The following is a 72,089-nucleotide window of genomic DNA, read 5'->3' as shown; positions in this document are numbered from 1 at the left end:
CTCCGCTGCTGCACACTCCGCCCTCGTCTCAAGTCGTGTCAAGTCGTTTTCTTATTCTTCCTGTTGCTCCCTTTTCAACCGTCCCGACCCCGCCTCCTTTGCTTCTCCGCCAACGACACATCTGCGATCCCCCGGATACTTCCGGGGCAATCCTGAATGGCGCCAAACGCCTGTGGAGACAAATTTAACAAACAGCGCCCCCCACTGGTCCCACACATGGGCATAGTCACCCTGTGACACTCCCCCCATCTTAAACAGTTCTAGTCCCCTAGAACGACTCAAGTTTGGTACCTTGCAGGCATACGTCTATGTTCCCTCTGAGATCTTCTTAATGTGGGTCCGTCTGTTTCTTGGGCAGCACCTTCAGGGTTTAAAGGGAGGGGAAGTACAAATCCCCAAAGGGGCCTGTCTTCATGGGACCCTTGGGTCCTGGGTTCTGCATTTTCCTCCGTTCTTGGAACTAATGCAGGGAGGCAGGGGCGTAGATTGTTCCGGTGGAGGACACGTTCAGGGCCAGCCTTGCCTTCAGGTCGTACTGTGTAGACTGGGCAGTCGGGGTAGGGTCGCGTTACGACTACATGGGGTTGGTTTTCCCACCTGTCACTCAATTTTCCTTTTCCTCGTCTCCTCTGGTCTAAGACCAAGACGCGCTCTCCTGGGAGCAATGGGGCATCTTGAGCAGTCCTATCATAAAGCCTCTTGTTCTTTGCAGCTGCGTTATGAAGGTGGATTGTGACCTTGTTGTAGGCATAATGAAGTTGTACGTGATGTCGCTCCACCCATTCCTCTGTGGTGACTATGTTAACTGGGCCCGATGTTCCTGTTATCATGTCTATTGGGGTTCTGAAGTGACGGCCAAACATGAGGAAAGAGGGGGCGTAGCTGGTGGAGCTATGGATGGTGTTGTTGTAGGATTGAATCAGACCCGGCAAATACCCCACCCAACTACTGTGTTGCTCTGCTTCTAGGGTTCCCAGTAGCGACAGGAGCGTTTGATTAAAACGCTCACAAGCCCCATTTCCCTGAGGATGGTAGGGAGTCGTGTGGGTTTTGTGACAACCATACATTTGACACAATTCTTTTATCAGTTTAGACTCAAAATTAGGGCCTTGGTCTGAATGGAAAGTCTCAGGGCAGCCAAAGGGCTGTATCACATGTGTCCACAAAGCACGGGCTGTAGTCAGTGCAGTCTGATCAGGGGTTGGAATTGCCCATGCGTACTTGGTGAAAAGATCAGTAATAACAAGGATGTTCTGTATCTATCTGTGGGGCGGCTGAGTGTAAGGAAGTCCATGGCAACAATATGCATGGGGGCTTTTGGGGTTAAAGGGACGAGGGGAGCTCTAACATTGGCTCTAGCTTTATGAAGAGTGCAGCGTGGACAGTTTTGTGTGTAATGTTGTACAACCTGTTCCATCCGGGGCCAATAGAAGTTCCTCCGCAGTAGTGATAGCATCCGTTCTGTTCCTGGATGTCCTGCTTGTTTGTGACATGCGTCTAGTAAGGCTTGGATTTCAGACTCCGGGACTAACACCTGTTTCAGAGTCTCGAGAGTTGATGGGTCATATATCTTCCTACACACAACTCCTTCAAACAGCGCCAAGCGCCTCCACTGGTTCAGTAGTTTCCTTACAGAGTGTGTGAGTAACAGTCTCTGTGCTGTGGCAGGTAACTCACCCTGTTTCAGATATTCACCAATCTGATGGAAGGCCAATCTGATGTGTCCATCTGATGGAGAGTGGGGTCATCTTTTTGTGCTGTCCTCCAGCGATCAGGATCCCATCCCCAGCTTGTAAAGCAGCCCTCCTTTCTGCTTGGGGCTTGTACAACTCTCACCTGCAGGTTCTCTTCACACCCAGTATGAGTTTCCGTTGGACCTGGCGGAGCAGTTGGAAGTCTAGACAAGGCATCAGCGTTAGTATGATCCCTCCCAGGACGATGTTTAATAGTGTAATCAAAATTGGCAAGCTGAGCGACCCACCTTTGTTCTACAGCCCCCAATTTTGCCGTCTGTAGATGCACCAGTGGATTATTATCTGTCACAACAGTCACTTTAGCACCCCACAAGTAATCTTTAAATTTTTCCCCCATTGCCCACTTCAGTGCCAACAACTCAAGTTTAAAAGAGCTATAGTTGGCGTCATTACGCTCCTGGAACTGGAACTTGGACTCCCCCAACCTGAAAGTCTGCAACAATGTAACCGGTGTAGGGAATGCTTAATCCGTTTGCTGCCCTGAGTTTGAGCCAGGACAGTGCACCTCTCTGTTCTTTACCTTTAAAGAGTGTATCACACAAGCTCTCACTGAAGAGAGTGACTTGGGACCCTGTATCAACTAAGCATTGTACATCTACATCATCTACTTTAACAGTCACTTGTGGGCAGATTCCCGAGATTTTAACATCGTGATTAGGAGGGTCAGTTTTGGGGGATCCGGATACCTGACCCACGGCAGCCGGACAAGCTAAAAACCCCGAGAAGTAGGTCTAGATGAACAATTACGGATGAAATGCCCCGGTTCATTGCAGTAGTTACAAATCGGACGCCCTTGGGAGTCCCATCTATATTTTGAAGGCCCAGCTACAGTTCTAGCATTGTACCCATTTCGGTTAGGTGCGTGTGTGTCAGCATGTGGAAGTGGTGATGTGTGTGTCCATCTGATGGAGAGTGGGGTCATCTTTTTGTGCTGTCCTCCAGCGATCAGGATCCCATCCCCAGCTTGTAAAGCAGCCCTCCTTTCTGCTTGGGGCTTGTACAACTCTCACCTGCAGGTTCTCTTCACACCCAGTATGAGTTTCCGTTGGACCTGGCGGAGCAGTTGGAAGTCTAGACAAGGCATCAGCGTTAGTATGATCCCTCCCAGGACGATGTTTAATAGTGTAATCAAAATTGGCAAGCTGAGCGACCCACCTTTGTTCTACAGCCCCCAATTTTGCCGTCTGTAGATGCACCAGTGGATTATTATCTGTCACAACAGTCACTTTAGCACCCCACAAGTAATCTTTAAATTTTTCCCCCATTGCCCACTTCAGTGCCAACAACTCAAGTTTAAAAGAGCTAGAGTTGGCGTCATTACGCTCCATTGGGTGGAGGCTTCGACTAGCATATGCAATGACTCTTTCCATCCCCTCTTGTTCTTGTGCCAAGACGGCTCGCAACCCAAGGTTGCTGGCATCTGTGTAGAGGATAAATGGCTGGGTGTAGTTTGCATAAGCTAAGATGGGGGCTTGTAAGAGTTCTTGTTTTAGCTGTTTGAAAGCTATTTCACAGTCCTCAGTCCAATGGATTGAATGGGATTGTCGCCTCCTGCCCCGACCTGTTCCCCTCAGCAGTTCGTTTAGTGGCTTGGCAGTCTTTGAGAAATCTTTAATAAAATGTCTATAATAGCCAACAAACCCCAAGAATGATCTCACCTGTTTGATGGTGGCAGGGGTAGCCCAGTTCTGGACTGCTGTGGTTTTCTCTGGGTCAGGTGCAACTCCCTGGCTGCCAACTTGGTGGCCTAGGAACTTGACTTCCTTTTGGAACAGTTGACACTTGCTGGGTCGGAGTTTGAGGCCATAGCGACTGAGGGCTCTGAAGACCTCTTCTAGATGTTTCAGATGGGCTGGAAAGTCTTTAGAGTACACAATTACATCGTCCAAATACACAAGGGCAGATTCAGTCAAGTGGTCACCTAGACATCGTTGCATGAGTCTCTGGAAAGTAGCGGGAGCATTGCAAAGGCCAAACGGCATCCTCTCGAACTCAAAAAGCCCAAAAGGGGTGGTGAATGCTGTTTTCTCTCTGTCACTATCTTCGACTTCGACTTGCCAATACCCACTGGCTAGGTCAAGAGTTGAGTACCATTCGGCTTGTGTGAGGCTGGTAAGAGAGTCTTCAATGCGGGGGAGGGGGAAGGCATCTTTGTGTGTTATGTTGTTGAGTTTGCGGTAGTCTACACAAAAGCGCCACGCCCCACACTTTTTCTGCACTAGCACTATTGGGGCAGCCCAAGGACTACTACTCTCTCGCACTACACCTGTTGTGAGCATGCTTTGTAGCAGCCCACGAATGTCTTTGTAGAGTGTAGGTGGTATAGGCCTATACCTCTCCTTAATAGGTTCTGCATTGCCTGTGGGGATCCTATGCTTCACTACATTAGTGCGACCATAGTCCTCCTCATGTTTAGAAAAGACATGGTCCCACTTTTGGATTAGCTGATCCAACTGTAGCTGTTGTTCCGCAGTCAAACAGTCACTTTTAAGAGATTGAAACTCAGTGTTTTCTCCTTTAGCTGGCGTGACCTCATCCTGAACATTTATCACATTAACTTCAAGAACTCCTGGACACACTTCAATAAGGGATACTTCTGTATCTGTTCTAACCTGTTCAGGATGTACAGAGCAGACGTTAGCCACTTTCTGAAATTTGTGTAGGACTGTGGGAAATGGGTTGATGTTTCTTACCCTAATAGGGAACCTACCCTTCTTTAGAGTAACTAAAGTCCTTGCTACCTCAATGCCCTCTGCTCCCTCTAAGGGTTCTACTAATGCACACTGTCGTCTGTAAGGGTGGGATGGCACTTTTGCCCACAACATCACTTCACTTTATGCAGGGATTGTTATGTGAGAGCGATAGGCCAATCGAGCTGTACTCTGCCAATTTTCTCTGATCGAGGCAGCTTGGACACGTTAACAATCAACAAAAACCTCATTCCAACTTTTCTCTAAAGAAGTGTAATTAGTTTGATGTGAGCTTGGGTGTTGTCTATTGAAAAGTTCTTCCCAACAGTCACTAATCACATTCATGCCCAAAATGGCCTTTTTGTCACCAATGAAGGCATCTTGAACTACGACTACGCCGCGGGCTGGAACTTGGACTCCCCCAACCTGAAAGTCTGCAACAATGTAACCGGTGTAGGGAATGCTTAATCCGTTTGCTGCCCTGAGTTTGAGCCAGGACAGTGCACCTCTCTGTTCTTTACCTTTAAAGAGTGTATCACACAAGCTCTCACTGAAGAGAGTGACTTGGGACCCTGTATCAACTAAGCATTGTACATCTACATCATCTACTTTAACAGTCACTTGTGGGCAGATTCCCGAGATTTTAACATCGTGATTAGGAGGGTCAGTTTTGGGGGATCCGGATACCTGACCCACGGCAGCCGGACAAGCTAAAAACCCCGAGAAGTAGGTCTAGATGAACAATTACGGATGAAATGCCCCGGTTCATTGCAGTAGTTACAAATCGGACGCCCTTGGGAGTCCCATCTATATTTTGAAGGCCCAGCTACAGTTCTAGCATTGTACCCATTTCGGTTAGGTGCGTGTGTGTCAGCATGTGGAAGTGGTGATGTGTGTGTGGTCGGTTTAACATTGTCTTTGAGTTCAGCCAAAAGTGTCTTTGTCATCTCTGACATGTGCTCTTTTACCTCTTGGAGGATCTCGTTCCGCAGCACTTGCTTCCAGTCCATTGTAGGGGATGAAGCGTGGGGTACCTGTTTATGTACTGCTAAGCAGGTGGCCGGCAACCATTGTTCGTCCCGTTCTTCCTCCAGTGCCATCGCCTCCACTTTCACTTCATCAAAGGAGAGTCTCGGCTTCTTCCTCACTTGACGGCGTAGCTCTTGTCGAATGGGGCCTTCTCTCAACCCCATAATAAACTGATCCCTCAACAGCACATCTCCTTCACCAAGGCCGACATCCTCCCTCTGTCTCAGTCTGGAGAAGAGTTCTCTCAAACGTAGGGAGAATGATCTCAGGGTCTGTTGAGGTTCTTGTCTACAGTTAAAAAACTGTGTGCGGAGGGTGGAGACATGAGTGTTATCGCCATACAACACAGTCAATACATCAAATATTTTCTTTGGTGTGTCTCTACATGCTCTCTCCAGAGTCAGAATTTCTCTTTTTGCTTCTCCATCTAACAAGCCCAGCACAAAATCTGCTTTCTGTGAGTCACTGATGGGCTGCAAATTTAGTATAGTATCTACTTGTTGTCTCCATCCTCCTAATTTAACTTCAGAGCCTTCACCATTAAACTTTTGTATCCAAGGGCCCCCCATAAAAAATGGCATCATCATATGAGGCCCTGTGGCCTGTGCTTCACCCTGCATGCTGAATGGGCCAGCTACTCAACCCAGAAGAGATCCTGCTGACAACGCCAATTGTAACGGGTCCGTGTATTGATAAAATGAATATAAAAATGAGGTCTCTTCTGGGGAGCCACTGGCCACAAACACGCATAAACAGGTGATTACAACAGATGGTATTTATTATGGCACAGCTATGCTTAAAAACAGACTGAGACTAAGTTAAAAACATAATAAGAAGAGTCCATAGAGCAATGATGACGGGAGGGAGCAGGTGGTAACAGAGCGCAGTCTAGTTACAGTTCTCGTGTCCTCTCTCTCTTTACCGGTGCGTGGGTCCAGTCCTGGTGCCAACTCCTTCTCTACCCCTCCACGTTTCCCGCGATGCGTCTCCCCTATATCCTGTCGCTGACCAGCGCCGTCTGTGGCACGCTCCGCCGCTGCACGCTCCGCCGCTGCACGCTCCGCCGCTGCACGCTCTCTCCCTCTCGTCCGGCCGTAGGCTGGATCCCGCTTCCTCTTTCCGTCGTCCTGCTCCGCGAGTCGCACCGCCGCTCTTTGTCCGCTCTTTGTCTTGTCTGCTCCGCTCCGCTGCTGCACACTCCGCCCTCGTCTCAAGTCGTGTCAAGTCGTTTTCTTATTCTTCCTGTTGCTCCCTTTTCAACCGTCCCGACCCCGCCTCCTTTGCTTCTCCGCCAACCACACATCTGCGATCCCCCGGATACTTCCGGGGCAATCCTGAATGGCGCCAAACGCCTGTGGAGACAAATTTAACAAACAGCGCCCCCCACTGGTCCCACACATGGGCATAGTCACCCTGTGACATGAGCTTCCCAGTCGCAACTATTGTGCACGAAAAGCACTGCTGCAAATGTGACGTCAGACAGTCTTGCAAACCGGCTCGCTAACGTCACCCATTTAGCGTCGACCAGCGATATGTGGTCAAGCAGCACATGTGACAGCACTACTGTTTATCAAAGTAAAATAAAAGAGGGGGAAATGTTTATTGAGTTGCTGCTCTGTTTCTTGTGCAACTGGTTGAGACTGTACAGATAAATTAACAAAAACGAAAAGGTAATCTCAAGCTGATGTTTAAAATGTTTTTCTTAAAATGAGCACTTTATTTTGTTGTCTCTATATATAAATGCTGCCCTTACTAGGGTTTGTCATATTTTGTTCTTTTAAGAGAATAAAATCTGTAATTTGATTTTCAAAAGCCATATATAGTTGTCAAACTAAAACATTTTGATATTGTACTTTTTTCTCATATACACATATTTATTTCAGAAAAAGATTGGCCTATTTTATATGATATTTTTATTTAAGATATTTTTTTTATTTAAATGTGTACCTTGTGGAGCTTTGATTTTATAAAAGGCACTCCTGTTGCACAGTGTTTATGTTTTCATTTTATTATTATTTATTATTATTATCATATTTGGCTTTGACTTTGACTGAACATTTCATTTCACAGCTCTCACTTTGCGGAAAAAATATCGAGATATATATCGTATATCGTTATTCAACCAAAATATATCGAGATATGACTTTTGGTCCATATCGCCCAGCCCTATGCCATACCCAATGTATGTCTAACATACCTGAACAGGTGCACTCGTAAGTGTGTGTGTGTGTGTGTCTTGTTACGAGTCCTGTCTGTCTACAAGCCCACCTCCTGTTAAGACAGACAGAAGGTGGAATTGCAGACAGACAGGATGGACAGACCTTGTAGAAAGAAGGTGAGGTGGGGTTGAACAATGGGCTATGTGAGATACTAAACAGATAATCATGAAAATGAATATAAACAATGTGACACATTGACACATCTTGTTACATTCATGTTCATAACATGTCTTAGCATCAAAACAGGCCTCATTGATGTTGACAACTGAGAGTGCTGGGAAAAGAGGGACAGATGGGCAGGTGTCATAAGAGGCAAAAAGTGATAACCGGTTCATATCTTCCTATGAACAAAAACAATTTTGTACATTATAAATACTTAAATTATTTACTCATCCTCACTTACATTTGTGTTAATTGAACACAATTTTAAACCTGAACGAGAGCATAAGTACGGTGAAGTTGTACAGAGGAAAAATGTGGTATACGCAGAGCTTTATAAAACATCAACATCCACGTCTAAAAGATGTTTTAACCACAATTGGAAACAAGTTTGTTTTCATTATATATACACCTCAGAATTTTTTTTTTGCACACTTAAACTAGTTTAGATTTTTCAACTTCATCCATCTGTCACTTGCTTTGCCCATACCTGACTTGTGCTGAACAAACTAGACTGATAAAACCTGTATAATGGTAGTGTAAAGAACAAGGCAAGCTTCCCAAATAGCTGCTGCCTCCTAGTAGTCGCTTGACAAGTGCATTCCTTTGTTTACATGCGATATCTAAGCAGTTTATTTGGATTCTGGAGTCCATGGATTCTGGCTGAACATTGGTCCGGTTTGATGTTCATGACTACCCTCTGAAGGAACTCAAAAGAGTACCTCATATTACGTGGGTACTCAAGGTTAAGGCAGTAGATTGCACCCAGTAACATGGCAAAGCCCGTATTTGAAATGAAATAATGATTATAGACTATGCATCATACAGCTATATGCACATGGACAGAAACTTCGGGACACACATCTTAACTAGCATGTAACACAAGGTCAATAATAATAATAAAAAGAAATCTAGGCTGTAGCCTACTACTTTACTGATATGCTGATATACTATACTATACTACTAAGCTATTTTAAAAAGTGGCCTAATGTGATAAGTTAGCATTACATTATTAAAATATATATATATATATATGTATATATATATACATATATATATATAAATAAAAGTCTGGATATTTTATTACATATTGGTTAAGTTATTGCATTTTACGTTTCATTACATTTTCAATTTAAATTAAGGGCACATTTCATTAATTTTTCAGACATCTATACATTTCACTACATTTACTTGCCATAGGGAAAAAAATCTAATAATTTCAGGGAAACCCTGTCAATGTTGGGTGTGTGGTGTTTGTGATTTTTACAATTGTGATAATAACAGCAACTGAAGAAGATGAAGATTTATTACATTTACTATTTCATTTGTAAAAAACATATCCCTTACCACTTATGAAAATCAAAAATGTTAAAACAAAACAATGTAATATAAAATGTGTAAATAGTTTTTTACATCACACATCCTGGTTATGTCAGAGGAATCTTCTGCAAGGTAGCATGGAAGACCAAGTAGGACAGCTGATCTCTTGTTTTGGTTTGTGTCCTACAAGAACAGACAAGAGTTGGTGAATAAGATATCCAAGCTGGATTACTCCTTTTTAACAAGAAATTATTTCTATGCAGTACATGCCTCCTTTTGAAGACAACTGAGAACACTGCTCAGACGCAACCTCCTGCCTGATGCAGCAGCTTTTTCGTACATCTGTAGAACACCTGGCACCAAGTCCATCCAGGAATGACTCCAGCAGGTCTTTGGTGACGATTCTACTGAACTCAGCACTGAGCTGAAACCAATAATAAAACAGGAGAGAAAAGGGCAAAGAGTGAGGGAAAAATAAGAGCAGCATAGAGCTCTAAGGGGTTAGCACACAAAAAAACACAAATATGATTGCAACATATAGTGGATAGTTTGACTACCTTAAACAACAAAATACAGGATTTCTATGCTGTAGTCAGTAGGTAAAGGATTACCTGTCTCTCACTGAACAATGCAGGCCATCTGTCCATGACTGCAGAAATTAGTGGCTCGTCCCCAATGATCTCTTGTCTTCGCTGGGAGAATGTCGCAGTCATCAATTCATCGAGGAGGTGCAAATCTGGCTCTCTCTTCTGCACTTCCAAAAGCATGGTCTCACGATTCTTTTCTGATTTAAAAGTAGTTTGTCCATCAGGTGGCTCTGGTAAGTAGTGGATCTCTCCCTTTTTTGCCTTCTTGATTGGCTTGGTGTTTTCCCTTCTTTTTCTTTTATTTACAACAACTTCAGGGCATCCAGCTGCCATCATCCTCTGACGGTAATTGCCCATCTTGAATATCAAGCTGAATCTCCAGCAGTACCATCCTTTACCTGAACCTGGCTCCCCGAGACAAGGGTGCTTTGCAACAAGAGCTTTGGCTACGCTTTCTAAATTGTCTTTACTTGGATAGCAAGTGATTTTGGTTATGCTATCAGCCAGTCTGTCCAGTATTTCACTCTTCACACTCTTTGATATGACCATCACAGCTCCATCCTTGGCATAGGCATCATTTGCTACCCTTAGCTGAAACTGAACATCATGCACACAGAAAAATGATGGGTTAAAAATAACCCAACTTGGGTTGTTAAGCAACCCAGTGCTGGGTCACTATTGCACCGGCCCAACAGTAGTTGATTTGACCCAGCAAGACGGGTTGGTCCATTTTAACCCAACACATGAGTTAAATATTTTACCCACATGCTGGGTCAAATTAACTACAATAATGGGTTGTTTCAACTACATATATTTGTTATATACTCTGCCTAAATGCTGGGTCAAATTAACTACAATAATGGGTTGTTTCAACTACATATATTTGTTATATACTCTGCCCAAATGCTGGGTCAAATTAACTACAATAATGGGTTGTTTCAACTACATATATGTGTCCACCCATGGCAAAAGCGTTCACAAGTCTACTTTGGGACATTTGGAGTTATTTACTTATTTATTCTGAAAGTGTGATTTCTAAGCTTTCCAACAATGTCAAACACATGTCCATCTGATAATTTTTGAAGAAGATGTGGCCATTTGAATGTAGGCACTCCTCAAACTGCTTTAGGGAGAAATTCAGCCTGAAAGATTTCGACCTTCTTGAGGAGCCAGGCCAATAGCTGCTCATTTGCATCACATTAACATGGTCACAACCCCCCACCCAGTCTAGCTGTCAGTGACATCTGATATCTGTTAGCCCACAGGACAGAAACAGTGTAGCAGTTTGAAAACAAAGGAATGAATGTAGTTCATGTCAATGTAGTGTTATTTGCTGTAAGTACTTCAGTGGACTGATAAGAATCAGAATTTACTTTATTGATCCCCAGAGGGAAATTCTTCTGTTACAAAAAGCACTTGAATAAAAATGAGAAACAAGAAAGGTGAAAGATAGATACATACTTCAAATATCAAATAAAATATATCTAAGTGTGTGAAGGAGAGTTTAATATTTTCCAGACCATGGACTATATTATCATCTTCAATACCAGTTCCTCCCCCACAATGTGGCTGTACCCACTCTGTCCATCACAGTTGATATGCGGACTAAATGATGACATCACAAACGCACCCTCTTCTGCTTACTCTTCTGTGCTGTAACCTTTGGTGCTGGGCATGTGAAGTATTTTGCCTCATCAGAACAGAAAGGCCTGATTTTTTTCAAAAAGATACGTCTGCCTGTCCATGGTCAGTCCAGTTGGGGCCAGGACGGAAGACTGTCAACAGGGGGCAGAACTCCTGGGTTGCGCAGTAGCTGAAACTCGATAGGCTCTGCATCACTGTGAGTTTGAGCAAGCACCACACCTGGTCTGTTGGCATCAAAGCTGTGACAGAATAGAAGCACACAACAGGATATTTAAAACATGGCTCACTGTTCACATGGAACACTATCATGTCCATTCGTGATTTTTTTATTCATAAAATGCAGAATTTTGAATATAAATACCTAAAGTTCTGATAACTCTTGATCTGTGGGAGCTTTCGAAAGTAGGGACTCAGATGTGTCTGCCAGTCGATGGTCTTTACTATCACTCTGCCATCTGCCGTTCCAACAAGCTGCGGAATATTGAGGCGACTTTCAGGAGAGCTGTGTTCCACTACCTGTTGACGGCAAGAACCACAATGAAAATAATTATTTTACTTTTCCCCCAAAAAAATACATTTTACAGATTACATATAGCAGTCTATATAAGCATTTGGCTATTGTATAGAAATCAATTTATACACAAACCAAGAGCCTTAGCCTTAGCTGTGTATTGACGCCACACTGAGGCCTTGGATACATGGGTTGGCAGCAACTTCACATGCCAATCCTTATGCCCAGGATTCTGAAAAAAAAATACAATTTATATCACCATGCCAAAAGCAATGCATTCAAGCAGCAGAATGTAATAGATAGATAGATAGATAGATAGATAGATAGATAGATAGATAGATAGATAGATACAGCCTGCCCAACGCTGCGCTTCTCAATACAGTACAGTTTGGTTGTAATATTTATTTTTTTATTTTATATCCTGAAAAATCTGTCATCAATGCCTAAACCCACGACCCTACATCCCCGAAATCTCATCCGAACTCACTTCAAAACTCGAGAGCCCTGTGTGTGTATGTTCGCGAGCGCGCGTATGTGTGTGTGTGTGCGCGAGCGCGCGTATGTGTGTGTGCGCGAGCGCGTGTATGTGTGTGTTCGCGAGCGCGCGTATGTGTGTGTGCGCGAGCGCGTGTATGTGTGTTCGCGAGCGCGCGTATGTGTGTGTGCGCGAGCGCGCGTATGTGTGTGTGTGTGCGCGAGTATGTGTATTTTTGTGAGTGATAAACTTTACATGACTTAGGGATAGACGTTCCGATACCATTTTTTGCCTCCATCCTTGTGTGCTTTCATGATAGCGGCTAAATGGCTAGCTACGTTGTTATCTAAATCAACTAGCCTCGACAACATAACGATAGTGTCTTTGTATTGCTTACATATAATTGTCTTTATATTTCCTTAATATGAAACGCAACACAGAGTGTGAATTAGATATGTAGTGTGTACAAACCTTTTGTTCCCGTTTTCGTTCCTCGTCAGGTTCTCCCGCCGGTGGTGATTCGAGGTTTTCAGAGGTAGGTGTGTGCGTCACAGCGTTGATGGATTTTGACCCAGCGCATGAGTTAAAATAACCCATAATGGGTAAAACATTTCATAACCCAGCGGTTGGGTTGATGAAATAACCCAGCAGTTTTTAGCGAGTGGGAGAAATCTGGAATAACAAAGGGATCAGGCTATTCTGAAGAATCACCACTAGGGGGATCAGGGCTTGCACTATTCTGGGAACTAAGGCTTGCAGTATCTAATGTCGAGTCAGAAACTGGTTCAGAAAACGTGAACAGAACTTTCAGTGTGGCTCGTTCAGTTGGTAAGTCCTTGATGTCTGTCAAATTGCAGAGCTCATTCCCAAAGTCTTGATCTTCAAACTGTAAAAGGAACTTCCCACGGAGGCCCAGAGTGTTGCGCAGTACTACACATAACTCATCAACTGATGGGGGAACATTCTGTAGGGTGACACATCTTATTTCCTGAGGTGAGACGATGACTCTGAGAAGCATCATTAATTAGATTCCAAGAACTGAAACACAGTGAATAAACAAGAAAACACTTCATTAAACAGTAAAAAATATGAATCTAAAAGAAGCTGTAAATGGAGGTAAAACAGCAGTGATTACAACAAATAGGGAGAGTGAATTCAGAGATCAGGTAGCCATTTCTACACTAAATCTTTATATAGCAAATAGTTGTGGGTTGATACATTGTGGGGCTGAGTGCCATAACCTTCAAAGTGCAGTTTATATCACGTTATATCCAAAACTTTGCTGTAACCATATTGTTTTATATGTACAGTTTTGCACAATGCCGGTGGATAAATTGATGATAATGTTGATCTTAGTCTTACGGGTAAGTTAGCTATCACCCAATATATACCACACAACTTATGTTTCTTTTTTGAAGTTCCCAATGGATTACAGATTTCAAAATCATCAATGTATAAGCCAAGAGCTATGCCAAATTCTTCAGCAAAAAGTTTGTTTTCTTTGAAGTATTCACCATCTTGAAACCATCTCTGTAATGTCTGGAGAATCTCACTTCTTTCCAACAACTTACTTAACTAATCTAAAATAGGAACATAAACAAATGAGTGATTTTTTTCTTGTGGATTTAGCACATATTCAACCGGTTCAATCACAATCTTTCTGTAAAATGACTGCCTTTTACGCTCTGTGCCCAAAGGCCCTGCTCTTGAAAGAAATTTGAGTGGGTTCAAAGATTGTATTTCATCAGACAATGATGTTACAACAGAGGCATCAACTGCACAGTTATTTTCCTCCAAAACACGAAGAGCACGAAGTGACGCAGCCCTAACAGTAAGTTTTACTTTTTAAAACTCACGCACATGAGTTCGAAATCCAAAACTTGTCAGAGCTCTTTGTGTTAAAGAAAGGAAGTAAGTGGGCTTAACTAAATGGGGCTGTCCTGTTTTACAGTGATATACATTAAATGAATATATTTATATATATATATATATATATACATACATGTTTATACATATATACATACATATATATATTTATATATATACATATACATACATATATATTTATATACACATACACACACATATCAGGATGTATTATTTATACATATCATGACAATTATGAGCCATGCTTTCCCAGTCCTGCCTGGTCAGTCTAACCCTGGATTTCCACTGGACGCGTTACAGCCGTGGCACGTCAGCGGTGCGGTCGCCGTTGCAAATCGCTTCCATTCTAATCAATGAGAGCATTTCCACCTGACGCGCTGCGGAACGTCTCAAAACAATACGCAGGTCATACAGCCTATCTCAACATTACGTCGTAATTGATTGTTGAAGTGGAGAATATGGAAGTAAGTCTGTGCCATCAGAGTTTGAATTTGAATTTCTAACACTGAATTTTTTTGCATCAAAATTAGACTTTGAATTTTAAAAAAACATAACATTTTAAGCACTGTTATTTTTTTGCCATTAATTTTTTTTCAACATTTAAATAAATTCAGTGTAAAAAAAATTGATGTCTCAAAAAATTCAGTTGCAAATAATTTGATATCTCAAAAAATACACTTGCAAATATTCAGTCTCAAAAAATTCACTTGCAAAAATTCAGTCAATCCCTTTCTCAATTCATCCAATACCAAGCCAATCAACTTACGCTCCATTGGTCATGTGACAGCAACACGGGAACGCAGTCGGTCAGCGATGTCGACTAACAGGAGTGATGAGTTTCGGTGAGTGGATTTACTCTTTATTTTGCCATTTGTGGTCGTTACATTAAGTAATAGATATTAACCGACCCGTGCAACGGGTCGGCTAATATCTAGATTAGATGTCTGGTTAGATGTTTTGTCACTGTGGCAGAGGACCATTGAAATATCCCTCATGTCCACCTCTCAGTCTTAGCCCAGTCCTTCATTGACAATGGTTACTGTACTATTTTTTTGTACAGCTAATAGAATACAACTGTGTAGAATACAGATTTTTTTTTAGGATTTTATGGTAAGTGTACCATCCAAGGTTTGACATCACACATGGCACTCATACTGCCGAGGAAATTGTAACCATTTTTATTCACAGATATAAACTAACTTCAATACATCAGCGTAAAAATATATATAGTATATACACAATATATACAATATACTGTCATATAAACACATAAACAAAATAAAGCTGGAGATTCAAAACAAACATTTCTTGAGGACATTTCTGTCCTCACCCTCGACCTCCTAACCATCCACACACTGCTGTCTGTCTGGCCACAGATTCTCGTTCACATCACAGTGTATATTCTCCCTTGTGATGCAGTGAGGAAAGAAACAACGTGCATGTCACAACCATCGCCTGCACTGATCTCCTGTAATATCAACACATGGAGCAGGGAACTCTGATTTTCACTGATCATATACTTTCTCCCGGCAAGCAGAGAGAAACTCCTCAATAAGATTGACGAAAGGAGAGTAAGGTGGTAGGAACACCATGACCATCCTTGGATGAGTAGTGAACCAGGATCTGATGATCAGGCCATAGAGGAAATTCACATTGTCCCACACAAGTGCATACTTTGGTAGGTGAGGCCCAGACCTCTCATTTTCAGGGATATTTTTTTTTCAAATGTTTCAAGAGATTCAACTATGGTATTCATGGTATTATATTCTTGACTAATTTTGACAATTGAACAGACTATTGTGCAAGTGATGACTTACACAATGAAATGTTGCTGACATGTTTTGCAGAGATCAACCATTAGACTGAGACTTCAACAGTCAGTTTAGATCAACAAGATCTATTCACTTGGAAACTGTGCTAAATGAAGGCTAACTGTGCTAACTGTGTGCTACAAGTACTTAATCATTTGCAAAGATGTCTAAGACAATTGCAATTTGATAAATGAATGAGAAATGCAATTCTGTTGTGGACAATTGCAAAGTGGTTTGGAGATTTGTCCATGTAGTTTTGAGAATGTAATTTCTGTTTCAAGAGCCAAACCAATGGAGGAAAAACTGTAACTGACATTTTTGCAAGTGAATTTTTTGAGACTGAATTTTTGCAAGTGAATTTTTTGAGACTGAATTTTTTGAGATATCAAATTTTTTGTAACTGAATTTTCTGAATCTGGGCAGAGGTCGAAGCAGAACTGCGCCGCTGACATTCCACGGTTGTAACGCATTCCAGTGGAAATCCGGGGTAAGAGGCTGGCCATCCAACCAGCTTGCCGGTAGGCTCCAGCCTACCAGCCGGGTTTTGCTGGTCAGGCAGGTTGACACCAGCTTAGCCTGACTGGGTGACCAGCCATACCAGCTGGCCAGTGACTGACACCCCAGCCTGGCCAGCTTGGTAAACCAACTAAACCAGCCTAAGACCAGCTAAAACCAGTTAAAACCATCAACCATCCTAAGCTGGTCTAAGCTGTTTTTTTTCAGCAGGGAGTAACTTTTACTTAAAGTACATTTCAAATGAACTACTTTTTACTTCTACTTGAGTACATTTTCATATGACTACTTTTACTTCTACTTGAGTAATATTTCATCAAAGTATTGGTACTTTTACTTAAGTACAATATTTTAATACTTTTTCCACTTCTGGGCATTTATATCAAATACAAACAGCGTCAGTGTAAGTAGGGCAGGTAGTGGTAACGAAGGCTAGGTCACTGTGCACTGAATAAGTCACTTAAATTGGTAGGGAAGCATCAGCCAGGACTTTGTGAAAGGTGTCAGGAAGAGGAGGAATCTGTGGAACATGTACTTTTGAGGTGTAGGGCATGTAGATGATGAAAAATAATCTAGGGAAATTAGGAGATCAATCATTTAATTTAAAGGGGGTAATGGAAATGAGGGAGCAAGCACAAGTCAGAATAGTAGTTAAGTTATTAAGGGATATAAGGGAGGATATAATTGGGGAAAATATATGTTGTGATGGTGGCCTATTTTCTGGTTCACATTCCAGAGCAAAAGGGGGCAGTAATGCACCTATAGATGGATGCTAACCGCCGTAAAACGAAAGACGAAGAAGAGTGGAAACGGACATCTAGCCGTTAGCATTCCACTAAAGCTTGTTAGCCTCAACTGATATGTGTGGCTACTGCTAGCGTCACTGCTGGTGTCGTCGAAAAATCATATGCTGCGAATGATAGGGGGAGACATTAAAAGGCACACACAAACCGAGCCTGCTTTCCACAACATGGAGAAACAGTTGCATTTGAATCTGTTAGCTTCCAGACCTCCTATAGCTGGTGGTTTTCAGTCCAGCTCAAAAATGAAAATGGGGTGAGTTGGCGTCTTAATTACACGCTGTTATTCGTCTCGTCTTTTCTATCACGACATTATTCACAAGCACGCCAGTTTATCCTCGTTTCATAAAACAACAGGCTGGATTCGTGTTCTCACACGTAGTTTAAATAACAGTGAAACTGGCTGCGTTAGCTAAGTTAACTTGTTTTGAAAGCTACTGGATATCAAAACGCGTAATCAATATTGTTTTAGCTGACCAGATATTAGCTTATGATACAGCAATGTTAGAGCGGTTATCTGTGATAATTGATTGTATTGTGGTCACAGTAATCCCTATATGATTAGCTTTAGGTCTTCTGCAGGAATTGGGTGTATAGCATCCATTAATGTAACAAACAATAGTGGTAACAACTTCCTACAGTTAGATGCATGTAGGGTCTTCTGCTGATATCTATCACAAGTGGTTTGGCTGTTATACCGATATATATATTTTTCTCCCAGCATCTTTCTTCAGAAGATACATAGTCTTTTCTCTAGTGAAATTAACATAATATTGTTCATACTATTGTCACAATAGATTCACATGCAAAATAAATTAACATACACAAAAGTAGTTGAATAGGACACCAGCACAGAAGTCAAGGAGGTAGCAGGCTTCTGTTTTAGTCATTCGTGACATCAGGGGATTCTGGAGGTTTTGCCAAGCCAACATTGTTCTCATTATAGCCAATATAAGGTAACAACAATCAATCTACTGTAAAATAGAAATAGTGTAATAAACTTTTGTCCATAAGCTTAAACAGTCATATAATTATTGGATGAATAAAAAAAATCACTGACGATGTAAAAACAATCATGATAGTTGATGGTAGCGTTATCTGCTGTTCTGCTCCAATGACGAGTTGAGCATTATTATTTGCAGGGATGAGCTTATATGAATCTCAGTATCGGTATTGTTCTAATACTGGTCAAAATTACTGGAATGTATATCGGACAGATATAAGTGTAAAATCTATTTACAGACAGTATAAATGTAAACAAAAATCAGCAACAGCAGTTGCATAACCGAGTCATGTTGTGGGCTTGTATTGCTTCTTTGTGGGAGAAGAATATTTATGTATTTATATATTATTTTAAATGCCAAGCCGTTTTATTAACATCATCTTATTTTTGTATCTGGTAGATTTTGAGTTAGTGATATCGGTATCAGACGCGAAAAAATTGCATCATGCCATCATGGCATGAGTCAAGCCCAATTTATACTCCTGCGTAAAGTGCTCTGCGTAGGTTACGCAGAGACTCTGCGTCGACGTAGAGCCTGTCGTAGAGCCTCTGCGTCGTCTCCGACTGCACAAAATATTTTTTAAGTGTCCGTCACTCCGTCAAGGGACAACAGAGACTGCAAGGGCTGCGATTGGTCCTCAGGACAGGCCGAGATAACGCTGCTCTGTGCCGGCTCATAGTGCGCACCGAGCATCCACAGAGGCGGAGCTGACCCCCGCTGAGAACGTCGCTGCCAAACTATAAATAAGTCATATCTTAATACACACACCACATGTTTAGACTCTAAATGGCCAATTTCTCGCCTCAAATTATCTTAAAACTGCGTTCCGGGACACAGAAAAGTGAGAAACGGCCACTGTTTCAACAACAGTCTTTCTCTCTTCTTTCTTTCTCGGACGCCATTGCTCACTGTAGCCTGAAGCACAACAACATTGCGCAGTGACCCCTACTGATCGGGGGGGAAATTGCAGCGCGTATCCGTCACCACGACGCAGAAGTATGAAGGCTCGAGTGGTCTCCGTGGTGACGCAGTCGGATAACGCATTCGCAGTCGGAGAAGTATAATGTGGCCTTAACTCGATCGAGTAACTGCATCATGGCACGAGTAACTTGATCTGTCACGAGGGGTGAGTGTAGCATTCCAAAACGTAAAACTCAATTTGGTAGCTCTTTCTTTTCATGTGTGGCCATGAGTCAGTGGAATGCCCTTCCCACATAATTTATCCGATGTACAAATCCCCACACATTCTCATGCTTATCAAAGCGCTGGTTATTGAGTAAGCAAGCTTGCACACATTTCTTAGTTATGAGATTATGTATGTGTATGGGTATTAATACAAGTGTGAGTGTGGTTATTAGAGATGGGTGCATATGGGGATAGTTGGACTGTTATAGTAAAATAAGAGAGAGTGTGCTGTTGGGCTAAGCTCTGTAGTGCATTTTCATGACCTGAGGCCCGTTCCACAAAAGTAGGATTCAGATATCCAGGATGAATGATTGAGCCTGGTTCATCGAATCCAAAACAAGCGTGTCCAGGCTCAGTTGGTTCCACAAAGACCGAGCCAGGATGATCGGACACGGATTCATCAAGCCAGGTGAAACCTATCCTGGATCAGTGCGTACATACACAGCTTCCTTAAATAGACCTCGCTGTCGATCACAGATTCTCAGATTCACCATGACAACTGCGGCGTTCTTTTCGTCCTAAGAGGCTGAAATCCTCATGGAGGAAGTGAAAGACCAAATCAAAAAAGAAATGAAACACGATAATAAACCAACGAGAAAAAGCAATCGCCTGAATGCGTATGTAGTGCGGAAATACACGACAATTCCTCCGTCGAAACCGTCACATTTACGATCCAAAAAGTTATTTAACATCTCCGATAACGTAGTTGTACTTTGATAATGAGTTAAAATTGTGAGTGAAATGTGTAAATGTCACTTCCTTTAGATTGTAAAATACACTTTGTGAGTGTGACCGCGTGTGTATGCGAGCGTGTCTGTGTGCGCGCATGCGTATGAGAGTGTGTGCGTGCGTGCGTGTGTGTGCGTATATTATATACAGACCTTCTAATGTGCATTCATTCTTATGTTCTATAATATTCTTATGTTCTATAATGTTCTATAATTTACTTATGTTCTATAATATTCTTTGAATTGGTGCTTTATGTCTTTGCAGAGACAGAGTTCAGTTTTGAAAGGAGCTGATTTACTTGCTTTGATTTATCCTTATTCAATAAAGCATCGTGTTACTCTTTGATGTGTTTTTAAATTTCTATCGTGTGTAAAAATATAAAATTATTATTGATTATTTTTGAATTATTGTAATCAATGATTACAAATGTTTAGATAATGACCGTGGGTATAGTTGAATGTGAAAACATAGTGTAGTGGACAGTGGAATAACTATTAGTTTCCTTTTGTGGTGACTGCTGGCTGTGATGAGGGATGAGATTTAATAAATCCTGGAACTTGGCCTGCTCCAGACCAGGCTAAGGCCACAGGATAAATCTCCATGGTAACTTATGTCATAACATATCCTGCTTTCCCCTATCCTGCTTTTGAGGAACCAGATCAAGGATAAGTTAAGCCAGGATAAGCAACATAGCCCGGCTTAATCCCTTATCCTACTTTTGTGGAACGGGCCTCTAAACATTTGTAATCATTGATTACAATAATTCAAAAATAATTAATAATAATTTTATATTTATACACACGATAGAAATTTAAAAACACATCAAAGAGTAACACGATGCTTTATTGAATAAGGATAAATCAAAGCAAGCAAATCAGCTCCTTTCAAAACTGAACTCTGTCTCTGCAAAGACATAAAGCACCAATTCAAAGCATATTATAGAACATAAGAATATTATAGAACATAAGAATATTATAGAAAATATGAATGAATGCACATTAAAAGGTCTGTATATAATACACGCACACCGCACACGCACACACACACACACACACTCGCATACGCACGCGCGCACACACACTACACAAGCTTGCTCGCACACGCACGCTCGCACACGCACGCTCGCACACAGACACACACTCGCTCGCACACACGCACGCTCGCACACAGACACGCTCGCATATGCACGCGCTCACACACATAAAGTGTATTTTACAATCTAAAGCAGGTGAGATTTACACATTTTCACTCACAATTTCAACTCATTATCAAAGTACAACTACGTTATCGGAGATGTTAAATAACCTTTTGGATCGTAAATGTGACGGTTTCGGCGGAGGAATTGACGTGTATTTCCGCACTTATGCATTCAGGCATTCGCTTTTTCTCGTTGGTTTATTATCGTGTTTCATTTCTTTTTGATTTGGTCTTTCACTTCCTCCATGAGGATTTCAGCCTCCGAGGACGAAAAGAACGCCGCAGTTGTCATGGTGAATCTGAGAATCTGTGATCGACAGCGAGGTCTATTTAAGGAAGCTGTGTACACGCACTGATCCAGGATAGGTTTCACCTGGCTTGATGAATCCGTGTCCGATCATCCTGGCTCGGTCTTTGTGGAACCAACTGAGCCTGGACACGCTTGTTTTGGATTCGTTGAACCAGGCTCAATCATTCATCCTGGATATCTGAATCCTACTTTTGTGGAACGGGCCCCTGGTGCTCTCGTTCCCTTTTTCTGTTCTGTTTGTTTTGTCTACTTTTAGAACACTATGGCCAGCACATCATTTTTTATACTGTCATATCTCAACGATTTTAATATTGTGGTTCTTTCATCTGTCCTTAACTGCCCAGGGACTACAGGCGGAAACTAGCAAAATTCCTATAACCTGGCTCAATACATTTCTTTTTCTTGTTTTACGAGATTAATGTTTTTTGTGCATTGTCCCCGTTTTAAATAAATAAACTCCTATCCTAATTATTTGCTAATATATACAGTAAATCTTAAAAAAAAGAAAACCTCATCGTTTTCTGTTTTCCAATCAGTCTGTCAGAGTTACCAAGTTGATATGACAAACCATCCTATTGGCAACAAATCTAGCCTATAAAACATTCCTGCCATTACTCGAACATCACTTTCATTGCCAAATAAAGGCTACACAAATAACATACATGTTAACTGTGCCAGCATTGAAAAAGAAGATAATTCTTAACGGTTATTTAGTCAATGTCCTTAAAAGTATTTTTTTATTTTATAATTATACAGAGTGTGTTATCATAAATTAAAAAGATAATGTTAAATTGATACATGTAGTTAAATTACAGCATTTTTCTTGTCTCTGTGCGTTTTTCAATACAGACCTGGACGAAAGAGAGATTTCAACCCCCTGCCCTGGAGTCAGTACTTTGAAACCATTGAAGACGTCGAGGTGGAAAATGAGAATAGCAAAGATATATCCTTGTTCATAAATTCTGCATGATTTATTGATATAATTGATCACACACATTATTCAAATCAGTCATATTCAACCCTTTCCTTACTTACTGTGTCATCATCAAACTTGCCACACAACAACAATGCACAACAAAATTTAAAGAAGTAGAGGCCATTCCGATGTATTTTAACAGGCTGTTGGACACATATTTTACCTACAGAAGTAAGCAAATACATTTAATTCAATAACTTCAATATATTCTCCTCAATCAGCGGTGCGGTTTTGCGCCATCCTCTGCCCAGCGTCAATCCCCACCGGGTGCGTTACTGCAGGGCAGTGGTGCCTTGGGAGCCAGCGGTATTCATGGAAGATCACGCGGTAATCCTGAACGGACGCGAGTTCGCGAGATCACGCGATAGACTGTGATTATAAAGGAAACAGCAACACAGTTTCTTTGTTCTCCGTCATGGAAGAACTGTTGATCTGGTGTCATAAGTGATTTTATGTTTCTCCACTTCAACAATCAGACTCTCGTCGTAAATTATGACTCTCTGAGACACTCTGATCAATTGACTGTTGACCTGGTAGCACCGGTTACGATGTAATGTTGATGTGAAGTTGATAGATAGGCCATATGACCTGCGTATTGTGTGTTATTTTGAAAGGGGGTGGAAGTGTTTTACTTTGATTTGTCTGGTTCAATCTGCTCTGTTGAGCTTGACGCGACTCAACAACGGTAAAAATAGAACTGCTACCTATCGATAGCGATACGATGTGGCGAGCCACTTCTGGGATGCTGCTGAGACGTGCCACAGCGCGTCGGGTGGAAATGCTCACATTGATTAGAATGGAAGTGTTCAGCCACGGTGACCGTGCCACTGATGTCCCACTGCTGTAATGCGCCCAGTGGAAATCCAGGGTACAACAGGAAGCAACCATTTGCACAGATTTTTTTCTCCTCTGCTAATTTTGCAGTGTAGGTGAATTTCAATCAAAACAACACACCACCTAATTTCCAGTTTAACAATAGAACTACCATTTTGACCATTTTTTATGTGAGACCATGAGACACTAACATTTCCTAAATCCAACAACCACTTTCACTTCAAGATGGAAATTGTGGCACTGAGGCCATCTCACCAAGATGAAAGTCTCTGTGAGTAGTGAAAGAGCATTTACATTTTTTTAACATGGTTTTACTCTTTTCCATGTAGGCTACTGCACTTTATTTTAATTTTTGAAATGATACAATGCAGTCGCTTCATGGTAGGTGCACTGTATATTTTCCTTTTTTTTGTCCTTTGCCAATCACACCCCTGGTTATAAATAATGTAACATGTCTATTTTTTTGCCCCTTGAAGACATCACCGCGACTGCTGCTAGTTGTTTCATTTATGCATTTTTAATGTCTATATGAATCAACCAAAAACTACATTAATTAGCGGCGCCTTACTCAGGAAAGGGCTGTTTAATCAATGCCCCACTACTGTACAAAACGTGTTGATGACACGGTGAAACTTCATCATGCGCCTCGCAACTGAACTGCATTCTTACCACACGAGTGCAAAAGCCTGACTCGTCATGCTGCATGAGCCCTGACAGGAGTGGCAAGGGATGGGGAAGAGAAAGCAGTGAAATGCTTTGATATACATTATGTTAATGATTTAATGAAATTAACAGTTTTAAGGTTAAAGGGACAATGTGTAGTATTTATGGGTTTATATAACCCAAAATCCACTTTTTTATACATATTATGTGCTCCTGCATTGTCTAGTCGCTGTATAATAGTTTTTGTTTCATTTTCGTAGTGTTTCAAAAAGTCATGTAAAATAACATGGTCGCGGGCCGCGGTTGCATAGCCACTGTTAGCAGCGAGACACCATGTTTCTACTGGAGCCTGTAAGGACAAACGCGAGAGAACAAATCAAGCGTCTCTTTACTTGTAGCGGAAGTCCCGCCTCCACTCTCTCCGCTTCGTCTGCTACGGCCGCGGTAGCTCGCCCTCTCCCTCGCCTCACGAACCTCATCAATTTGACCACATTTTTCACTGTGTGAACAATTTCTACAATATTATTTTAAGAGGTTTTAGAGGATGCTGAATTCAATTCTGGGACTATCAGACATCAAAATGGTAATTGTATAACACATTTGGATAAGTTTAGAGACATTTTTTTATTTTTCGGATGAAATTAAAGGTTATTTTCATGGTGAACACAATAAACTCACATTTCAGAATCACAACAGCTCCTACTCTTAGATGTGAATGTTGATAGCCTAAATTTGTTACATTTCTTGTGTTACGGTCATGTTTTTATGCAAATAAGCTGTTGCAGCTAGCTGTTGTAACAAGCATGTTGTAAAGCAAGGGAGAATAGTCTAGTTTTTAGGGGTGCAACGGATCAAAAAACTCACGGATCGGATCATTTTTCGGATCAGCAAAAAAAAAAAATAGACAAACACTTTTGAATTATTCAGTTAAAATATATAAAATCAACTTAAAGTGCACAAGGCATAATATATTCTTTTTCAACACAATTAATGAAAAACAACTTAAAGTTGCAACATCAAAAGTAGTGGACCTCTTTATCTTCCATTCCAGACGGGTTGTTGTAAAGGCCACATTATACTTCTCCGACTGCGTTATCCGTCTGTGTCACCACGGCGACGCCTCGAGCCTATATACTTCTGCGTCGTGGTGACGGACATGCGCTGCAATTTCCCGCCCGATCAGTAGGGGTCGCTGCGCAAGATTGTTCTGCTTCAGGCTACAGTGAGCAATGGCGTCCGAGAAAGAAAGAGAGAGAAAGACTGTTGTTGTTGAAACAGTAGCCGTTTCTCACTTTTCTGTGTGACGGAACACAGTTTTAAGATAATTTGAGGCGAGAAATTGGCCATTTAGAGTCTAAACATGTGCTGTGTGTGTTAAGATATGACATATTTATAGTTTGGCAGCGGCGTTACTGCGGGGATCAGCTCCGCGTCTGTAGACGCTCGGTGCAACTGTGAGTCGGCACAGAGCAGCTTCACTCGGCCTGTCCTGAGGACCAATCGCAGCTCTTGCCGTCTCCGTTGTCCCTTGACGGAGTGACGGACACTTAAAAAATATTTTGTGCAGTCGGAGACGACGTAGAGGCTCTTCGACAGGCTCTGCGTCGGCGCAGAGTCTCTGCGTAACCTACGCAGAGCACTTTACGCAGAAGTATAAATTGGGCTTAACATGGATCAAGCACTTTCAGCATGTGTTTAAAGCCCTCGTTTTGCACAACTGAATATGGCCTCATGTCTGCACCTATAAACACACTGATAGTGTTTGTGATAGCTTTAGCCCGGTCGGATTGTGCAGCAAGGGGCTGCTTAAATGCTGCGGTGATAAGTGGTGTTTGAGCAGCTTTCGTTTTCACTCATGTCAGTGTGTCGCTTCAAATTTCTTTCTTGTGCCACAGTGCCTACACACCGTCACGGTTTTCCCCCAAAGCAGGGGATTTAAATGACGCGGGGCATTCAAGCTCCTCCGCCCGCCATGACCACGCTGTGTGTGGACTGAACATGCGCACAAGTTTTTTTTTTTCATAAATCAATCCGCGGATCATGCGTGTGCCGAACCGAAAATAATTGATCCGAACGGATCACGGACCAATGATGATCCGTTGCACCACTACTAGTTTTAAAGGACTTGAAACATTTAAAAATGTATAAATAACAAAGGCAGTAGTTTCACAAACAAGCATGTCTCCCTTAAAGCAGGAAGCTGCCGTTATTGAACTCGTAGCCCTAGCGAAGAAGCTAATCACAAAACACCAAAATGTTAAGGAACGAGAATTGTTGGTACAACATAACTGACCCTAACCCTAGCTCTCATTGACTGCACCTCTACCTAGTTGAAACAAAGTTTTGAAAAACAAGCACAACAAGTGAAGGCTGAGCCAACTCCTGTGTACGTTCAATGTAGGAGGTAAGATCCTGATGGTCAGTAAAGCTGACCGCATTGACACTCATGATGAGGCTGATATATCGGTTACATCTTACATGTTGGATGCTGTAAGTCATGGGGCTTCAACTGTTTGCATTCTTTATGATGGCACAGATGGAAAAATGGAGTGGCTCTGTTCTCAACATGAATGCAACTGCAAAGAACCTGGGTTACCAATGTTGTTCCTTTCTGGCCATGCATGGTCTTTCAGGATGTGATACCACCTCATATCCTGTTGGGAAGGGGAAGGTATCGGCTCAAGGCTATGAGAGTTGTACCTGGCAAGCTTCTCCACTATATTGGAGAGGCAGAAGCCACAGATTTACAGATCACCAAAGCAACAAGGACTTTCTTTCTGGCTCTGTACATTCAGAGGAACCCTCTGACCTTGGATGCAGCTCGGTATGACATTTACCGAATGAACACAAGGCCCCTGCTCTGAAGACACTACCCCCTACAGAGCATAATATGCAGCTTCATGGAAGTCGTGCACACCTACAGATGCTCTTATGGAAAGCAGCAGACCAGGCTGATCCATTGGCTGTGGATACCACTTTGTTTGGATGGGACAAGAAGATGGGCCTAAAGGAAGGACAGTAACTGATTATGCCCACCCAAGATTCAAGTCCAGTTGCTCCTCCGGCTTTGTTAGATATCGTTAGCTGTGGTTACAAAGTCGGGTTGAAATCCTGCACATCAACAAAGTGTAGCTGTGTAGCTGCAGGTCTGGCCTGTACCAGTTATTGTTCTTGCAAAGGCAATGATGGAATATGCTGCAACATCCTCACTCAACAGGAAGAACACAAAGAGAGGGATTAAGGATCTGGAGAAGATGATGATGAGGACGAGGATAGTGAAGATTAGGAGGCTGGTAACCGGTGTGTGCTTTTTGTGGTGCAGAGGTGAGGCCTTGTTGGTTAGCCTTGCTTCTGGCGGGCTAACCCTGGTTTCCCAGACTCAATTTTAACTTTTGTGTCTCACAGTGTTTTAACTGGGTCCTCGTTGGATCTGGAGACTTGCGGACCAAACTGGGCAGCCTTTCTGCCTTTCGAGCATGGCCCTAGCTACTTGCGGGGCCTGTCTTGTATGGCATGTGTATAGTTGTGTATATGTGACCCGCCACAGACAAACGGGGCGCAAGTCGGCCCATCGCAAAACGAGTAAAACATGAAAAAAGTTTTTTTTTTTTTTTAAGAATTTTAAGATAGCGATCTTTTAAGCTAACATGTTAGCAGATTTCATCGTCACAAAAACAACAGATGATTATTCAGTGGCAGAAAGAGAGCAGGACAGACACAGTAGTTGTCTGAGATGATGATGTGACACCAGCACCTCTCTCCTTATGGTGAGTTTTCATCTACGTAACGTGTGCCACTAATGTTGAGGTCACATACAGAGACGTTTGTTCTTGTTATTGTTATTCACTAGCTTCAGCACAAATGTGCTGATGTGCTTGAAGCTTTGTGTATGAAGTATTGACTGTGATGCTAATGATTTAGCAACAAGTTGAGAGTTAGGACATCATCAGCTCATTCAGGAATAGACTGATCCATCCACACTACACCACAGAGCCACTTCAATGTGTTTCATTAGTGTCTGCGGCGGCAAGGCAGTTTGATTTGATATTAGAAATATGTGTCTATCTTTGATCCTTCTCTCTTAAGTATATATATTTTGTTTTCATGAAACAACAAAAACAGATGATGGAAATACAGTGGTGTGCAAAAGTTTCGGCACCCCTGTAAATTTTCATGATTTTCCTTTATAAATCATTGGTTGTTTGGATAAGACATTTCAGTTAAATATATCATATAGAAGACAAACACAGTGATATTTGAGAAGTGAAATAAAGTGTATATGATTTACAGAAAGTCTGCAATATCAGCAGATTCTGGAGAACAATGTCTAGGAATCAGTGACAAAGTTGTGTCGGGGCAAACCATCAAACTGAACTGGAGATGTTTTGTAAAGAAGAATGGTCCAAAATACCAGAATCCAGACTCTAATTAGAAGCTATAGGAAGCGCTTAGAAGCTGTTATTTCTGCAAAAGGAGGATGCACAAATGTTTTCTTTTGTGGTGCCTAAACTTATGCACATGCCTAATTTTGTTTAAATAATTATTGCGCACTTTCTGTAAATCATATAAACTTTATTTCACGTCTCAAATATATATGTCTCCTATATGATATATTTAACTGAACTTTCTTTTTCAAATAACCAATGATTTATAAAGGAAAATCATGAAAGTATACAGGGGTGCCCAAACTTTTTCATACCACTGTATGACACATGAGTGTAAGGACAAGAAATGATAACAGAATAAACCAACCCCCCCCCCTCTTCCTTTATTTTTTTTTTTTAGGTTATTATATCCGCGAGAAACGCGCGCGGATATTATGGAATCAGTCTCGCGCGTCCGCAGATTTTAGCCGTTAACGTGATAACTGGAAAGGCGTTTGACATTAAATTTTCTTATTTTTTTAATGGGTCACATACCCCCTGTAGATGATCCCTATTGATTTTGAGCTGTCTACCATTATTATTAATTAATTAATTAGTTAATTAATTAATTAATTAATTAATTAATTATATAAAAACCATATTTTCGCCTGTATCTTAGTATTAGTATTAGGTATTGCAGGTATTGGCTTCAAATTTTGCATGGGCATCACATACCACCTGAGAATTATCCCTATCTTTGTAGCTTTATTATTAATTAGCAAATTAATTAATTTATTATGCTAAAAACACATTTTCGGCTTTATCTTCCAGACTGATCTCTCAGACTGAGATATTGCATTCAAATGTTGTACAATGATTCATGTAACAACTATCTACAAGTACAATCATTATTACTTTGGCTATGATTGGTAATAGTTACATAATAAGTTAACTGTTTAACTTATTAGTGAACACAGACAAAAATAGTTAAGAGTCATTGCACGAGAAAACCAGGCAAAACCAGGCAGAGGTGGGAAGATGGGGGTCAGCTAAATCGGCCCATACTTTGTATGTGAGATAGGTATGTGGAACTATGAACAGCCATATAATTAAAACCCTCCAGCTATTTTTCGTTATGGAGATCTGGGACCCCCCTCCGAGACCCTCCAAAATCAGGTTATTTACGGCTGAAAAATACTGAAGTTTTGATGGCTACCGTTAGAATTCTGATAAAGATATGGATATAAGTTTTATATTTCCACATAGCATAGGTTTCATTGATTTACAGACCAAAAGTTGAAGAGGAAGTGTTGAAGTTAAGAGGGTGTGCTAGGGCGTTACCGGAACCAATGAAAGCAGAATTTTCATACCTATGAATTTTAGTCATTTTCAAGGCGCATTATCTGCCCTGGGCAGTGGCTTTGTAGAATGGTTTTACTGTTGCTGGAGAGAGGAACATCTACTGATTCAAAAACAAGTGTCGTAAATTTGGGCCACACATAACGCGGGCCGTGACTGGGGGGTCTTTATGGGGATTTTGGGGGGTTTGGACTATAGTAAATCTAGTAATGACGTCTCGCTACAGGGTAAGTTAGGCCGTTTTTTTGTGACAATGTGTGAAAATCATTAAACAATTGTTTTAAAAAGTCCAATTAATTAGTAGTATTGATTTGGGCTCTACATGTGGGATATAACGATACTTTAAATGAATTAATTGGTTAAAATGTAATTAATTTGTGTCAGACATTGCAGGCCTTGGGAGTTTGGAGCTTGTAGCTTGTAGCCAGTCTTATTTATTGCAAAATGCACTACCGTTCAAAAGTTTGGGGTCGCCTATACAATTTTTTCCATTAAAGGTGCATTATGTAATAAATCTAAAGCAACTGTCCATAAAATCCTCCTAATATGTCACAGAGACTCAGGAATAATGTTCATATAACAAACTGAACTCACCAACAACAACAGTACAGACAAAATATTTGCATAAAAAAAAATATTTTGCAAACTGCAAATCATGTTTTGGCATGCGGCGCCACCTACCGCCGTACCAATCATTACAGTCAGTAGAGTCTAAGGTGCCGAGCAACCACGGGTTGCCAGTTACGTCAGAAAACGAAACCTAAAAGACCTCGGTGTTTTGAATTTGAGTCTAGTTTCCCAACATTTTTGTGGTTTCTAGCTACACGCTGAGAAACTAAGACAACGAATCGAGCTCCAGTCACTGGTGATTCAAAGTATGGTGATAAATGAACACCATCTGTATACTATAGTAAATGCCTATAACTAGTATATCTGTACTGCTCTTAATTGATCAAGAAAAGTACAAGTACCCGTATTTCGAACATGATTGCCTATTGTTCTTTACCATTTGTTACCTTGTTTACGAGTGAAATGTCATTATGTACAAATTACCTCTGCTTCCATGTGGCATGTGTATTAAACGGAAGCTCCGAGTCCTGGTAACCCCCATGCAGAGCCTTTTTATCATCTACCTCAAAGTAAATGTACACAATAATTTAGCTGTCTGCAGCTAAGAGAACATCAATAAAATGTGTAAAATTAGCCTAAATCATTTACAGGTATCCCCCATGTAGAGCCCAAATCAACATTCCTAATTCAATAAAGCTTCTTCGTCAATTGTTTAGTAATTTTCACACATCAACACAAAAAACTGGGCCTAACTTACCCTGTAGCGAGACGTCATTACTAGATTTACTATAGTCCAAACCCCCCATATCCCCATAAAGACCCCCATAAAGGGTTACCAGGACTCGGAGCTTCCGTTTAACACACATGCCACATGGAAGCAGAGGTAATTTGTACATAATGGCATTTCACTTGGAACCATACTTTGAATCACCAGTGACTGGAGCTCGATTTGTTGTCTTAGTTTCTCAGCGTGTAGCTAGAAACCACAAAAAACTAGACTCAAATTCAAAACACCGAGGTCTTTTAGGTTTCGTTTTCTGACGTAACTGGCAACCCGTGGTTGCTCGGCACCTTAGACTCTACTGACTGTAATGATTGGTACGGCGGTAGGTGGCGCCGCATGCCAAAACATGATTTGCAGTTTGCAAAATATTTTTTTTTATGCAAATATTTTGTCTGTACTGTTGTTGTGAGTTCAGTTTGTTATATGAACATTATTCCTGAGTCTCTGTGACATATTAGGAGGATTTTATGGACAGTTGCTTTAGATTTATTACATAATGCACCTTTAATGGAAAAAATTGTATAGGCGACCCCAAACTTTTGAACGGTAGTGCATTTTGCAATAAATAAGACTGGCTACAAGCTACAAGCTCCAAACTCCCAAGGCCTGCAATGTCTGACACAAATTAATTACATTTTAACCAATTAATTCATTTAAAGTATCGTTATATCCCACATGTAGAGCCCAAATCAATACTACTAATTAATTAGACTTTTTAAAACAATTGTTTAATGATTTTCACACATTGTCACAAAAAAACTGGGCCTAACTTACCCTGTAGCGAGACGTCATTACTAGATTTACTATAGTCCAAACCCCCCAAAATCCCCATAAAGACCCCCCAGTCACGGCCCACGTTATGTGTGGCCCAAATTTACGACGCTTGTTTTTGAATCAGTAGATGTTCCTCTCTCCAGCAACAGTAAAACCATTCTCCAAAGCCACTGCCCAGGGCAGATAATGCGCCTTGAAAATGACTAAAATTCATAGGTATGAAAATTCTGCTTTCATTGGTTCTGGTAACGCCCTAGCACACCCTCTTAACTTCAACGCTTCCTCTTCAACTTTTGGTCTGTAAAACAATGAAACCTATGCTATGTGGAAATATAAAACTTATATCCGTATCTTTATCAGAATTCTAACGGTAGCCATCAAAACTTCAGTATTTTTCAGCCGTAAATAACCTGATTTTGGAGGGTCTCGGAGGGGGGTCCCAGATCTCCATAACGAAAAATAGCTGGAGGGTTTTAATTATATGGCTGTTCATAGTTCCACATACCTATCTCACATACAAAGTATGGGCCGATTTGGCTGACCCCCATCTTCCCACCTCTGCCTGGTTTTCTCGTGCAATGACTCTTAAGGCATTTTTTCTTTATTATTGAGCTCATTTGGACACATTTAGGATATCATGGGTTTATTTAGCACTTATTCATAATATTTATTACATTATAATATAAATGTATTATCATATAAAAAATAGTTAAGCCTCCATTTCTTTATTAATGCATTGAATGGAAAGTTTGAACATATTGTATGCTTTTTCATGAAATTCAATAAACATAGTGTATGCTTTTTCATGACATTTGGACACTTTGAAGATATGGCAGGTGTGGTTAGCATTTTAATATTCATAATATTTAACAAGGTATAATAGGTTAACTAGTTTTATTAAAAACTAGAGAGAAATTTATTTCAGGTATTCTGTGTTCAATATCGAGTTTGTAACATGTATAAAGTCACCATTATATCATAATATTTAACAGTTATTTTGTTGAATTTATTAATAATTAATTAAAACAGTTAGTGGCAGGTGCGAGTGCGTATACTTTGGGTATATTGGAAAGTTGAGGATTGGACAAGTTCGCAGATATACCCCTTGCTGTCGGCCCCCGACAGTGTAGGCTAGTTTCATTTCAAATCTTAAGAGGATATTATGTCCAGTTTTAATGTATTGTATATGTATTGTTCTGTGTAGCAGTGTAGCTCACAACAATAGTGTTTGTGCTCATACAGAGGCGTGGTTTTACTGACAGCTTAGACCAGGAGGGGGTTGTGCAATGTAAATGTGATGATTCTGTCTCTTGGCTCCCAGAAGGTATAAATCTTCAACAATTCTCCCTCAAGCAGTTTGAGGAGTGCCTACATTCAAATGGCCACATCTTCTTCAAATATTATCATGATTTGCATGTGTTGAACATTGTTGGAAAGCTTAGAAATCACACTTTCAGAATATGTAAATATATACTCAAAATGTCCCTCGGTAGACTTGTGACCAGTTTTGCCATGGCTGGACACATATTTGTACATTGTTCGTTGATCACACATGGGGGACATTCAACAGTGTTACATACCGGTTCGTCATGTGGTTGGTGGTCATGATGCACACCGGTGCCCAACAGCTTTTGAGGTAGTTTACTCTCGTTTTGGCCTTCTCAGCTTCACCGCTCACATGAGGCAACAGGGTGTTGAACCCCACATGCAATCGCATTGCTTTTTCCTCCAGAAATGCACATTTGAATCAGGAGTCAAGTATCAGGAGGGGATTCAGCTTCACTACATCCTGAAAAAAATGCTTTACCATTCACAAGAGCACTCATGATTCAGAAATGTACGAGCATTGTGTTTACCATGAAAATAACTGAAGCTTTCGTCCAAAATTAATTAAAAAAAATGTGTCTAAATGTATTCAAATTTGTTAGACAATTACATTTGGAAGTATGAAAGTTCCAGAATTGGATTCAGGATCCTCTAAAACCTCTTAAAAGACTCCAATATTGTAGGAATTGGCCATACAGTGCAAAATATGTGGTCAAATTGGAAGATTAAGCTAATAATGCTAATAATGCAAATAGCATCCAGAAGTTTCTGTATACTGGGGACCCATACTTTACATTTCTGCAAAAAAACTTTGGGGTACTCCACATTTCTGGGTTCACCTAGTTTACAAATAAATGAGGCTTCATAAAATTCTTGTTTGAACCCAATGGTCTTTTCATCTGCTGAATTTTACAAATTAAGCACGCTCACTGTTGCAAATACTGAAGTAAACTTAAATACTAAAATATTTTTTACAAAAATCCCAAGAAACCTTTTTTTGTGTGGTTATTTTATTCTTGCTGATAATAATAAAAAAAGACTGGTCTATCCACCCAGGGGGAAATGTGGGTGGGTTAATGGCTGCAATGCCTATGTTTTGAACTGATCAGGGTGACAACTCTCTTATGCTTTTCCTTGACGACGCTGAACATTTTCAGACTGTACTGTAGTGGCTCTCGTGGTCCGGTGCTGCTCCTGCTCCATGGAGGAGGTCACTCTGCACTCTCCTGGGCAGTGTTCACTGTGAGCATATTCACTGTTACCTGTCCCTGTCTTTAATTTGATTACTCAGTATATTTATGAAGCTGCATTTCTTTCTGTCAAATTAACTTTGTCATATTTTGATGATGTGGGTTTTCATGTGTGTCTTTGTAGGCTGTCATATGCAGCCGCATCAACTGTAGAGTGGTGGCTATGGACCTTCGAGCTCATGGTAAATATCTCATAGTTGATTCCCAATTAAGGGAGATAGATCTCAAGGGAGATTTGTTAGTTTAGTCATTTGATTTCTACTCACAAGTGGGTTCCAGAGGTTGGGAAACACTTTTTAAAAATGGGAAACTATTTTGGCACAAATCACAACATAAATTTTAACGAAAGCAAATTTTTCCATAATGCAGTGACTAATGTACAGCCATATCTGTCATGCCCAGTGTCACTTTGCACATTTGTTTGATAGAATGTTAAAGTAAAATTTGCATTTTAATAAAATGCATCATTTAATGCATTTTATTTAAAATGTATACAAATAAATCTGAGCTAAAAGTTTTGAAAAATTCTGTGAATTTCTTGGTGTAGTGGTTAGCACGCTTGCCTTTGCAGCAAGAACATTCAAACTCCACACTGAAAGTTCAAACTTCATATTGGTGACCCTCTTGCTCTGAATATTTCATTGTGTTAATGAGCATGGGTCGGGTCCATAAATATTGGGACATCAAGACAATTATCTTCTTTTTGGCTCTATACACAGCTGCAATGGATTTGAAATTAAACAAACAAGATGTGCTTTATCTGCACACTTTCAGCTTTAATGTGAGAGTATTCACATCCAAATCAGGTGAACGGTGTAGGAATTACAATACTTGTAGTACCTGTCCCACAATATGAATTTTGTAATTTGAAATTATGACTTTTTCAAACTGAATGGTTTTTCTAAAAACATTATTTACTATAGGGTTTCCGGTACATGAATTGAAAGTAAAATATGAAACCAGGATCTTGCAGTATCACTAGACCAAAACAACAAAAATTAAAGGTATAAGTTAAATAACTAAACTAGTCTATACTGAATACAGCCAAATAAACATCTTTAAATAAACGATTACCTGGGCATTACCTAAGCTAATGTTATGTCGTGCTGTTCAAAATGTGTATCTGAAACGTAGCGGGTTTCCTCTATCAATAGAAAATTAAAGCGGACCTAGAGTGGTCCTGTTGCACATATATGTTAGTTATGGAGGTCTACTTACATACATTTATTTGTTTTTATGGTCGAAAAACCTCCTAGTTGCTGTAATGAGCCAAAATAAATCCTCTTTTCTGACGCTGTTCCTGAGCCGTGATGTTTCAGACTCCCAGAAGACAGAGTCTTGTGATTGGCCAATACTATTCAGCACATCCGCTCTCAGAAGCGTAGCTCCCCCCTTTGGAATGGTGGATGCACTGCTACTCATTATCAAAACATTGTTTTAACAGTGTTTAAAAATAGCTTCGTCACGACTCCCCGCCGCAGTCCCTTTTATGACTTTGACTCGGAGTCAGACCCAGAGTCAGAAGACACTGACGCTTGTGAAACACCTCCACAACGGACGTTATTCTTCTTCTGCGGTTCAATGTACGCAACCAGATGTGATGCGAGTACGAGCGAGTGAGATCTGCGGTCTTGGCCATCAGTTTGATTTACTTTAATTTCCATATTTTTGTCTAGGTCAGTATTTTTCAACCAGTGTGCCGTGAGAGATCGTCAGGTGTGCCGTGGGAAATTATTCAATTTCACCTAATTGGTCTAAAAACATTTTTTGAAAACAAATAATTAATTATCTGCAAATAATATGGATATAAATATTCAAGAAACTTTGATAAGAATGACTATATTGTTAATATAGGCTACAGAGTATCACTTTTTAAATATTTTTGTTTGGTGTGCCTCGTGATTTTTTCAATGAAAAAAATGTACCTTTGCTGAAAAAAGGTTGAAAAACACTGGTCTAGGTAATATATTGTGAACAAAACTGTATCAACTATAACCTTGCTTAGGTACGTATCTTTCACCCTTCACCCTGGTGTTGGTTTTTCAAAATAAGATTTGCAGCTTAGCGTCACATTTCATGAAAAACACCATGTTTTGTGCCAAAATCACATTTCATACAATAATTTACATTAATATAAACATAAAACATGACAACAAAGGTGGTATGTTTTGGATCATAAGCAGTTCCTTTCATTCTCCACACTCTTCTCTTCCCATCACTGTGGTACAAGTTGAACTTGGTCTCATCTGTCCAGAGGATGTTCTTCCAGAATTATAACGGCTTTTTTAGGTGTTGTTTGGCAAACTCTAATCTTGTCTTCCTGTTTTTGAGGTTCACCAATGGTTTACATCTTGTGGTGAACCCTCCGTATTCACTCTGGTGAAGTCTTCTTTTGATTGTTGACTTTGAAACACAAACACCTACCTCCGTGAAGGGCTTTTTCTTCACCTGGGAAATAATTATTCTGTCTTCCACCATATTGGTTTTCCGTGGTCTTCCAGGTCTTTTGGTGTTGCTAAGCTCACTGGTGCATTCTTTCTTTTTAAGACTGTTCCAAACAGTTGATTTGGCCACACCTAATGTTTTTGCTATTTCTCTGATGGGTTTGTTTTGATTTTTCAGCCTAATGATGGCTTGCTTCCCTGACAGTGACAGTGGATATTGGGAGTTAACAGCAACAGATTCCAAATGGAAATGTCACCCCTGGAATCAACTCCAGAACTTTTACCTGCTTAATTGAAGATGATATAATAAAGGGAATAGCCCACACCTGTCCGTCAAATAGCTTTTCAGTCAATTGTCCCATTACCTTTATTCCCCTAAAAAATGCGTTTGTCTGTTTCATTTCAAATCCATTGTAGTGGTGTACAGAGCCAAAAAAGAAGAGAATTGTATTAATGTCCCAATATTTATGGACCTGACTGTATAGACATCCTTTTGATAACTGTGAAATATGTTGGCACTGCTTCCCAGTACATCTGGCTTTTTATTGACTTAATGTGAAATATTCTTAACACCCACTCTGTTGCTGTTAAAGCAGCCACCTTTAAGTTTCCCCTCTAGAAGTATTTTCCAAAACTACATATTATTTTCAAAATATATTCATTTTTAAATTCATGGTATCTTGAAAAATACATTTTGTTTCATTAAAAATATGATCTTAAATATGGAGTTAGGTTTGTGTCTTTATTATTCAATCAAAAAAAGTTTGCTTCAATCAAAAAAAATGTTTTCAATCAAAAAAACCTTCACTACAATCAAAAAAAACCTTTTTAATCAAAGAAAAAAATTGTTTGAATGCAAAAATATATTTGAACACTGTTTTTCTTTGATTGAAAATGTTTTCTTTGATCAAAGTGAAGGTTTTTTTGGTTTGAAGCAAGTTTTTGATTGAAGTAATGCTGTTTTGCGTTTGGGCCATATTATGGGTAGGACAGTTGTGTCTTAATTATTCAATCGCAAAAAAAGTTGCTTCAATCAAAAAAAACATTTTCAATCAAAGAAAAAAACCAAGTGTGGTTGTTTTTTATTGAAAATGTTTTTTTTCGATTTGAAGTGAAAAAAGTTTTGAAGTCGTTTTTTTTTTTTTGATTGTATCATTTTGACACAAACGTTCCACAGTGGGCAGGTGCTTCCCCATTGGTCAGACATGTTTGAGTGACAAGTGTCTACACCAATGATGTCTTTCTGACAAGCAAGTCATGGTCACCAGCAAGTCAGGTCGCAGTGCAGTGGCAAAACAGTATTAAAATGATTTGTGTCATGTTATTATCCCACTCTGTTTGATATTTCGATTAAACATAAAGCTTGGTGTTAGATATCTCACGCCGTCATAGTGCACGAAAGGCTAGCTGATAAAGTTAGCCCATGGCTCGGCACACTGAATGAATTGTTAATTTTACTTAAGTACAGAGGCTTGGTATGTGCTAGTGCTATGTTATGTTATAATAAGTAACGTCATTAGTGGTCAAACAACAGTCCACAGGCCACTGTTGCCTGCAGCCCTGCCTGTTTAACAGCAACAGGTAATGCAGAGCCTCTGTTCTCACACAGCCCACAGTACAGCTGTTTGACTATCTCGCTCTCTCTCGCGCACGTTCACGGGTAGGGGTCTCCCCACCATCAAACGCTCACAGACATAGAGGCAGATGCTTTTATTTTGAGAGCGGGACATACTTATGCCACTCTGTACGGGAACGACGAACCTCCCCCGGTGAGGAGGAGGAGGCGGCCAGCGGGGGCGAGAGAAGGCGCATCGAGTACACATGTCCGCGGCCCCGGGAACCGGCGAGGTCCGGGCGGGGGGCGTTGGAAAGCAGACGGCCGTAGCCGCCTGCCACCTTCGCCCTGAGCCTTTCCAAGCTGACCTAGAGCCGGTCGCGGCGCACCACCGGCGGAGGAAATGCGCCCCGGCGGGGGGCCAGCCGACAGCCTGGGGCGAAGAAGACCCCGCGAGGGAGCCCTCTCCGCACACTGGACCCTACCTTACAGGCAGGGCTGTGGGCAACAGTTGGCCTGTGGACAGCGTTGGTGTAGACACTTGTCACTCAAACATGTCTGACCAATGGGGAAGCACCCGCCCACTGTGGAACGTTTGTGTCAAAATGATTCAATCAAAAAAAAAAAAAGGTCTTCAAAACTTTTTTCACTTCAATCAAAAAAACATTTTCAATCAAAGAAAAAAAGTGTTCAAATGAAATTTTTTGAGTCTCAAATATTTTTTGCAATTAAACACTTTTTTTCTTTGATTGAAAAGGATTCTTTTTGATTGAAGTGATTTTTTTTTTTAATTGAAAATATTTTTTTTTTGTTTGAAGCAACTTCTTCTTTGATTGAGTTATAAAGACACAAATGTCCTACCCATAATATGGCCCAACCGCATTACTTCAATCAAAAACTTGCTTCAAACCAAAAAAACCTTCACTTCAATCAAAGAAAACATTTTCAATCAATAAAAAATTCAAATGTTCAAATGCATTTTTTTGAGTCTGAAATATATTTTTGCTTTCAAACAGTTTTTTTCTTTGATTGAAAAGGTTGTTTTTGATTGAAGTGAAGGTTTTTTTGATTGAAAATATTTTTTTGATTGAAGCAAACTTTTTTTTGATTGAATAATAAAGACACAAATCTAACTCCATACTTAAATGTCTTGTTTTTAACAGTTTATTCAGTTTTAATTGTTTCTTTGTCATATAGAGTATAAAAAAAAAACCATACCAACCAGTTATCAAGATAATTATCTTTCTTTTCACCTGCAGGTGACACCAAGGTGAAAAACCCTGAAGATCTCTCTGCAGACACAATGGCCAAGTAAGTTGCTCAGTGTGCAGAACTGAGCAAGAACAACTCACCCACTTTCATCAATTTAGCTGGCTTAACCCATTTAGGCCAGGAAAGCATTTCTACCATTAAAGCTGTTGCGTAATTCTACCATTGACGCCGGGAAAACAGATATGTCGATGTTCGTTTTGTTTTGAAATTTCTTCAAGCAAACATGGAGAACTTTGACAGATAAGAGATTTCTGATGGCAGTGATTTTGAAGAGTTTCTCAGCTTCGATTACATTATTGCAGATGTATTTGATGGCTTTCAATACGCTGAACCAATCGATCGGGATTTATGGTTAAAGGTCACATAGAGTGGTCCTGTTGCACATATATGTTAGTTATGGAGGTCTACTTACATATATTAACTTGTTTTTATGGTCAAAAAACCAGAGTTGCTGGAAACGAGCTGATAGAAATCTGTCCTTTTTGAAGCACTTGTCAGCCGCGCTATTTCAGATATAAATCTCGCCTGAGAAGACATACTGTGTTGTGATTGGCCAGTACCCCAGAAGTGACATTTAGCACACCCGCTCTCAGAAGCGCAGCTCCCCCTTCTGGAACGGTGGATCCACTGCTACTCATTATCAAAACATTGTTTTAACAGTGTTTAAAAATAGCTTCGTCTCAACTCTCAGCCGCAGTCTCTTTTATAACTTTGACCCGGAGTCAGACCCAGAGTCAGAAGACACTGTCGCTCGTAAAACACCTCCACAACAGACGTTATTATTCTTCTGCGGTTCAATGTACGCAACCAGATGTGCCCGGACTACTGCCCGGAGCAGGACGTTCGGCTGTTCAGGAGAACCGATGTTTACGTAACTATAACGGGATTTTCAGAGATCTCGCTGAGCCAGAGATTACAATAAAACACAGCGTACTCAGCAATGGCTGAACTGTTTGTTTCGAAACTTCAGGCTTCATAAACAAGGTAATGACGCAGATACACGCTAAAAAACAGCGTTAATTGGAACTTCCGGTCGAGTTCCACTTTAAGACATAATGTTTGAATATGACGAGGTTGACGATAACGATGAGTTTGAAGGTTTTCAAAGTGACTGGAAGATTGAAAATTACCCCTGTAAACGACGGAGTGTTACCTGCAGATTCCACACCTTGTGAAGCAGATATTACTTTACTTTCTTACTGTTTTTAAATTGAAAATAGTGCTGTTCACTATACTTTTTATTTTTTTGTGAAGGTGTATCTATATAAACTAAATTTCCCAGGAAAGGCACAGGTGTAAGCTCTCAAATACTTTTTTGAATTGTTTTCCTATCTGCTACAGAGATCATCAATCATTCTGTAGACATTGACACAATTGCTGAATTTGAACCTCAGGTTTTAGAGGTCCTTTCTGAAAACACCCATAGGTTTTACAGGCATTTCTTCCAGGCATTTCAGGCCTAAATGGGTTAAACATAGAAAACCTGTAGACTCATGATCAATTTGTTAGCAAAAATAACATAAGTATAAGTAGTTTTATAAGAAGATACTTTCACTCAACATTTTATCTTCAAGTCTAATTCATATTTCATTTATCATAAATATATGATAATGATAAACTTCAGCATGACTGTCTCCTCCTCCATTGAACCGCCACAGGGATCATCTGCTTTCATCTTGACCATCAACTGTCCTCATGTCCTCCTTCACAACATCCATGAACCTTATATGTGGTCTCCCTCTTTTGCACCTGCCCGGCAGCGACATCTTTGTCTGACTCTGGGTCAATGAGGGACTACGGCAGGGAGTCATGGCAAAGCCATTTAACAATGTTTTGATAATTAGTAGTGGTGCAGCCATCGCTCCAGAGGGAGAGCTGCGCTTCTGATAGCTGGCGTGCTAATTACGTCAATTCCAGGTACCTGGCCAATCGCAAGACGGTGGGAAAGCTCTCGTTGGTTGGCCAATCACAACACACTCTATTATCTGGGAGTGAGATTTCAGTCTAAAACATTGCGGCTGACAAGAGCTTCAGTGAGGGGAGATTTCGATCGGGTCATTTGCAGCAACTAGGTGGTTATGAACCATAAAAACAAGTTAATGTATGTAAGTAGACCACCATAACATCGCATATATGTGCGATAGGACCACTCCATGGGAGCTTTAAGCTACAAGATCCATGAATATGTTTATAGTCTTCAAGTTTGTGGTTTCATGTTCAGAATAGCTGACACCAGATTTTTAATTTTACAATGTTAACAGATTACTCTTGTTTCAGGGACATTGGTAAAGTGATGGAGGTGCTCTATGGAGACAACCCTCCTCCCATCATGATCATCGGACACAGCATGGGAGGAGCCATTGCAGTTCACACAGCTGCTGCCAATCACATAGCATCTCTGCTGGGCCTTTGTGTGATTGATGTTGTAGAAGGTAAGAGCTGGACATTTCATCAACCTCAATGAGCTCTATTTTTAATTTATTAGGTGATTAATTGGAAAAAGTTCACTGAACTATTGACTTATTGTTTATATTAATTACAAATGCATTTGTTATTTGCGTTCAGGGACAGCAATGGATGCTTTGAACAGTATGCAGAATTTCCTCAGAAGTCGGCCAAAGTCCTTTAAATCGTTGGAGAACGCAATTGAGTGGAGGTAAACACATTTTCAATTAAATTAAAAAAAAAATAACTTTTCAGTTATTTCATATATATTCGCTTTACTAAAACCAGTATTATTAAAATAATTATTTACTGTATTCTCTTTGTTTTTACTTAAACTGCATCCATCTCACAAATTGTCAAGTTTAACTTGATTCATTCTGTTTTTTTTTTTTTGCTCAAACATTTCCTTTTGCTGTTAGTGTGAAGAGTGGCCAGATCCGAAACATTGAGTCAGCACGAGTGTCAATGGGAGGCCAAGTCAAGAAGTATGTCTACTCTTATGTCTGCGCATGAAAGGAATATGTCAGTTTTTTTTCTCCTAATTTCTTGTCCACACATAGCTGGGTATCACTTAAAACAGAGCTTTTTTATGCGTTTTCTTCTTCTGTCCACATGTAAACATGTTTTCTGTCACTCACTGCTTTTACATGCACATCTTAATTGAGCTCTGGCTGTACCTGGACTGAGTCAGGCAATCTGAAAACTTGCAGTGTTCAAGTATACATGCGGAGGAGAAATTTGATTCATTGGCTGTGTACTTCTAACTCCGCCTCCATAGGTGGCACTGTATCACTCTATAAGCTAGTGCTATTGAATCAGTCTCCATTTGGCCTTTTATGTCACTGACAAACAAACAGCGAAAGGTTAACATGACGGTGAGATGGATTGTGTTGTGGTTATGTATGTTAATCGTGAGTGGGTCTTCACTACAGCTTTTGCTCTCGCCGATGCCATGGTGTTTGTTCGTCTCCTTCTACCTTCGGGTCAAAGACAGTTGAGGAAATGTTGGTGCATGCGCAGAACGCCAAGTGCGACTCCAGTTCATTTAAGCGTGCAGAAGTATCAGACTTTGAATCGAATAATCTAGGTATGTTAGTCCAACTAATAAGTTTGATTTTACTCTGACCAACATGTTTGCATGACACTCAGAAAACTGAACTATTGTTTTAGTCTGACTATAATCTAACTTTTAACATTCATGTCAACATACTGACTGGAACAGACTTTTGGACTACGTGTGAATGCGGAAAAATGAGTGCAGCCAGCGGTGTACCGATTAGCAGTAAGTAGGGCGGTCAAGGCTAACCGCTAACACTGAGTAGTAACAGCACCGGTGTCGGGAGCGGGAGCGCACACACTGTCTTCACCAACACAGGAAAAAACAAAGCGAAAAGCGGTACATGCTGTACAGTTGCTTACAGATAATGGCAGTACACAACTGAAGGCGGGTACAACTGGCAGTGTACCAATTACGCAGATGCTAGGTCGAGCAAGCAGTCCTAACCACTAGCGCCTGTAATGAAGCACAAATGTCGGGAGAGCGAGCGCGCGCATTTTCTTCACCGACACAGGAAAAGTAAACGAGAAAAGTGGTACGCGTACGATTACTCACAAATATGGCAGAAGTACGGATGTCGAGAGAGGGAGCGAGTACACTGGCTTCACCGACATATAAAACTACAACGAAAGGCCAGTATAACCAGCTGTGTAACAAATTGTAGACCCGAGGTTGAACAAGCAATGCTAACCTCTAGTGCCCGTAATTAAGCACAAATGTCGGGAGAGAGTGCACACACTGTCTTCCCACCAGGCTTATAATGCACTGGGGGAAATCCTGTAATAATAATAATAGCTGTTGTAGAACTTTCCAGCAGGTGAAATTGTATGTGTCAGATGTTGACTAAGTCCATTGAGCAGTTTGTAATCAATGCACAGTTGTCAGCTGGATCATTTTTAATACTTGCCCTGTGTCATGCTAATTTTGATAGTGATATTCATGCAAAAATTATTTAAAGTGTGTAATATCTTTCCATTCAAAACTAATAAACATTCTAGAAGTGTCATGGATAACCTTAGAGCCTTGAATAGCATTATATAGTGACATTCCTTGCAGTTGTGCCACCTGATTAACAGTTGTGCCACCTGACAATTGCAACTAAACTCAAATTAAACAGCTTCTGTTGGGATGCAAGCATTATTTTCTACCCTTGTCATGAAGGTCACACAGAACACTTTTTAACAAAATAAAGAGTTTTATGATAAAATATTTTTTTTCTTGTTTTACATTGGTTTACATTAGTTTTCTACCTGACATGGAAAGTGTACCAACCTACATATAGTTGAAAGTAGTTATTTTATCAGTATTTGACAGAGATGCTGATGCAACATTTAGTTTACAGCTATTGTCTCTTGACTTCAAAATAAAGTCCAATGTTTATGGTTGCACCACCCTGATATTTAGGAAATGTAAATTGCTGGACAAAAGTTTTGCAGTTATTTTAGCAGCTTTAAAACTATTGATATTAGGGAAAAAACATTATTCAAAAGACTTCAAACATAAAATTATGCCCGAGTATTTCATTTTGAGTTTATCATTATTAAAATGACATTTTGAATAGTGTTCTTAGTCTGCTCACTTGCTCAGACAGCTGCATCACCTGATATCTTAGGGGTTTGAGAAGCTCAAACATGAATTTAATTTACTGAAAAATGTATGAAAATTCAAAGATTTTATAGAATAAAGTGATAGATGTCATGAAAAGATTAAATTATGTTTTTTTTATATAATGGACTTGGACACAAAAATATGCATGTCATGTCATTGACCCATCAGCAGCTGCTCTGGTCTGCAGCCTTTTTTCTATCCCTCTTGCGCCGCTATTCGTTATCGCCACTTCAGGCCACACTTACATTAAATTAAATTAAATACATTGATATCAAGTGGGGGGCCTGCGGGCCACATGTCTGAGACTACTGGTCTAATGGTAAGATAAGGTAAGGTAGGTAAATGCCACATATGCACATTCTTAAAATGTTGTAGACTTATGAGTTTGTTGTGTCCCTGCTGGCATCTCTGTTATCAATGAGAGTGAGCCCCCATGTCACACACTGTACTGGATGGCTTTACAAACTTCATTCACCACTTTTTTGACATCCACAGATGTGAGCCGTCCAATAGCAGTCCAGGAGTCTCTAATAGCATCGGTGATGATATTATAGAAGAGGAGGATGAAGAAGTGGAAGAAGAATCCAACAAGAAAAGAATGAAGGAAGATGATAAAGAGGTTCTGTTCCTATTTTTCATGTAACATAAGCTGCATGTATTTGTGTCTATGAAAAGTAGCTAAAATATTTTTTTTGTTCCAGGTGAAAAAGGAAATCATGTTTACCTGGCGAGTGGAGCTGTCAAAGACAGAAAAGTACTGGGAAGGCTGGTTCAGTGGCTTGTCTGCACTCTTCCTCACTTGCCCCATGCCCAAATTGCTGCTGCTCGCAGGTTCACTCTCCCTTCTTATCATATCATACGGCATACGTCTGGTTTCTAAGCTCCAGTTTTATCACTGATGTGTTTCATTGTACAGGAGTGGACAGGCTTGACAAAGACCTAACTATTGGACAGATGCAAGGTAAAGAGGACACATAGGCATGTTCTGACTTTTGTTCCTGTAGAACACAAACTTTGTCCCACCGTTTGTGTCCACAGGAAAGTTTCAGATGCAGGTCCTCCCTCAGTGTGGTCATGCTGTCCATGAAGATGCACCTGAAAAAGTAATCTCTTTTACTTTATCTATTTTGCATTTATGGTTTGGTCGAAATCATTGTTTATTGTGTGTTACTATTCTCTGTATCTTATGGTGATTCACTTTGTATTCAACTCTGCCCTCTGTTAGGTAGCAGATGCGATAGCAACATTTATGGTCCGGCACAAATTCACTGAGTTTAAAGAAGGATATTTGTGGTAAGTGAACACCACACACAAGACCTCTAATATTTGTATTTCTTTTATTTGCTATACACCTTTGAATAATAATTTCACATATTATACACATATATATATTATCACATATTTTTTTTTTTATATATATTAACCCTTAAGCACTAGAGTAATTTGTGACACTACAGCAGGGTTGCCCAACCTTTTTTAAAAAAAAATCAAGATCTACTTCAAAAGTTTCAAAAAGTCTGTCAAGATCAGACTGGTTCAGTAGTCATCACTTGCCGACAGCCTTTCAATTACCTATTTATAACGTACACAAGAAGCTGACACATCCAAATATAATAGAGTATAATAGTATTTTATGAGTTGCTGAAACTTTGCAATGTATGCATTTTTTTATGTAAGTTGGCCGTTATAACCAATAGTGTAGGTTTGAGCATGGTCGGTGTCCCTACCAATATTTGGAGAAAGCCAGAGACAAGAGCAAGGGCGAGCGAGCCATTGTACAAGCATCAGTGAATTCATCACAACTGAGCAGTAAAGTCACTGCTCTGCTGTCACAGAGGAGTCGGGAGAGCGCAGGTGTTGTGGTTTTCTGACTTTTTATGGCTGTCTGTCATGACCTTAAGCACACAGACGTGGTTTGGGCAACGTAGGAAGTTGAATAGCCCTGCAGTATACTATGATCTACAGAAACTTTTGAAAAGGGTCGATATTTATATAGTTTATGATATTAAGCATTATAATTAGATTAACTGATCTGACACAGTTACTATGATGATGATGATATACTGCATAACAGTTTACAAAGTAATGACAGAATATTTAATAAAAGATCAAAACCAAGAGCAAAAAGATTAAACTGGATTAAATTAAAAAAAAAACTCAAATATAAGCAATACAGTTGTTTATTAAGTTTTTAATTATGAAAAGTTTTAAGAGCAGTTTTAAAAGCAGTGCAGCTGTATGTGAATTGAGCCACAGTCGATACACAATAAAGGTCCCATGGCATGAAAATGTCACGTTCATAGGTTTTTTTAACATTTAGATGAGTTCCCCTAGTCTGCCTATGATCCCCCAGTGGCTAGACATGGTGATATGTGTAAAGTAGGGATGCACCGATTGCCATTTTTTTTTTTCAATTTTTAAACCACTTTACAGCATACATAAAGATATATAAATTTGCACATTTTCTTTAATAGAACATTTTAACATAGAAATACAATCAGTTCACATCCAATATCCAACTAAAAATACAAAAACGAATCACTACCTGTATGTGTAGTTTATTTAAGTTTAAACATATTTCACAACATAGTACCTACACACAAGTAAGTAAATGAACTAATGACCAAGAGCGCAGAGCTCACTCTCTCTCGCACTCGCTCTCTCTCTCTCTCTCGCGCACTTGCTCACTCTCTCTCTCTCTCTCGCTCGCTCGCTCGCTCGCTCTCTCTCTCTCCCGCCCTGTGCCAACAATGCCTCGTGCTCTCTGCGCTCACAGGTTTAAATGACAAACAAATGCTGACTGCGGCCAATCACGTGAAAATTGTCCGGTTCCGGTCACTGGCTGATTAATCGGTGCATCCCTAGTGTAAAGCAAGCACTGGGTATCATTCTCCACCTTTGAGAAAAATGAAAGCTCAGATGGGCCAATCTGGAATCTTCCCTTTATGTTGTCATACGGGGAAAGGTGGCAGCAGCGAGTTCGTTTTGAAATGTGAGTATGACAAATCAAACAAAACAAATTAAACGTTTCTTCTGTTTTAAAAGTCGTACAGCTATTTATGTCATTAATAAGCAGAAATCACACGGCTGACCGACGCATTTGCTGTGCAGTCTGCTTTCAAACTTTTGTTTTAAGTTAACCTTGACTTAACAAAGATTTGACGGTATTAAATAATGCTTATTCCACCACATACACTAATTGTAGTTGGTGGCATGAAAGAAACATATGGTAATCATTTTATTTTCTAATAAAATGATGCTCGATTTATTTGACTCGGAGGTCAGCACACCTCTTCACTCTGGCAAAGACATAAATATTGCATTTGTCATTCTTAAAAGATAAGTCTAATGTTATGCCTTTATGATACCCAGACAGCAAAAGACAAGTGTGGCAGATATTTGATAACATTTGGTGCAGAGCTGCTAAACCGGTCTGCACCAGGGTCTCTTATTTAAAAAACTGCCATGTCTTATGGTGAAAAGGAGAAGGAATGCATGGATCAACTCATCTCAACTTAAGGAAGACTACAAATAGCCAGATTTAGTAAAATGCTAGTGTTCCTTTAAAGGTCCCATATACCCTATTTCTCCAAGTTAAACTAGTTCCCTGGTGTCCTAATGAACATGTCTGTGACATGCTTTGGTCAAAATACCTTAAGGATGAAACACTACAGCTGTTCAATCACCCTGCCAAAACAGCCCTGTTCAGAATGCTCTGTTTAGTAGTATCTCCTTTTTTTTTTTTTAAAAAGATAAAAGTAAAACGAAACTTAAGAGGCAGGAAATGACATCACCTTCAGAGGCTACTGGGAGCTAACAGCAGTTAGCATTTGGAAAAGTGATCATTTGCAGAATCTAGCAGGCACATTGCCGTCATATATAACATGTATCCACTGGACAGATAAATCCTCTGAGGCTGGAAACTTGTGTAGGACTCTGTGCTGTGCTCTGGAGCCAAGAATAGAACTTTTTGAGGACTTCCGGTTTTTGGATACCGTTGCCTTCACCAGCACTCTCGCCTTTTTTAGGGACAAAGCGGAGCTCCACGAGACAACAATTCCAGGAATTTAGCGCATTGTGACGTCCCAGTGAGCGCGAAAGTCAACATTGCGTGTTTTATCTCCTGTACTTAGACTGAGGAGGACCACAAAAACTTCTGGTTGAGTGAACGCTGGCACGTTTAGCTGCCGCTGCTCTCCCACTCCCTTTTGTGATTTTAATTGTTATTTGGACTCTGTTCGTCCTGACTCAGACAAAATGTTGGTTAAATAGTCTACATTGGTTCTACTGCAAATGATCTGGCTTAAGTTAGTACCATGTGTGTTTTTTATTGTTTTTATTGTTGTTATGGACTTTTTCTACCTGACCGCGGTGCTCCCACTCCTCCCGAATGCTGTCTCCCAGTGCCTCTTACTCACTCATCATGGGGATTTACCTGACTGTGAGGTTTGTTCTTCTCTGGGCTATCATGTCCATCATATTAAATCCATCGTCAGCCTTACTCCAATACACCGATGCTGAGCTCCTCCAGCTTCAGTTCTATTCACTTGATCCCCCACCGATTCTGCACGATGGTCCAACTCCAACTGCTTTTAGTCACTGTCTATCGTCCACCTAAGCCAAATAAGGATTTCATTAATGACTTTTCTGCTCTTTTCACCCATCTCACCTCACTCTCCTCCAATATAGTTCTGCTTGGTGATTTTAACATCCATATGGACAATCTCAATCAAACCCTTCCCAAGGATTTTACATCCTGTATATATAGTTTTGATTTTAAACAGTATGTTAATTTACCTGCCCACTCTAAGGGTCATATCTTAGATTAGACTCCTTTTAACTGTTCTGTTGATGACCTTCCCATTTCTGATCACATGTTAATATCTTTCAACGCTACCTTAACACTATCAAGAGTTAAGCAGTCATGGCTCATTTCTTTTCGAAACATAACAAATATTAATTTAGCAGATCTCACCACAGGCATTAACAGCCTCACTCTTGATCAACTGGTTACCCATTACAATCATGGCCTCCATTCCCTGCTGAATTCACTTGCTCCTGTTAAAACTCGGACTGTGTCATTCACCAACTCTGCTCCCTGGTTCACACCCCATCTACTCAAAGTTAAGGGACGTCAACTAGAGCGGCTCTTCAAAAAAAACGGACTCTCTGTTCACAAACAAATGTATCATACCCACATCCTTCTCTATAAAGACACCCTCACTTGAGCCCTGTTTACAGTCCTCAACAACACACTACGCTCTCCGACCTCACTTCCTCCACAGTTTTACTCCTCAGATCACTGCAACTCCCTAATGTTATTCTTCAATGAATAAATACACAGAATCCACCAGCAACTGACCCCCTGCATTCCATCTCCTCCGGTTTTCCACGCCACGTCTCAAGCATTCTCTAGCTTCCAACTGCCCTCTGTTGCTGACATTTCGGACCTCATCTAAAAATCTAAAACATCTACATCACTGCCTGTCTCTCCTCCTTGTTACCTTATAACTGCCATCATTCACTCCTCCCTCACCTCTGGTTCTGTACCATCCACTCTTAAATCTGCTGCTGTTACACCTATACTCAAGAAACCCAGTTTAGACCCCAGTGACTTCAACACCTACGACCGATCTCCAACCTACCATTTCTCTCCAAGATTCTGGAAAAAGCAGTGACTTCACAGGTTCACACACATTTCCATAGAAATAACCTTTATGAACAGTTCCAGTCTGGGTTCCGCCCACATCACAGCACAGAAACAGCCCTCCTCAAAATCACTAATGACCTCCTGATGGCAGCTGACTCCGGACTATTATCCATCCTCATCCTCCTCGATCTGAGTGCGGCCTTCGACACAATCTCCCATACCACCCTCCTTGACAGATTAGAATCTATTGGCATCTCCGACACACCCCTGGACTGTTTTAAATCTTATCTCTCGGGCAGCACTCAGTTCATCCAGTTGAAATCCTTCTCATCCCAACCATCTCCCCTTTCCTCTGGTGTTCCCCAAGGCTCTGTACTTGGCCCCATCCTGTTCAATCATCTATCTCCTCCCTCTTGGTCAGATCTTCTGTAAATTCAACATCCACTTCCACTGTTATGGGGACGACACCCAGCTCTACCTTTCTTCCAAACCCACCTCCCCGCCCTCCTCCCTCTGTAACTGTTTACAAGAAGAAAAAAAAATAAGAAAACAAGAAAAAAACCTGGTTCTCTTCCAATTTCCTGAAACTCAACAGTGACAAAACCAAGGTTCTCAAATCCACTCTCGCCAACACCAAGTTTCACCATCCCCATCCAGGGTTTCCCTCAGAAATCCTGCTAAGCCCGGTGGTAGGGCCTCTCGGGCAGCCCACCCGTGGCCCGCGGTGTTATTGTGGGAAAAAAAAAATCAAAGTTGACAGGAAATTTCAAATTATGACTATTATGTGCTATTGTAAGACATTTTATTAACAATATTTAAACACCAACGATAGTGTTACAAAAAGACACACTCTTGAAATTCAAATAAATATCTTTTTTTTTTCACTTAAAGGAACACTGTGTAGTATTTACGGGTTTATATGACCCAAAATCCACTTTTGTATACATATTATGTGCTCCTGCATTGTCTAGTCGCTGTATAATATTATTTGTTTCATTTTCGTAGTGTTTCAAAAAGTCATGTAAAATAACATGGTCGCGGGCCGCTACTGCATTGCCACGACGCCATGTTTCTACGGGAGCCTGTATAGACACACGCGAGAGAACAAATCAAGCGTCTCTTTACTTGTAGCGGAAGTCCCGCCTCCACTCTCTCCGCTTCGTCTGCGGCCGCGGTAGCTCGCCCTCTCCCTCGCCTCACGAAGAAAGAGGGCGAGGACCGGCTAAAGATACCGTAGCCCTCAGGGAAGGGAGGGGGTGAGCAGTTCTTTGTTGTAAATTTCAGCCTCTCCTCTAGATGGAACTATAAACTACTTACTTCACCTTTAAATTAAATACTAATGAAGTGATTGGCCAGTGAATTTAAGAGAATGTTCTCTGGTGTGACGTGAATGTCGCGGGGAGTTCATAATCTGCGCCATATGCAGCCAAGTTTCGCTTTTGTGCAAAGAGACTTTCCAGCATTTAATAGGTGCTGTTCAACAGTGTACTCGCTGTGTTTTGGCCGCTGAATTATCGGTGCATCCCTAAATATAACATCTTTATTGACAAATCAATGAGCAATGTAACCGTGATAATCCTTGACAGTACTCTCTCATTCCAAACCCACAGTTAAATTCCGCATGGATTTCAAAATTCATCAACACCCCTTTCCGGACACTCAAATCTGCCTCATCTATCAGCTTCATTGTGCCTCCTGCCCGTCTGACCACCATGGGGGCCAGAGCCTTCAGCCGCTCTGCCCCCCGCCTCTGGAACTCCTTCCCCCTGGCATCAGGAACATTGTCTCATTCTTTATCTTCAAATCCCATCTGAAAACCCACCTTTTTAAACAGGCCTACTTCCTCTCTACCACCCCTCCCCCACATCACTCATTACTGATTATTTCTTGTTGTTATTATTGTTATTTTGTTGTTGTGAGGTGACCTTGAGTGCCATGAAAGGCTCTTGCAAATAAAATCCATTATTATCATTATTATTAATATCGAAAACATGAGTCATCTTTTTTCACACTTTGCCCACTGGTAGGACCTCCAGCGTCCCAAATATAAGGATTTAAATGATTCAAAAGTTGATTTTGCATAATATGGGACCTTTAACCCTGTAAGACCCAAATTAAGAAAAACCTAAAAAAAATTACCTTTCAGATGTTGTAGGAGGCCTTTGATGCAGAAATCAAAGAGTTAAAAAAAAAAATAAAAAGGAAAAGTTTTTAGAGAAATTTTGTAATTTTGCAACATTGGGCTTAGTTGGGAGCAGAATTTCTGTCTTTGTACTCACTTTGTTTGGTCAACAATTCTGAACAACGCTTTTTACTGCGCATTGCACTTGCTCTCGAGGGCGTTTATGCTACTTAAGTGGGAAAATTGTCGGAAAAGCATTTAGTTTTATGGCCAATTCCTATCTTAACCCTCAAGCGCAACCCTAATCTTAGTGTTGAGGGTTATTTTGTCACTTAGAAATGGGACACCCCTAAAATGCAGATACGTCTTCAGACTGCGGGGTGGGGGAGGCAGAATAACGCGAAAGCTGTGTCCAGTCTGTCAACTCCAAAAAAGATGATTTACGTCACGATTATTTATTACGATCTGTTTTTCAGTCAAGTTATTAGGTTTTCAGTTAGTTATATAATGATACACCACGGCTTATTGAAAAGTAAACGATAGCGTGTGCGTACCTGCCGGCTGTTGACAAAAGATCGTAAAATAAAAATAAATGTTACGCAACAATGACGTCAGTAATCCATAATATGGGCCTAAACTAAGATAATACAATGGTTTTCATAAATTTTATATCTCTATTAACAAAGAAAATGCTTAATTTGTATCGCACTCGCTTCGCTGCTTTCGACGCCATCTTTCTTATGTGAAAACACGCAATGCATTCTGGGTAGCCCTTGCTCCCAAGGGTGGTCTCGGAAAATCTCAATATTGAGGGACGATACAGCCTTAAAACGTGCCCCTCAACTGAATTTTTGCACTATATGCACTAATAATGCACTAGCGGGAGCGTGCATTTTTGAGATTGAGGGTTAAGATTGAGGGTTAAGCAAGGAATTGGAATTCACCCTTAGTCTTCATTTATACCCAGCAGGGGTCACGTTAACCGAATATTTTCCGTCATTGAACATTTTTTTAAAACGGCGACAGAAAAATCTGAGGGCCATCCGTCATTTTGACAGATTGCAATTCACACCCCTGACCACTTGGTGGCGAAGAGCATATTATAGTAATTGGCTCTTGTAGAAGAAGAAAAGTAGGAAAGAGGAAAAATGTCACGGCAGTTGAGTGTCGGAAGTTTCTTTAAAAAGCCCAATAATGATGTTGATAAAAGAGGTGAAAAAAGAGGGATAGATGCAGATGAAGATGAAGGACAAACTCAGCCCTTGGCCTCGGCGGAGCGAGGAAGCGGCAGCAAGGAGGTGAGGCGGGAGTACAGAGTTCAGTGGGAGCGGGAGTTCTCATGGCTGAGGATGGAGCACGGAAAAATCCGGGTGGTGCTGACAGCGCGTTAAAGAGCTATGGACAGGAGGCTTTGGAGCGCGTCTGTGACCTGCTCATATTTCACTATTCATTGTTCATAGCTACTGGGGCCACACAGTCAGATGTTTTTGTTACTGCGGAGAAAAAGTTACATATTCTTCATATTCTGCTTGACGTGTGCATCCACGGTGTGGATTATTTGTGCAGCATTTTTTGGACAGAATATTAATTAAAAATGAAATAAAATGAAATGCAATTGAATATTTATTATCATTTAAAAAATTAAAGTGACCGGTAAAAATAGCTTATGATTGTTGATTTTTATGATTTTTATGACCTGGTCAGTCAAAATGACAGACAACAAAAAAGTCTAGCGCAACCTCTGATACCCAGCCACTCCGGTGAGCTCTTTCAGCAGTTGTGGTCGACTAAAAGCCTCATATGCATCAGGAGAAAAATGTCGAGAACACAGCCGCGGATCTTTCGGAAGTTTTGTCCGTCCATAGGCATCTTTCCACTCCTTTCTCCTCATGTTGTCAGTATGAAAGCAGTGTAAACTCACATCAATCCCCTTGTTACCTTTTGACTGGAAATTGCATCCAAAAGCAGCACAATGTGGCATTTTACTTCATAACTTACTTCAGAAAACAATTGTGGCATATTGGGGCCTACAAGTCTTCATGGCTGGTTTGATCCACAGTGACATATCAGATTATACTGTATACAATTATGATATATGCTTGTAGTATGGCTGAGAAGTGACATGTATTAGAGGTACTATAAGACTAAGAGTTCACAGCGTAGCCATGAAGAATTTGTGACGGCTTGCCAATTAGCGACGGCACGCTAACCAGCAAGCGTGGTCTACTGCCTGCCGTAATTAGAAGAAGAAGAAGACATATCCAGTGGGGTAGGTAGACTGGACCGTCTCATTTCGCAGCGCTTCGCTTTCAGGTCTTCCAGAATGTGTGGTCGACGGAGGATATGACCACACGCTCCGTAGGGTCCAGCACTTGGATTGGGACACGGCTATTACCATTACCTAAGAACGCAGTGCCCCCAACCTCAGAATTTTCACCCCACTCCCCTCTGGGAGGCGTTACAGGTCTCTGTAGGGCTGGGCAATATGGCCTCAAACCAATATCACGATATATTGAGCAGCTCACCTCGATAACGATAAAAGAACAATAAGTTAAAAATCGCTAAATGGCAACATTGCATAATTGATCTAATTTGTCTGACATAAGCATGTATGCCGTGACACAGATATAAGTACTGACACATATCAGACATAACATATATATGTGTGTTATGTCTCATATGATACATATGTATCAAATGCAGAGACTCACTGCCTGCGAGTTCTTTGGGAGGGGGCGGGGATCCAGGCAGCACCTGCCGCATGTTGAGCACATTTTACTGCAGAGGGATACGTGTGTGATACGTAAATTTCGATAACAATACATTTTCAACATATCGCCCAGCCCTATCTCTCTGCACCCGAACCAGCAGTTTGAGAGGAAGCTTTTTTCCTGCAGCTGTCTAGCTCTGCATCCCGGTGACAACTAACCAACCAACCTGTTATGCAACCATGTAGTTAAATTTTCTATATTGATTTATTGTATGCCATTGTCAGTATCAGTATTTCTACCATACACAAATAAAAATGTCACTGAAATTTTGCTGTGTAATAGTAATAATGAGCACTCAAACACACCAACCTAACAATTACTAAAAACGCACACAAAAACAGATTGCACGGGCACTGAGGTTTTACTTCTCCAGGAGCTTCTCCATCCGCATCATACTGTTGAAAGACTGCGGGTCTATGAGCCATTGTGATGCGTCCACTGTAAACATCAGCGCATGGTACCAGGGCTGCAAGCCAGTCAAGGCCACACCCCACCCTCCATCTTGACCTGCCACTCACCTCCTCATTTGCATATTCAAAGCTACATGCAAAAACGACTCGTTTTAGAAAACTCATTTCGGGACTGGCTTGTATTTTATAATTTTATAATTAAATATTTTATAATTCTGCATGATTTTGCTGAATTTGGGGAAAGAGACTTCAGATATAGTATCAGGGGGCCTCTAAGGCCAGTAAAAAAACCATCCAAAAAGCAGCATGTCATGGGATCTCTTTGTAAGCTATTTGTAAATCAAAACCAATATAAAGCAGCTGCTGCTCAGGACTTAGGTAGACCTGGCTTGTTGATGACTATAGTTGAGTATAGTGATCTGTCATAGAACATATGTGCAGTTTTCATATCATCACAGTAAAATGTCTTTGATATTGTTAGGTGTAAGCAATGATATTAATGTGTTAAAATGTAATTGTAAATGTAGGTGTGCAGTCCATTGCTTTAAACAGAAGAAGATAGAAAATATTGCATGTTTACATTTCTGAGACTCAGTCAGGAATGATCTGATTTTACAGATTTTCTTCAGTTTAATGAAACATGAATGTATAGAATCCACTTTTCCTTTCCTCTTAACCACTTGTCTTCCTTTTGTTTTTCCACAGCTAATGTCCAGTTTTCAGTCTTAATATAGCCAGCAGAAGACATTGTCATACCATTTCACAGAAACTTAGTTAAGATATATTAGTATTATTATTATTATTATTATTATTATTATGTAGATATGTTGCCTTTAGGCTTTGCCTTATTTTCATTTTGAAGAAGTGGGCTTTTCTTGTACTTTTCCATTACAATATACTGTATATGTTTTGATTTCTGAAATGTAAAGCTCCCCTTGTTAGCATATTTCATTTGAAGAATCATTGTAAATGTGTTTGTAATGTTTGAAATCGAACAGTGAATAAAGTTGAATGATGAATGCACACCTTTAGTAATTGTTGCGTCAGTCATTTCACGGGGCTGGTAGAGACTCTGAGGTCAGAGTCTCTACCAGCAGTGGTTCTCAAAGACTGGCAGGGGACCCACAGATGGTATCTGAAAGAGTCCCCTCAGTCAAATAACACTTGTTATTATGTGATGTAAATGGTCTGTATAGTGTTTTTATAGTCTTAATGACCTCTCAAAGCTGCTATACACTACAGTTATACCATTCACTTTTATACAGTGCGTCTATGTGCAGCGCATTTTTCTATCACTCGTCTTTCATGCCCATTCACATGCCAGCACAGCCGTCAGGAGCAACTTTAAGTGACTTGCCCAAGGACACATAGGCATGTAGACGAGCGGAGCTGGGAATCTAACCCACAACCTTCGATTTGAAAGACAACTCGCTCTACCACTGCGCTACTGTCGCCCATGTCATATGTAATATGTATAATAGAGCCCCATAAAGATATTATTATCATTATAATAATTATTGTTAGGCAGGTATTGTCTGACAAAAAGTACATTGTGGTAGGTCTTAACTGGCAAATCTGTGAGATTCCTTTTAACTCGATGCACAAAACTAGGATAAGGGATTAAGACAGGATATCTTGGTTGACTAAATTACTTACTTGACTTATGCCGGGTGCCATTCCTCTTCTACCACCCGAACTACACTGTCAGCCCAGAAGCATCTGTCTTTCATTGCCTTCTCCAGTGACTCTTGACTCTCGTCTTAATGTATCCGCGATCCGGTTGTATAAAAGCAGGATATGTTATGACATAAGTTACCATTGGGATTTATCCTGTGGAGTTAGCCTGCTCCAGGCTAAATTCCAGGATTTATTACATTTCATCCCTCATCTCAGCCAGCATTCACCACAAATGGAAATAGTTCCAATAATTCCACTGGCCACTCTACAATGTTTTCATATTCAACTATACCCACTGTTATTATCTAACCATTTGTGATCATTGATTACAATGATTTCACACAAATGTTATATTTATACACAGCATATAAATATAAAAACACATCAAAGAGTAACATGATTTATTGAATACAGATAAATCAAAGCAAGTAAATCAGCTCCTTTCAAAACGGAACTGTCTCTACAAAACAGAAAGCACAAGTTCAAAGCATATTATAGAACATAAGAATAAATGCACATTCAAAGATCTGTATATAATACACCCCACGTCTGCACATTGAAATGAATGCAGGAAAAATCCATACACAAATGAAAAGATGAACGAATGGATGCCTCCCAGCAAGCTTGTATGCATACAGTATACAACACAAACATCCTAAAAGGCCAAATAATAATGCATATTGCATAGTTACTGAAGTAATTTTACAAATATTTGTCCCTGACCAGCCGACCACTGTGGTCATGACGGAAGATGGCAGGATTGTCCCAATCCATGTGTGATGGCCCCCTCCTTCCTCAGGCAGGCCACATCGGTAAGGACATCACAGATAATGTGTTAGTAGTAACCCTGTCGGTAAAATGTATGCTTGAGCATTGTGAAGTATTAGTCAGGGCACTTAATTAAATTAGCATGTGCTACAACACTGAAACGATGCATCTGCTTAGTCAAATGTAGTTGTGATGTCCACATCAAGTACAATAAATAATAAATTAATTAATTAATTAAATAAATAAATACACCATTATATACACACATATACTGTAATTATTTTACTATTTAATTAATTATTTCATGGTCAGTGTTGCAGTGCATCATTCATTTATTTTATCTTTATTGCTAACGCTGATCTAGTCTGATCCATTGCTTTGGTCTAAAGTAGCATGCCTGGAGAGAGAGATAATGGAGGACCTTCATGAACTTTCTCGGCAGTTGGTGAGAGAAATTTTAGACCTAGCAGAGGATGTGGAAGCAGAACCTGCCGACCTGTAGCATGTAGCAAATAAAGCAGAGGAATTTATTGAAGCTGTTAGACTTCCTGCACTGTCCGACCAAGATATTGATAGCAGAGTGACTGCAAATTTAGAATAAGTACTCCACCGCTTCTCTGATACCAGGGTGCAACAGGCACAACACACACAGGGATAGGGCTGTTTGGCGTGACATACCAACAGCAGTCCTGGAGCATCAAATTCTTTGTGGATTGCCAGCTCGTCAAATTGCAGCGAGTATCAAAGAGGACCATCAGGAGGCACATGAAACAAAGCGGTTTAAGGTATGGGCACTTAATGAGTCTTCAGTTTATGAATTTCAGAAAGGATAGATATTACTCGATGTTTATGTTTTTTGTTTGCACAGAAAGACAGACCTCTATTCAACTGTGAATGATGAGGAGTTAGACGGTATGATAAGTGAAATTCACAGAAGACATCCAAACACCGGATACGAGCTAACACATGGTCATCTGAATGTGAGTGTAATAAAAATGGGTATTCTTTAAATGTATTATTTTAATGGGGAGCTCTGCCCTATTTGTAAATTTTTGGTCTTTTGGCCTTTAACTGAGCATAGTGGAGGGGGGATGACATGCAGGATAGGGCTCTCCGATGCGGGATTGCAGTGAGGACTGTAGCCAGCAGCTCTAACCTGCCTTTTCTTCTGCTCTTTCTCCTGTCGTTGCCTCAAACATGACACCGGCTTTGAGTGTGATCGGCTGATGATTGGCTGTTCTGCCTTAGTCCCGCCTCTCTTGGTGTGTTTTATTTTTATTTATTTATTTAACAAAAGAATGTACAAACAACAAGGCTTACTACTTTTGTAAACCTTTCAAATGAGCAGGTGCATGGGTACAATGCAGAAGAGAAACTTTTCATGAGAAAATAAGGAAAACAAAATAAGAGAAAAAGAAAAGTTACCTCTGTTTTTTTTTTTTTTTTGTCATGTTTATTTGTCAAACAAACTGAAAAGTTTTATTGCATTTTTACCTTTCATTATATTAAGCGCTTTGGTGAAGGAAAGAAACACGTTATGAAACAATAAATCAAGGTTCCACATTCATATATTTACATTTGTGTATGTAATATTTCCCAAGGATTAGAATTGAGTGTTTACCAGAAAGTCCCATTCGATATTAACCTTAGCAACACCATAATAATGTCCTCCTCAGAGAAGTGCTCGAGTCGGATCTTTGTGTGCAGCCAGTCATGAATATCAGTCCAAAGTGCTTCATTGGACAAACTGATCCAAGGTTTCAATATCATCACAAAATTCACATTTATTTCTTTCAAAACCAATTCTCTGCCGTAACATTCACTGGACAGATACACACCATTCAGAATTTTAAAATGGACTTCTTTTGCTTTTGGATTTATGGGAAATTTTAAGTATTTGGACCACAAAGAATATATAATATCTTTGGAGAAAATTTGTTTGATGGAGTTTCGAAAAGACAACAAAGGGTGTGTGACATTCGAATGTTTAAAATGGCCTCATAATAATCTCAAGCATGTGGAAGCTTACTTTTATATATTAATAGAGGGACAATATCTGACAGTACAGTACATTTTGAGACTGTGGGGGTTTGTTGAATAGCTGAATGTTTTACACGCATCATCTCTTTTATTATGACACCACTATTTCCTCAAAATAAGTGACTCTATGTGTATTTTTGTTGCAGTACTCTAATGAAGTTGCCAGTGAGTGTATGGTTATTCATTTTATTTTCCTCCCCTCAGTCTCAAGACTGCAATTGTCTTTATGCAGAGTCGATGCAGAGGGAATCTACATGAGACGTCTAACCCCGGATTTCCACTGGATGCGCTACAGCCACGGCACGTCAGCGGCGCAGTTCTGCTTCGTCCTCTGCCCAGCGTCAATCCCCACTGGGCGCGTTACAACAGCGGTGAGGTGCCTTGGGATCCAGCGGTATTCACGGAAGATCTCGCGATAATCTTGAACGGACGCAAGATCCCGCGATAGACTGTGTGTATAAAGGAAACAACAACACAGCTGCTTTTCATTCTCCGACGTGGAAGAACTGTTGATCTGGTGTCATAAATGATTTTATGTTTCTCCACTTCAACAATCAGTCTCTCGTCGTACATTATGACTCTCCGAGATGCTCTGATTAATTGACTGTTAACGACGTTATGTTGATGTGAAGTTGTGACAGGCTATATGACCTGCGTATTGTGTTTTATTTTGAAAGGGGGGCGGAAATGTTTTACTTTGATTCTGTGTCACTTTTCCTGTCTGTTGGAATTTACGCGGTTCAGCAGCGGCAACGGCAAAAATAGAACTGCTACCTATCGATAGCGTTGTGGTGCAGCGAGCAGCTTCTGGGACGCTGCTGAGACACGCCGCAGCGCGTCTGGTGAAAATGCTCTCATTGATTAGAATGGAATCGATTTGCAACGACGACCGCGCCGCTGACGTGCCGCGGCTGTAACGCGTCCAGTGAAAATCCAGGGTAAGGCTGCGTGTATTGAGACTATGGCAGTATTCCATTTGTGGCCCAAACTCTTGGGTCTGGCATATAGATGGCAACCATAGGCTCATCAGTGATATTAGCAGATGAACAAGGCATCTTTCTAAATATGTTTCGTTATTATTGTTTTAAAATTAAAGTTGTGCTTTTTTTGCAGTTCTGCTGTTGAGCAGTATGGGCTGCTATCAAGGCTACGGTTTGATAAAGGGGGGGAGAATGCAGATGTAGCAGAATTCATGATCAGGAGCAGAGGTACTTACAGGAACTCCCACATCACAGGCAGAAGAGTCCACAATCAGCAGTAAATAAATATGTTTATATTGCAGCACTGCCAGCCTTGCCGAGGCAAAAAAGTAAGTATACAATTGATCATGCTTGTCCTCCATTCAGGTTCATGAAGAGTATGGGATCGACTGGAACAGACCTCACAGTCCACAGCTTTAGTGTTTCAAAGCATGTAGAGGACGTAGGAAGAGTTCCCTCAGAAATCTCCTCTCTCAGCTCAGACGGAAGCATCTCCCATTCAACCCAGAATGTCAGCAGCTGGACCAGTGTACCCGATAAAGCTAAAAGTCATACATGCACACATTGATTCAAGACAACATTTAGTTCCAACTTTAATTAATCATATCTATCCATGAGCCATAGAAGCATTTGTAAAGAGAGTAAAGCCTTGTTCATACTCGCCATAGTGTTCCGGGTCATATCCTGTGTCGCACCAGGCATGTGAGCTTCAAGCGCGAGGGCGCGCACCTCTGATTTTTTGTAACTTTGACAGCTGCGGCGCACGCCAACTCTCCATTTTCAATGGAAGACTGGCCGAGCAGGTCCGCTTGTACAAGCATTTGTTTGACTCTTCTGTCCGAGAGCACAGAGACAGTCAAATGGCCTTAAACCTATGGAAGGAGATTGTTACCACTTTACAAAAAGACAATGGTTTTTGCTGTAGGACGTGAAAAAAGAGGGATCGCTTTGTGAAGGGTAAAAGACGAGCCCATAGAAAGAGTGGTGACCAGGGGGAAAAACCCTACCGGTGATTCAGGTGGAGCTGGGACGTTTGTCCCAATACGTGAAACACCGAGAGAGGAATATGTCATTTTGAGACCAATGTAAGCGATATGCAGGAAGTTGTTTACTACTGTTGCTAGGCAGCGGATGTTTATCGGGCAGCACAAGTTGAATATTTGGGTCATATGCCCCCTGTGGCAAATACTGCTACGAACAATATGGTGAGTATACGTCATCTGAGGAGTATGAACAAGGCTTAATGCATTAGCCTAATAAGGTGTTTATACCTGAGCATCCTTAGAAAGCCAGCGCACATGGACTCTAGGTCAAAGTTTCATCATCACTGTCCTCAACTGGCCATGTGATTTTTTTTGTAGGCACATCTTAAAGAACACAGGCCATACCATCACATCCTTCAGTCCCTTTCTCAACTGTTTAATTTGGCGCATGGTCCTCCCAATGACCAAAGAGACAGCCCTGTCCCATATTAGAGCCCAAATCCTCAACTCAAATTTTACAAAAGTTTTCACAGCAGGGAAAAAAAGCATAAAAGCACAATAAATTTGCTTTATAAAAATCCATTCAAACTCTAGTACAGAATGCATCAACTCTTTATAATAAATTGACACAATTTAGAATGTCTGTGGCTATACAGATGTATGTTTCCAGCATGTCCCTTCATTTTACAACAAAGCTCATTCTCCCTGGATAACAATATATAAATAATGTGACATTTGTCCTGTCTACAGTGCCAGCTTATCACATAACTATCGGATTTGTTTGCCTCGTGGACTGATTTCCTGGTTTGATCCCTGCCTGTCATCTCCTTGTCGGATTTGTTTGCCACACGGACTGACTTCCTGGTTTGAACTCTGCCTTCCGAATAAATACAGCCTGTTACATCTGAGCTGCTCTGTCTCCGTCTGGTGTCGTGCATTTGGGTTCTCACCTGCCATTTTGTGAAAGCCTGACAACAACAATGTACTCTTCTTGACTGTATCACCTTTTTAAGGTTCAACACACTCTGGGTCTAACCCTGAACTCTGAGTTGATCTACTCTGAGATAGGAAACTCTGAGTTTTCCATTCCACAACAGCTGATTTGAGTTAGTTTGTTCAACTCGGAGTGGTTTCACCTGGAGTTAAGCGCGTGCACCACAAGTATAAAAAGACAGCATCAATGGAACCCCTATTCGAAGAGTCACCATGGCAACAGGGAAGCGGAGGGCGACGTTCTTCACCCAACTGGAGTAGGAAATATTAACACCGCTGCAGCAGCAAAAGAGAGGGAGACACGTGGGAGAACACTGCTGCTCGGGTCAATGCGTAAGTTTAAATGTAGTCCTTTGCAATCACAATAATATTACTTGGGGAAACTGCTTGAGTGGTAGAATATTAATTTATTTCATTTATGTGTAATCCCGTGGGGGAGAAGCGCACTTGGCAGCAGTTTAAGATGAAACAAAAACATTGTTCAAACGGGTAAGACCTCGGCATAACCTCATGGGGGTACCTCATTTTGATCATGTTTTACATTGTAAATTAAATATTAAATGGCTGTTTGACTGTACAGTTGTTTTTTTCCCCAACATAATGCTGTTTTCACACATAAATGATTTATCATTTATATCATGTTCAAGTGCTCTGGATCTCCGACATTATATAAAAAACTAGTGGTGGGCGGATCGATCCAAAAATATCGATCTAACGTTGGTATTGACATTGCTCAATACCGGCGTAATAATATCGATACTTCAGTTCCTGTCCTGTCCGTGCTGCTGCTTAGGCGCCTGTCTGTCCTGACCTGTGTTTCTGTGCAAATGTCGCAACTTTGAGTGCCGCTGCTGCTGTCACAGCACGAAGCACAGCCAGGCAGGCACACTCTGCTCTTGTGCTTTATTGTTATGCTTTGTTGTTATTGTTATTTTATTGTAGAAGTGCTGTTGGTCAGTGGCAACTACTCGCACAGATGATGAGAGACGGAGCGGAGGAATGGCGGACACAAGAAAGAGGAGCGATGTGTGGCTTTATTTTGAAGTCACAAACGAAACAACAGCAAAGTGTGTAAAACACCTGTAAAATACAGTGGCAATACAAGTAATTTATACAAACACATGAAAAACCACGGAGAGAGGAGGAGAGAACCTGAAGATGCCATAAAGAATGTGGCCAAAAATGGTTACTACATTCAAATTCAAAATACTGAGGTCTTTTAGGTTTCGTTTTCTGACGTAACTGGCAACCTGTGGTTGCTCTGCAGCTGAGACTCTACTGACTGCAATGATTGGTAGACGGCGGTAGGTGGCGCCACATGCCAAAACTTGATTTCAAAACATAAACATGATTTATAGGCTGCAAAATATTTTTTTTAATGCAAATATTTTGTCTGTACTGTTGTTGTTGGTGAATTCAGTTTGTTATATGAACATTATTCCTGAGTCTCTGTGACATATTAGGAGGATTTTATGAACAGTTGCTTTAGATTTATTGCATAATGCACCTTTAAGAAAAGAAGTGCACTGAAGGGAGATAATTTGTTTTAATTTGTTCTCAAGTGACAATTGTGTGCACTGTTTTTAAAGTATTTTACTTATAAACTGTCCTGGATGGATTACTATTAACTAATAATTAACAAATTAATAATCCAAAAGAAAGGATGGAGCGGGATGAAAGGAGCGCCATAAGTACAGGTATCGCCGATACTGAATGGTATTGTATCTAGTGCTGTCAGTTAAACACGTTAATTAACGCATTAACTAGAGATGCACCGATTGTGAAATTCTGGGCCGATGCCGATGTTAAAAATAACAACTTGGCCGATGGCCGATACAGATGCCGATGTTTTTTATTTTTGTTATTTATTTCGTCTTTAGTGCCACAGAAACATTACTGAACTATTTTAAAAGTCTTTCACCTCTTCATCATACTAGTATTTAATGAGCACAAATTCAATAAGACACATTTATGAACCAAAAACAACCTTTAATGTCAATTTTCAGTTGACATTAACCTTAATTAACATGACACGTTCTATTCTGAAAAATAGCCCAAAAGCCCTCTTAGACTGTTGACTATAAGTGAAAATATTTATTCAGCACTTACACTGCCCAACAAAATTATTTGAGTGGTTCTAGCCTAAGGAACACAAACTTTGTCAAGGAGAAGTTTTTTTTTCAGTACCTACATCGTCCAGAAAAAAATATTTGTCAAAACTAAAATGTACATCAAGTGTAAATGTAAAAACAATTGGAAAATAAATAAAGCTGCCTCTTGCGCAGTAGATGTGCACTCTCTCCATCGCGCGTCTCATCCTCGGCACCGGCCACAGGCAACAGGTACGCATGAAGTATTGCTCGTGTGCGTTCCTCAACAAAGTAGCTATCTTTGTATCTGGCATCCAACAAGGTAGCAATACAGAACATGGGATCACACTCGATTTGATCGAAGTGTTTATTTACAGCATCTAGTAATGCGGTCTTTGTTGGTTTAACGCCGTGGTCGGTGTCAGTCTGCTTGCTCACAAGACGTCTCAGGGCTCGCACAGAGGGAATGACGTCGGCAGCCGATGCCTCTGATGAGCTAACTTCTCTGGTCAATTGTTCAAACGGGGAGAGCAGTTATAAAGTTTTCAATAATTGCCACTGCTGCGCACTGAGAGTGGCGGGGAGGTCGTAGTCTGCGGTATATGTAGCAAGTGCGCGCTTTTGTTCAAGCATGCTCTCCAACATGTAACTATTTATATATATTTATTTATTCTGTATATATGTATACTATTCCAACGAGTGGAAATATCCTGCTGTAGCCTTTTTGGTTTCATCCCCAACTGGAGTTGAACAGCCTGGAGATGCGAATAGGCGAGGGGTGAGTGTTTAAAGTGGCCGACCTTTTTCTGCAACATCTGTGACGCTGCGCTGTCCCTCATCTTAAAATATTAGTTTTACACGCATTGCAAACTGCATGACGGGGATCGTCCTCCGAGACAGTGAAATATTCCCACGCGGTCGCCATGCCCTGTGTGGGCATAGTTATATGTCCCCCCCGAGCAGAGCGTTCATGCGACATTTAAATCAACATAAACATCGGCCACTGCCATCGGTGAATGTCATCTTTTTTGCCGATGGCAGTTAACGAGCGGAACATCGGCCAATGCCGATGGTCGGCCGATGCATCGGTGCACCCCTAGCGTTAACGCGAACCCTTTTTAAAGGCGTAAATTTTTTTATCTCGCGATTAACGCTCTTTTTGGCTGAGCAAACTTTGCAGTTTTTTTCACATGCTGTTGCCTCACCTAGTAATGAACACCACAACGGATCTAGCTAGACCGGAAACAAAACAACAGACACACTGCACGACCCGGTCAAAGAGTAGCCAGCTCGCGTTAGAGCAAACGTTCCATTTTGAGTGGATGGCGAGCACCGTGCGCTTCTCTGCTTACTTCTTCAGCTAGGATTAGCTTGTTACGGCAACAACACATTAAACCAAGGGACTTCGGAGGCTGATTCACAGCCTCTCTTATTATTGTGTGTCTCTCACAATGAGAGGAATAACTGAAAATACGCAGAGTGACAGAGATATTCACCTGCGGCTTGCTAATGTAAACACACAGAACACATTACTTCCTGCTTCACTGACATCACATGACGCAAACTTCTCGTACCTCCAACAGCACACACACAAGTTACACACACCAGGTTTAGCCTGTAATAGATTAGTTTGTCTGACAGCATGGTTCAGTCTGTAGAATAAGATGTGTAATAATAATTCATCTAAAATTATATTTTGGCTTGAACAAATATGTATAACAAAGCTGTATTGCAATTTAGATAAATTTCGATTAATTGTTCAGCCTTACACTACAGTATATGCCAAAATATGCAAATAACATTTACACAAAGCAAGCCAATCCACTTATCCACAATCCACCCTATGTTAATAAGAGTATTAAAATGAGGAAAAAATAATGGTACAAAAAGAAATCAAGGGACATTTAGAATAGATGAAAATGTGTGATTAAATATTTTAATCGTTTGACTGCACTAATTGTATCGAATCGATACCAAAATTTGCAGTATCAACCACCCCTATAAAAATATCTGCTGTGATGCTCTCACATCACAGCAGATATTGTGTGTTGCGCTGCGTTTTTTTTAAATTATTTTTTTTACTTACAAATGTACACATTTTTCTTTTATACAACGTCATAGATGCAGAGCACTTGAACGTTATATAAAGAATGAGAAGTCATTTATGTGTGAAAACATCATTATGTTGGTGATAAAACAACTGTACAGTCAAACAGCCACTTCATATTTACTTTATGTAAAACATGATCAAAATGAGGTTAATCTCATGAGATTATACTGAGGTTTTACCTGTTTGAACAATGTTTTTATGTTTCATCTTAAACTGCTGCCAACTGCGCTTCTCCCCCGAGGGATTACACCTAAATAAATAAATTAATAGTACAACTCAAGCAGTTTCCCGCTGTAATATTATTGTGATTGTGCAAAGGACGACATTTAAACTTCCGCATCAGCAGCAGTGTTCTCCGACGCCGTCTCCCTCTCTTTTGCTGCTGTGTTACACTTCCTTCTAAAAAGTTCTCAAACTCACCGTATGAGCGCATTAATATTTCCAACTCCAGTGGGTGAAGAACGTCACCCTCCGCTTCCCCGTTGTCATGGTGACTCGTCGAAACGGGGCTCCATTCATGCTGTCTTTTTATACTTGTGGTGCACGCGCTTAACTCGAGGTGAAACTACTCCGAGTTGAACAAACTAACTCAAATCAGCTGTTCTGAAACCGAAAACTCAGAGTAGATCAACTCAGAGTTCAGGGTTAGACTCAGAGTTTGTTGAACCTGCTTTGTGAAACGGACCCCTGATGTGCAGATCAGGGCAGTCTTCTATAACATTACAGTCTTCTATGAATTACAGCAGGACTTAATCCTGTGACATGTCATATTCATCATATTCACCTTCAAAATAGCCAGAAACTCACCAAGATCTACACTATTCAAACTGGAGTTAGTTTGGATATTATTGTTGTCATAAAGCATCGCATCACTCCCTCTCTGACAGCAAAATCGCCTGAAATAAAATACTGATAATAACACAGTGGAAAAACAGCAAACGAGTACTGACTTTATCTTTACCCGACAGTGATGCTATTAATACAGCAACCCCAATTGTTGATGCTGCTATTGGTGAAAATACTAATTGTGACCATGTCATATTAGAAGTTTTAAGACACTTGCTTAAAAGAAGTAAAAGAAATGCTGAATACATTTTGGGAACCCTATCTAAACAGAAAAATGTAGTATCATGGAATGATCACGGTGAGATTATTATTAACAATCATATTGTTAGAGGCTCACACTTGTATGATTTAGTGAAGGGTGTCACCGGCCTTACATAATGTTTCAGAAGTGTCAAGACCCACAGGTTGGAATGTTTTTTTAAAGTGGACCTAGACCCGAAGTTCCAATTAGCTGTTCTTTAGTGTGTATCTGTGTACAAACTATTTATTTATTTATTTATTTATTTATTTATGAATTAATGTTGAATGTTGATACTCTTCTTGCAGCCTTTTTTACCATATAGCATGTATTTAGTTTTCTCTAGATTTGGTGAAAGATTATTTATATTTAACCACACATGACACTTTTAATTAAATAGTGAAATAATGATATGTTTTTACATAAAATGAATTTGTATTTTAATTAATTAATGACACATTAATTAATGGCAGATTTATTTAATTAATTAAACAAATTAAAATGCAATCTGATGAAGTGACATTTACACATTTTCACTCACAATTTCAACTCATTCATTATCAGAGGACAACTATGTTTTTTGGAAATGTTAATTAACTTTTTGGATTGCAAATGTGATGGTTTCGGTTCAGGCGATTAGCAATGCTTTGCCACACTTTTTATCGTTGGTTTAGTTTATTATCAAGGCCGTGTTTCCTTTCTTTTTGATTTTGTCTTCCACCTCCTTGTATGCCTCCATGGGGAGTTCAGCCTGCGAGGAGGAAAATAATGCCACTCTAGTTATCATGGTGAATCTGAGAATCTGCGATTGACAGCAAGGTCTATATGAGGAAGTCATGTGCGTGCACTGATCCAGGATTGGTTTCACCTGGCTTGATGAATCCGTGTCTGCTCATCCTGGATTGGTTTTTGTGCAACCAATAGAGCCTGGACACCCTTGTTTTGGATTTGTTGAACCAAGCTCAGTCATTTATCCTGGATATCTGAATGCTACTTTTGTGCAACGGGCCTCTGATCTCAACATCATTGAGTGTGTCTGGGATTACATCAGGGTTTCTCACTCCTGGGGCCCGACACGGATTCATCAAGCCAGGTGAAACCTATCCTGGATCAGTGCGTGTACACAGCTACCTCATATAGACCTCGCTGTCGATCACAGATTCTCAGATTCACCATGACAACTGCGGCGTTCTTTTCGTCCTCGGAGGCTGAAATCCTCATGGAGGAAGTGAAAGACCAAATCAAAAAGAAATGAGACATGATAATAACGAGAAAAACCGATCGCCTGAATGCGTAAGTGCGTAAATACACTTCAATTCCTCCACCAAAAACCGTCACATTTACGATCCTAAAAGTTATTTAACATCTCCGATAACGTAGTTGTACTTTGATAATGAGTTGAAATTGTGAGTGAAAATGTGTAAATGTCACCTCCTTTAGATTGTAAAATACACTTTGTGTGTGTGAGCACGTGCGTATGCGAGCGTGTGTGTGTGCGAGCGAGCGTGTGTGTGAGCGAGCGTGTGTGTCTGTGTGCGAGCGTGCGTGTGTGCGAGTGAGCGAGCGAGCTTGGGTAGCGTGTGTGTGAGCGAGCGTGTGTGTCTGTGTGCGAGCGTGCGTGCGTGTGTGCGAGCGAGCTTGTGTAGCGTGTGTGTGCGCGCGTGCGTATGCGAGTGTGTGTGTGCGTGTATTATATACAGACCTTTTAATGTGCATTCATTCTTATGTTCTATAATATTCTTATGTTCTATAATATTCTTATGTTCTATAATATGCTTTGAATTGGTGCTTATGTCTTTGCAGAGACAGAGTTCAGTTTTGAAAGGAGCTGATTTGCTTGCTATGATTTATCCTTATTCAATAAAGCAGCATCGTGTTATTTCTATCGTGTGTATAAATATAACATTTTTATTAATTATTTTTGAATCAATGATTACAAATGTTTAGATAATGACCGTTGGTATAGTTGAATGTGAAACATAGTGTAGTGGACAGTGGAATAACTATTAGTTTCCATTTGTGGTGACTGCTGGCTGTGATGAGGGATGAGATTTAATAAATCCTGGAACTTAGCCTGCTCCAGACCAGGCTAACGCTACAGGATAAATCTCCATGGTAACTTATGTCATAACATATCCTGCTTTCCCCTATCCTGCTTTTGAGGAACCGGATCAAGGATAAGTTAAGCCAGGATAGTATAGTATAGTATAGGATAGTATAGCCCTGCTTAATCCCTTATCCTACTTTTGTGGAACGGGCCTCTGGTCCTGGGGAGCCACTTGTGCTCTAACACACCTTATTCAAATAAATGGGTCGTTATCAGGCTTCAGCAGAGCTTACTGACGAGCTGACCATTTGAATCCGGTGTGTTGGAGCAGGGAAACATCTAAAACATGCAAGGACAGTGGCTCCCCAGGACCAGGAGTGAGAAACCCTGGATTACATGAACAGACAGAAATATTTAAGCCAGGCTACAGCCACATAAGACCTGACATTAGTTTTCCAGGATGTTTGGAACAAACTACCAGTTTCTTTAAAAACGGTGTGCTAGTATTACTATTACTATACTATATTCGAATACTTCGCATCGCTAATTTTGAGAAATAAACAGTTAGAATTTATTGTATATTCCACACCTGCCACACCTTACACTTTTGCACAGTATTGTATAGGAGGTGACATTGAAATATTTTTTGTTAATATTAAATGTCAAAAAAGAATAAAAAATCAGGCAAAACATTCTATCCATAATGTGTAGATTTATTAAAGCATGGGTTTGTGTTTTAATGAACAAGGTAAACAATAATAATAATAGTAATAATATAAGTTTGATAAGAGTTTTTACTCTTTGTTTTGTTTCTTTAATCAGGTCTGGTGAGGTTAAAACTTGTGGTTTGGATAAACTGTACTCTCTACAACATGGGACATTGTTTATTGCTCCACATAAATTTTTTTTTTACATGATTATTATTACATGTAATTGTAGCTTCATACAGAACTTACTACAGAGTAAATTACATCATAATTTCTCCTGCAGGTGATAGTCATAACAGGATGAAGTGAAAAAACAAAAACGTGAGACAAAATGTACATGTTTTTTTCTTCATGGAATTAAACACAGGTTTTAATTGTCCCTCTGGTGATCGACACACCCAGATTTGTTGCAGTGTTGCTCAGTGTAAACATTTGAATTATTAATCAGCCTTAATGACTGTCTCCACAGAGCTGAAGCTGCTGATGTTTATTGTGTGGTTCCAGTCTATAAACACTGATGATCTAAATAGTTGTGAACAGAGATGGACATAT

General features: G+C 40.4%; 1 protein-coding gene across 1 annotated transcript; it reads left to right on the top strand.

Moving 5' to 3' along the window:
- Positions 1 to 17,460: 17,460 nt before the first annotated feature.
- On the top strand, positions 17,461 to 46,402 carry ppme1 (protein phosphatase methylesterase 1; the record flags this gene model as incomplete). Its single annotated transcript, XM_083908254.1, has 13 exons — positions 17,461 to 17,655; positions 22,674 to 22,769; positions 34,626 to 34,716; positions 34,849 to 34,906; positions 39,983 to 40,034; positions 42,273 to 42,427; positions 42,561 to 42,651; positions 42,860 to 42,925; positions 45,601 to 45,724; positions 45,807 to 45,936; positions 46,022 to 46,066; positions 46,144 to 46,208; positions 46,331 to 46,402. The coding sequence occupies exons 1-13, from the start codon at positions 17,507 to 17,509 to the stop codon at positions 46,400 to 46,402; spliced, it is 1,194 nt and encodes a 397-aa protein (XP_083764380.1). The 5' UTR covers positions 17,461 to 17,506.
- Positions 46,403 to 72,089: the final 25,687 nt, after the last annotated feature.

The sequence above is a fragment of the Microchirus variegatus genome (genome assembly GCF_963457635.1).
Source record: "Microchirus variegatus genome assembly, chromosome: 22".
In the NCBI taxonomy this organism is placed as follows: Eukaryota; Metazoa; Chordata; class Actinopteri; order Pleuronectiformes; family Soleidae; genus Microchirus; species Microchirus variegatus.
Note: the sequence above shows the minus strand (reverse complement) of the source record. Positions and strands in the feature narration are given on the sequence as shown.